Source organism: Gasterosteus aculeatus, chromosome 9 (assembly GCF_964276395.1).
Source record: "Gasterosteus aculeatus chromosome 9, fGasAcu3.hap1.1, whole genome shotgun sequence".
In the NCBI taxonomy this organism is placed as follows: Eukaryota; Metazoa; Chordata; class Actinopteri; order Perciformes; family Gasterosteidae; genus Gasterosteus; species Gasterosteus aculeatus.
The window spans coordinates 6048941-6118120 of NC_135696.1; the positions used below are offsets into that span (position 1 = coordinate 6048941).

A 69180-nucleotide genomic window follows, 5' to 3' on the forward strand; every position below is an offset into this window, starting at 1 on the left:
TGGAAGAAGGCGTAGAGCGGCCGAGATCCACTACCACTGGTCGAGGAATAATCTGGCGATGAGGAGAGAGGAACCCAGGGCTCCATAGCAGTGGTGATTGTCAGCTGGTGTGGTGATGAAGGCCGCCACCCAGTTACACACACACACACACACACACAGACAAACACAGATTGAGAAGGGGGAGGAGACATAGACGTATATATGGAGTCACGGCATAGCCATGACAACATAGGCATAGCCTACAATAATTGAGAGAACAAAAAAATACATAAATAAGTACAGATAAGTAAAAAAATTTGAACAATTGTCCGGATTCTGCTTGTTTGGTGTTTCCGTATCCTGTTCCCATTCATCTGGCAGTCATCAGGTGCTTTTCTGTCAAGAATCAGGTTGAGGGACAACTTTCTCAGCTCACCTCGGCTGGATTTATGGCCAACTCTGGTGCAGTTAGGAGGCCCTGTAATGTCTCTGTCAAATAATAAAACATTTTAAAAAGCAGAAGAGCTGAAGCTGACGCGCCTTGCTTCAAAAGGGAATGGTAGATTACAATGGGCTTTGTTTAGTTCCCGCTGTGCCCAGAACACACCAAATTAATTAATAGAATAAAGACAACCCCTTTGTTCTTGACATGTGCCCTATAACTTTCAAACGTGGAGTCAAACTTGGATTCACATCAAACTACAACGCTGCCCTGCAGTCACAATCAACATGCGAGTTACGCCAATTCAGACCAAAACACAAGTATCGTGTAACTCTGTAAGGTTGGAAAAACATCATAGTAATTAACATGCAAAAATATGCAAAAAAATGGATATTGGTCTCAAATTCCAGGTTGAAAATTTCTGTGTTTGTTTGTCGTTGTTTTTCTATACCAAATTGAAGCGATACATTAGTTTAAAAAAAGATGGCAACACGTTCACAATGTCAACACGTGACATGTTTATGTTCAGCAAGATACAACAACAACACCATTGCTGACCAGGTCCACTGTCCCCCCAAATTTATACCAAATCCGAATACTCAAGAAAATGTGACCTAAGAATCGAACAAACTCTTAACATCTATGAAAAAGATGTAAGATAATTTAACAAAAGAGAAAAAAGTCTGTGCATCCCTGAGGTCATGACACAACGTATCAGCATGAGAGACCTGAAGAGAGTTTTCACTCGTGTCTCCTTGGAGCTTTTTTAATTACTCATGTATGACGGTTTACTGATTAGAGTGGCTGCTTCCAGTAATTCTAGACGCCCCATGCGATCAGTAATGTCAATGCAGCAAATATGGCGGGAAATAAAGCTGGAAAGACTGAAAACAGTGATTATGAACTTGACAGAGGAAACATTACTACCTGCAAGCACTGAGCAGACTAGGCCCTTTCCATAAGGAGGGTTCAAGAAGCAGTCACCAAAACGCAGCGTTTACAGACAGAAGGAGAATACAGGTTTGTTCAGACAGCGTGACAAAGTTCAAAGCTGATGTGTTTACATTGAGTTTCAAACTGACCGCGAGGCGAGATCCCATCTCCAACAGCCCATCTTCTCTCTGTCAATACCTGGCTATTATTTTAGCAGCTTGTGTGTGCGATCACCTTTGTTGCAAAGAAGAGCTGCTGGGAGTGTTGCATCCCTCTTTCAGGCTGGCCAAAGAGGCCTTGACATACAGGGATCGAGCAGTGCAGCACTGGTTCTTTTTCTTTGCTTCTTGCCAGTTCAAATTGACATCCCATTGATCACGCACACACACTCTTAACCTCCAAGCATGTTTAGTTTTTTGTTGTGAAATGCACAAAATGTATCGAACACTGTGCCCATCACTTTATGAACTAGTTTTAGATGTGAGCTCTTCACAGCAAAGCATTCTATTCACAAATGTCCTGATTTGGACCCCGCTTTGATTTCAGTAACAGGACAATAATAGCGCACATCTCAAGGCGCCCAATGAGAGGTACCATTTGCCAATGTGGCAGGCTTAGCCTTAATTCCCACCGCTTCCACTATTCCCCTTTCATCTGCAGGTTTTCGTTTTGAAACAAATAGCTTGTGCAATACCTGAAGCTGCTGTTGAACCTGTAATGTGTATTTCAAAAAAGATTTCTTCTTCCCGACAATGTTTAATACTTATGAATGCTTACATTTCCAGCGCATTTGGCTCTTCAGCGTGTACAGAGGTATCATGCGCACTCACGTGTGTCATTATAATTTTAATGAATGGCCTAAAGTGTCTGTCATGCCAGAAAGGGACATTTGTGCACTCATGTAAAACAGGTGAGGACTGACGCCTGGTGGAATAGTTACTACTCGCTTCTGCTGTAGCTCTCACAACAGAAATCTCCTCTTTTTCCTCTTTGCTTTGCTTCTCCCTGACATTTTTCCCATCATTACAATCAATTTTGTTCAATAAAAAGTTCAAATAAAATGAGCCAGTAAATTAGAGCCCGATTAAATTAGTAAAATGGACCAAGTGATTGTTGCATCCCCACACTCTTGGCCGTAGCAAACTAGCTGGCTAAGAAACAGACAGCTGGATAGTTAGCTTGCTTGCTAATTCCAACCTGCCTTAATGCTACACTGCTTGAAAAGGAGAATAAGATGGCTGGTGACCAGCCTGTCAGGGGATGCGTGGAGGAGGCAGGACTCAAACGTAGACTTCTTGGAAAGCAAAAGACTTTAATTGTCAAAAAGGCAAAAGCAAAAGGCCAAGGGGCAAAAACATGCAGGAACCAGGGGAAAAACGGGAGAAAGGCACTACGAACATCCACGACAAAAGACAAGGACATGCTTGGCAAAAGACAATGACGCGAAAAGAGACAACAGACACACACGGCTTAAATACACTAGGAGGTGCAGGTGATTGGACACAGGTGGAAACAATTAGACGATCACAAGGGATGACAAGACAAGGAAGGAAGTGAAGTTACCCGGGGACACGAGTGGCAGAAAACTACAAAATAAGACAGGAAGTGAACCACACCGTGACACAGCCTAATATGTTATGATAGCTTCCATTCATTTGGACGCATTTCACCTCCTCGAGTAGATGCACTAATTTCATTAGAATTAATTAAAAATTGACATAAAATCCTGGTTCACTAAAAACAGAGGGATTGTACCATCTGCCGCGGCCCTTGGAAAGCTCATCTGGGTTTTTCCTGATGTGTTTCCCCAGTCCGTTGTTGCTACTGCAGTCAAAAGGCCCCACATGGACCTGTCCTAGCTCCCTTCCTCTTCACCATATACACCTCTGACTTTAAATATAACTCTGCCAATTGTCACCTACAGATGTTCACTGAGGACTCTGCAATCGTCGGTCTCATTTCCGCCGGTGATGACAGAGAGTACAGAGAACTTAACCAGGACTTCTTAGGATAGTGCCAGCAGAACTCCCTCCAGATAAACTGTAAACCAAGGAGCTGGAAGAGGACGTGGGGGTAAACACTCTCCTCTGGTACCAGTGAACATCCAGGATACGGACATTGAGATCGTGAGAACCTGGCTGTTCATTTGAACAATAAACTGGACTGGACAGATCACATTTGTGCGCTCTATAAAAAGGGTCAGAGCAGACTATCTGCTGAGGAGACCGAGGTCCTTTGGGGTGCAGGGTGCACTGCAAGGAAGGACCTTCTTTGACTCGGCGCGGCATCATCTGCCACGATCCTGTGAATTTCCCTATTGTGGGACAAATAAAGGAATATCTTATCTTATTTCATACCAAGTCCTTAGTGGCACCAGCATGGCTGATACGGTTTTGCTTGCTCTATGAATGGTTTGTATTACGCACCTGTCATCTATTTTCATTTTATCATAGAAACGCTGCCTGATTTCATTCTGTGTTTGGGTTCGAAACTGCTATTAAAGGGACATGCTTGATAAGTTAGCTGATGAAGAGCCCATTTGGGCTCATGGTAAATATTCTCCTTGTTCAGCACCTGGACAATAAAGATGTATGTGTTTTGCTCACTAATTATTGTAAGAAAGAACAAGAAAGCTTTCACCATTAGTTTAACGTATACTGTTAAATCCCTCTTCATCACATCCACTCTATCCACGATGCACTGAAAGTGTTCAGTGATCACACTGCATTGACTGCTGGATCATAACAGTCAGACAAATGCTGGCTGGAGCAGAAACTACCCTTGAGATATTGCCTGATCCTAAAATGTAGGGACTCTGAATGTATTATGTCTTTTTGATGAGCAAAAAGGCTGCTGCACGGTTTTTCTTTTTTATATTTTTGGGTTCCAGGGTTGCTGCTGCAGTAGCACAAGGTGCCCGAGTGAGTGAACATTTTTCCTCTGAGGCTTTTTTCTGTCTTCATTTTCAATTAAACATTCCCTATCCATCTCATATATCCGCCAACGTATCCCCTCCAAGCGCACAACTGCTCAGACTGCAGATCTGTGAGAGGTTTGCTCTGTGTAAAGGGGAATTAAAGTAACAACATGGCATTTCTTTGTCTTATTCCGTCACTCAATAATCAGACACTCGAGACCAGAGACAGACGCAACCATGACAAAGTATCACCGGATAATTAATATATTATCCAAAAGAAATATAAAGAAATAGGTTATCAATACAAAATTTAGAACACAAGCCAATCTGGTGCCTCCACACAGCTCTCAACATAGCGAAAGCCCCTCACAGCCAACCCAACAGGGCCCACCGACCCGTTTCCTGTGTCATGCTAAGCTAACCTGCAGCTTGCCTCAGCCATGTCTTTGGAATTTTACTAAATTTCCGTTGTAATTTAAATTTGATGAGCCTCAAGCTTCCGAATCGCTGTCAGGGCGTCCTAACGCATTCTGCTAAAATGTTGTGAATCTGTCAGGCGAGACAATCAGGATGCATTCAGGGGAATTCCTCCCCGCAGCTGCAGAAGAAGCAGATACGGAAGCAGAAAGGCACCATTTTTCTTCATAAGACCCTCATTCTGTCACGGTTGGAGCAAGTAGGAGGAGGAATCATAAAGGGTAGGGAAATGCAGGACGGAGGGAAAGGGGCGAAGAGAGAGATGTGGGTTATCTTTAAATGTTGCAGACTGAGACATCTGTGGCAGCCTGCTGCTGTTGACCGAAGGTTACAACCGTTGTCGGCTTGTTGTGGCGTGCGCATCTCCACGGATGTGGGGAGATGTGCCCATGTGCCCATGCAGAATAGGCGAGAAGGAAGTGATGGATGAGGTAAGGGAAAAGAAGGGATGTATAGTGATGGAGGGTGGCGTGCATAGTTCATGACCGATGGAGAGCGGCGAGGGGGCTCCGGAGAAAGGAAAAGGAAAGGGACGATTCAATTTATTTTTCATTGTCATTACATTTAGAATAAAGGAAAGGTATGGTCATTCCAAGATGAGAGAGAATTATGATCAAAAGTGCACAATAAATGAAAGGAGATATTTTACGAGGCAGGGTAACGTGTACACTGTGAACATACTGCACACACAGAGTCTACAGTAGATGCTCTGTGAGGCTGTATGTAAAGGCAGGTACGTGAATGGCTAATCATCGCTTCAAGGAAGCTGAGGGGCTACACAACAATCCTGCAGCAGCTTGAGCATTACGGCTGCCAGCAGGCCGCCGCGTGTCTCCTGCCATCATTTGTTTTCTAACATGGATTTTCATGTAACTTAGTATTAAGTACAAGGGCTAAAATCCCGACATCCACTATACATCTGCCCCTCACAGCAGCTTATGTGGAACAAGCTTCTGTACTTGTGCTCCTGTGAGGGAGACGAAGGATCTAGCAGCTGGCCAAAGGGTAATCCCCCACATCCCAGACAAGAGGGATGTCGGGCTTACAAGTCTCCGGGCGGCGCTGCTCCCCTGGCTGGGGAAAGCGTTTTCCTTTCCTGCCAGTCGGCTGCTGTGAGCCGCGTTGGCTGCTAAAGGCTGGGGGAGGAGGGGGAGACGTTTCTAATCAGGAGACCATGGTGATGGGAGAAAAGAGCGTGCTCCGAATAAAGGCCGGTCCAAAGCGGCTGCGCTCTGCTGTCACAGTCTGGAGAGGGGAGGGAGAGAGAAAAGGGAGAGAGAAAGGGCAGGGAGGGGGATGCACATGGGGAAAGGAGTCAGAGAGGTTTAGTGAAAAGAGATTATTTAATGGTGTACAAGGGAAAGATGAAAGGGACAAAACATTTCTCTCATAGAATCCTTTGATACAAACACGATCATGTCGACCTGCAACGTACCACCAGCTTTGTGGGCTCTTCTGCGGCCTTTTCAATGTGTGCTCTGCTTGAAGGGGACAATTCATGCTCATCCTCAGGTTTATATATTTGTTTGGGGACATGTTTACATGCTTTAATGATTAAGAATACGCACCTATAGTTAGATTATGTCTAAAAAGAGAAGTTTTAAAAAGCAAGTCTCATCCGAGCGGCCTGGGAGATAAGTATGGCACACATACCTTCGCTATTGGAAGAGCTCTCTAGGGCCGAGCCCAACGAAGCAGCAGATAGTTCCTGGTTCAATTAGCTGGTGTGGCTGAAAAGTGAACCATTGCTGACTGTGAGTGGTGCATGGTTCCCCACGGCCGGTCTAAACAGCCGTCTCTGACGCTTAAGCCGTGGTGAGCCATCAGCATGGAGGTTTCACGGCGCTGCTTCTGCCTGTTGTGTGTTTGCAGTGCCAGTGTTGACTTCACAGCCCACTACCTTTATGTGTGTTGGATCCAGAGGTGTCAAAGGTCTTCACATTCATTACTCAAGTAGAAGTACAGATACTAGGGTTTAAAAAGACTCCTGTAGAAGTTGAAGTACCAACTCAAGCTTTTTACTTAAGTAAAAGTATAAAAGTACTTTTTTCAAAACTACTTATAATAAAAGTATAAAAGTAATGTAAGAAATTCCATGAAGGACAAACTCTTAATGCGTAACCTCGCTTACACAACACGTCAGTCCGTTACAATGTGATCAGGAGGTGCCTGCAGATCACGTGACCTGCCGTTGGGATGATGGAAACATGGCGACATTCAGAGACACAACAAAACAACACGTGTATCTGACTGAAAAAGATAAAACCACAACCCATTTTCCAGTGACACGAGTCACACACACGTTGTCCGCATTGATTCGGTAGACTGCAGTGTCTCCTCCAGGTTTACTACGTCATGGGGGGGGGCGCACCCCTCTTTATAATGATGGGAAACACTGAACTGGCAGCGGTCGGTTATCAACACATCGGCCAAATAACCAGTACTTTCAGGCTTCATGAGCAAATACAGAATCCCTTTGTGTTCATTTCCAAAACCACATTAAGACACAAATCACTTTATTTAATACGCTGCACTACTTGCAAGTCGCTGAGTTGTGCCAGACTCTCAATAAAACATTTACGACAAACCCAGGGTCATGAAGATACTCATTTAACGTTACATCTGCGTGAGGAAGAGGAGGAGGGTCCATGTCGCTAAATACCAACTTTCCCCTGACCACTATTCCAGAAAGCGGGTTATGTGAAAACTCAGAGTAAGTTAACCCTGAGATGAGAGAAACTCTGAGTTATCCGTTCCAGATAGAGAGGTAACTGAAACTCTGAGTCAATCAACATGGTAACAGACTCTGTGAACATAACCTGCTCGCTGGCAGGTTTACTATAAGAAACACAGAGTTTCTACCGTCTCCTCCCACATGAAGAAAGCTGGTAGACCTGGATCACCCGTTCCTACCAAATCCTATTGACATCGAAGCCTTAGTGGTTCGAAATGCTTTACGTCGCGAGAGAGTCTTCCGACCCAGATTGGACGTTTTATCATTTCCAAAGGAATTTCTGTTAGAACGCTACCGCTTTACTGGTAACTAGGAAACATATGGCCGACATTTATTTCCTACAGTTCCACATACAGATTTAACATGTTATTGACTGAAAATCTCACTGTTTCAAGCTGTGCTGTGGACGTTGATGGACCCTCCTCCCGGTGATGCCCGACCATGTTCTGTTCAAGGACAAGAATGTGCTAGTTATCCATTATCTATGCTCATCACTTCAGTCTACATGTCAAACTCCAAACTCCACTCTAGAATGTGAATGGGCAGAGCACTGCCAGTAAATAATATTAAGACACACTTCAGTAGGCCCCTCCAGATTGCTCCCTGTGGCAGCAGACAGCATTTCCTCCTCCTCATCATCATCCTCCTGTGATGCAGGAAAAGATACTGTTTCTGAATACTTTTAACTACCATCTGAGGCAGAAAGCTTCAGGGGCCTATAGATCATCACTTAATATGGTACCTGGAAAATCAGGAGGTAGCATGGAATTTTTTTCATGGGAACCCTGTTTCAGCGGGTATTAGGTTATATGGTAAACGAAGAGGGCCACGGGGGTACTGGCACAAGGGGGACCGTGATTAAAAGATGATGGTTTAAAAAGCTAACACAAAAGTATATATACTTTTGTTTGTTGTTCAACAAGGAGATAAAAAATGGGGGTTAAAAGGGCCGTAGAATAGCAGAGGCAGTAGTGGCAGGGCAGGAAGAAAGGGAAAAACATTTGTTTTTTTAATTGCACAGTATAAAATAAAGATAATAGTTGGGAGGGGGAGACGGGGGGATGTGGACGTCTTGGCAGGAGGCTGTGTAATGGGTGAACCCAAACCGTTTCGGTGAGGTTGCAGTCATTCCATGTTGTTTTCAAAATCGCTGAGATATTCATGACATTTGTCTGTGTAACGGATCCCGCATATAAAGAGACATGGCACTTACTGCTGGTGAAATTACTCCTTTATTTTCTTCCTTTCCATGCAATACCATCCTTGAACGTCAGCGTAAAAACACCACCGTAAGAGCTTTTTGCCATTATTGTTACGGGTCCATTAAACGAATAGTTTTAAATAAAATTCACATTTGTCAGTAACAAGTTCCGTTAAGCTCACATTCAAAACGCAGAAACATCCTCTTTTTACCCTTTCAAAATAAAGGTACAATTCCCTTTTACCAGAAGATCTGCAGAGTTACTTACACTCCCACCAAATTAGTGTTTTTACAAAATAGAAACCTTAAAACACTCAATTTCAAATTACAGAATAACCTTTCAAAGGTATGGGCTAAAACTACACAGAAAACAATATAGCATTTCTTAACTGCAATAGTGCTTAAACAGCCTCTAACAATAGAACTAATTTCTGGACAGGGCGCTCCAAAACAGGCCTGTTGGTGCGCTCTCCTTTGTGATTCAGCTCCTTCTCTCCAAACAAGATTTTGGCCCGTCTCACAAGTCCATCTTTGCCTTTAATGACGTCTGAGACTGTCCCGAGTTTCCATTTGCTTCGTGGTAAAGTGTCCTCAGCATCCAGTACAATGTCACCAACCTGCAGGTTCCTTTTAGTGCTATGCCAGCATTGTCTTGTTGTGATATTGTGTAGATATTCCCTTTTCCATCTACTCCAAAACTGCTCTGTCAGGTACTGCACCTGACGCCATCTCTTTCGTCCATAGAGATCCTCTCTTTCAAACTTGCCAGGTGGAGGCAAGGCTGTGGTGGATTTCATCGTGATCAAGTGGTTAGGAGTGAGTGGCTCCAAACTGTTGTGGCTGTCCAAGGTATCAGCTGTGAGCGGACGACTGTTCACTATAGCCATGGTTTCATAAAAGAAGGTGCGCAATGATGCATCATTTAGCCTACCAGAGGCAAGTAACAGAGTGGCATTAAGAACACTTCTGACAGTTCTGATTTGCCTTTCCCACACACCACCTGCATGGCTGGCATGAGGTGCATTCATTACAAAGTCACACTGCTTTTCTGTGAGGAATACGTTCAATCTATTCGTGTCCAACTCCTTTAATGTAGCACTCAGCTCATTTTTTGCACCCATGAAGTTGGTGCCTTGATCACATTGAATTTGTCGTACAGCACCTCTTAAAGCAATAAAGCATCTCAATCCATTAATGAATGTGTCTGTGGACAAGTCCTCCAACATTTCAATATGAATGGCTCTAGAGCAGAAGCAGGTAAGGAGCAATCCATACCTTTTTTCTTGTTTTCTCCCTTGTTTTGTCCAAAAGGGGCCGAAACAGTCCATCCCACAATAAGTGAAGGGTGGGGTGGGTTCTGTTCTTTCAACAGGCAGGTCACTCATCCTTTGGCTTTCAGCTGGTCTTCTCAACCTTCGACATGTCACACAGTGGCGGATGTGTGTTGCGACTGCTCTGCTGAGTCCACAGATCCAATAGCCATTGGACCTAATTTCATTCATGGTGAAGCCTTTGCCCTGATGTTTTACTGTTTCATGATGGTGGGCGATGATCAGATTAGTCATGTGATGTCCTGGAGGAATGACTGTTGGATGTTTAAAAGAGTTAGGAAAAGGTGAGCGACTGAGCCTACCTCCCACCTTGAGCACACCCTCTGCATCCAGGAAAGCATCGAGGTGATACAGCTTGCTGTGTCTTGGAAGCTGATGTCTCTTTTTTAATAGTTTAATCTCTTCTCCGTACGCTTGGCTTTGTATGTCCTTGATGATAAGTCGTTCTGCACTTTGTCTTTCGCTGACTGTTGAAAGGTCACACGATTTGACCTTTCTAGCACGCCGCAAGAGACGCGCCACTGCCCCGACGGCCCGAGACCAGCATGAAAACTTCTTTAATCTTCCTACAAGATCAACTTGCTCTGAGGTCTTTGTCTGGAATGTCTGAGCCCTTTTAGCTTCTGGGTCACCAACAGGTAGCTCCAAAAGCACCTCTGTTGGCACTTCTATTTCTCCTTTCCACAGAAAGCTAGGGCCGGTGAACCAATCAGAAGAGAGCAACTCATCTACTGTTTTCCCTCTTGATGCATAGTCTGCTGGGTTTTCATCAGTTGGTACATAGAACCATTGCTTCGGGTCTGAGCCACGACGGATTTTCTGCACTCGATTTGCTACAAAGGTGTGGAAACGGCGAGCATCATTATTAATGTAGCCTAATACAACCTTTGAGTCTGTCCAAAAGAACTCTTCTACATTACAGTAGCCTAATTCTTCTTTGAGCATATTGCTCACTGTGACTGAGACAACTGCTGCGGCAAGTTCTAACCTTGGAATAGTTGTGACCTTTAGCGGCGAGACTCGCGCTTTTCCCATTAGAAGAACACAGTGAATGTCTCCTCTTTCATTCTTCAGTCTCAGGTATGTGCATTGGCCGTAGCCCGTGGTGCTGGCATCTGAAAAGTGATGTAATTCAGTTTTCATCACCTTTCCAAAGCCAGGAGGCTGATAGCAGCGAGCTACCTGTATTCCTTCCATCTTAACAAGATCATCTTCCCATTTCTCCCACCGTGGCTTCAACCGCTCTGGAATTGGATCATCCCATCCTGTTCCTTGATGACACATTTCTTGGAGAATTTTCTTTCCCTTGAGGAGGAAGGGAGCTACGAAGCCCAGCGGGTCGTATATGGAGGCGACAGATGACAGGATGCCGCGACGTGTTGCGGGCTGGTTCTTTGGAGAGACTTTGAAAGTGAAACAATCGCTCTCGATGTTCCAATATATCCCCAATGCTCTCTCTAAAGCTGGATCATTGAATCTGAGATCTTTTGTTTTGATGTCCATGGCGTGTTCTGTTGCGGGGATGCTTTGCAAAACGGCAATGTTGTTGGACACAAATTTGTGAAGGCGTAAACCTCTATTTGCACACATTTCGCGTGCCTCCTTTGCTATTTGAATGGCTTTTTCAGCAGACTCTACACTAATGATGCCGTCGTCCACATAAAAGTCTCTGGCAATGAACTGTGACCCTAATGGGTGTGTGTGACTGTGTTCTTTGGCGAGCTGCTTCAATCCATAATTTGCACACCCCGGTGAAGATACAGCTCCAAAAAGATGGACCTTCATCCTGAATTCCTGGGGAGGTGTGCTTAGGTCTCTGTTTTTCCACCATAAGAAGCGTAGATAATCACGGTCATTTTCTGAGACATGGAACTGATGAAACATCTTTTCTATGTCACACATCAGAGCAATGCGATGCTGTCGGAAGCGAATGAGAACACCTGTCAGACTGTTTATCATATCTGGGCCAGGGAGAAGATGTTCATTGAGGCTACTTCCCTTGTACTTTGCAGAACAGTCAAAAACCACTCTCAGCTTTTCAGGTTTTTTGGGGTGATAAACACCATGGTGAGGTATGTACCATTTTTCTCCATAAGTGCCCACATCGCATACCTCCTCGACATCACCTCTCTCAATGATGTCCTTCATGTAGTTCATGTAGTCATTCTTGTAGCTTTCATTTAAAATGAACTTCCTTTTCAGGTGGCTTAATCTTACAGCAGCAAGTTGCTTGTTATCAGGAAGGAAGGGCCTCTCTCTGAAAGGGAGGGGCATTTCGTAATGTCCCTGCTTGTTTGTTTTTATGCTTTCCTTTAATTTGTCAAGAAAAATCAAATCTTCTTGACTGACTGTTTTGTCATCTCCTTGAGTGTCTCTGAAATCAGTCTCGAGCATTCTTATTGCATCCAATGGAGTCACTGCGGGCAGCTCCTTCACAGTTACTCTGTGACAGTGACCGTTTGACAATTGTGCATCAGAGTGAGTTGCTGAACAGCCGACAATACTCCACCCTAAGTCTGTGAGAATAGCAAAGGGTTCGTTATCCTTTCCTGTTATGACACGCCTGGGTATGAGAGCTCCTGGACAATTGTATCCTATGAGTAACCCCACTTCACAGTTAAGAAGAGGCGGCATTTGATCTGCAATTGCTTGGAGATGCTGCCATCCTTTTGCCGTTTCGTGCGTTGGTATGTGTTGTCTGTTTACAGGAATGCAGTCCTTGGTGTATGCAGGAGGCAGTTTGATGTGCACAGTAGAATTGAAACCTCTCACACGCAGACCAGATGTCCGTTCACTTTTAAAGACCATATTTTCACCCATCATCGTAGTGAGTTTCAGTTTAACAGGGAAAGTAGTCAGCTGAAGTTCATTACTTACATCATTTTCAATGAATGTTGTGTCACTTTGTGTATCCAGCAGGGCATACACAAGTTTTTCTCTGGATGGATTATTGTCGCTTGACACCCACACTGGCACTATCATTGAGGTGTTTTCTGACTGACCTTGACTGGTGACATTGAGAGAAACGGCAGACGTTGGTTCCGTTTCCCTGTGTTGCGCTGACATTTCCCTATTTGTCCATTCTTTGATTTCAACTTTTCCGTAGCCATCATCGTGGAGACATGTAGGATGCCGTCCTCTGCATGAGTCACATGTGTGCCGATGTCGGCATTCCTTCGCGCTGTGACCGTGTTTTAGACATCCATAACACAGTCTGTTATCTTTGACATATGCCCTTCTGTATTCCAGTTTTCTTTGCATGAAGTCTGGACATTTGCAAAGCTGATGACTGATATCCTTACAAAGCATACAAGGGGCCTTGACCTTTTCCTTTGTTGTGGTCTGCTTACTGTTTTCAACCACAATTTGTGTGTTAAAGGTGCTGGCTTTGTTTCTTTTGCTTACCCTTGTGCTCCACTTTTCTTGACCAGAACCATCAGGTGGATGGAGAGCGAGGAAAGAGGTGACTGGATTGCAGGCGGTTTCGGCCTCCACAGACATAAACTTGGCAAAGTCCTTGAAGCTAGGGAAATCGTTTCCCTCCGTGAGACGCAATGTTACTTGCCGGTTCCATCGTGAGGCTAGCCACTCTGGCAGTTTCCGCACCAACTTCTGATTTTCCTCACAATCGTTTAGGATGTTTAAACCTTTTACATGGGGCATGGCCTGCAGACAGGCATTTAAGAAATCTGAGAAGTCTCTCAATCCTTCAGCATCCTTTGACTGTATTTTTGACCAGTTGGATAACTTTTCTCTAAAAGCCTTTTGAATGATAAATGGCTGGCCGTACCTCTGATTGAGCTTTTTCCAAGCGTCGCTGTAAGCTTCACTGTCACTACGATAGAATGTCCCTTCTAGGCATTTGTGAGCTGAGCCACCTACATATCTCCTTAGGTAGTGCAGCTTGTCGGTAGTGGGAATGTTCATTCTATCTATAAGTGAAATAAAAGAAGCCTTCCACTCAACAAAGTCAATGGGATTGCCATTAAACACTGGGGGCTCTGGCATTGGAAGTCTGTTAATAGCGATGCTGTCCTGAACAGCTTGTGCTAGGCCGGATACATCAATGGGAGCAGATGGAGTGACAATTGTAGGAGGAGGACAATTTATTGCGACAGGCAGAATGTTCCGAATAGGGTTCTGAAATGACTGAAAGGACTGAGCATCAGATTCCTCTTTCACTTCTCTGTCATATACTTCAAGTCTGGCTTGGGCAGCCTTTAAGTCTTTTTCAGCTTGTAACCGTTCTAATTCTGCTTTGTGTTTTTCTAATTCCCTCCTGTGCTCTTCCTCTAAAACTCGGATCTTTTCCCGTTGACTCTCTTCCTCCGTTAGCATTTTATATTCAGCCTCCTTAGCAGCTAACTCCGCCGCTGCTTCTGCTCGCTTGGCTGCTACACTTGAACGTGTGGAGCGATGACTGCCAGTCAGCGCTGAGGCAGAGGAGCCGTAAATGGACCGGGCATAGTCAGGCTCGAGTAGCTCGTGCAAGCGCTGTCCTTCATATTCTGCATCATATTCTCCATTTACGCCAGTTAGCCTCTCGTTCAGGATTTTAATAATGTCACCTGTTACTGCAGCACAAGCATCAACTTTGCGCCTTAGCTCAGTGTCGGGCGGGCCGCACCCTCTCAATTCTTCATACACTTTCATGATTTCGATTTTCCTTATTTCCAGATTGTCTGCGAGACATGCCAATCGACTTTCTGTTAGTTCAGATTTTAGTTCTTGCCGTGTTTGTCGAGCTTGGGCTTTCCACTGTTCATAAAGGCTATCAAGTCTTTTAGCACGTTTGCTCTGCTCTTGTTTACGATAAGCTAGCATCTTTTCCGTGGGAGCTCGCGCGCGTTCCGAACGTCTAACGTTAGCTAAATCTGTAGCATTTTCATCGTCATCGTTCAACAGTTCAGCAAGCATTTCCTTTTTGTTAAGCAAAGACTCTTTTAGTTCTTGTCTAACAGCACCTTGTTCGGTTTCCTTTTCTATCATTTCCTTGTATTCCTGAATTACCTTTTGAAGGATTTCGATCTGTTGCTCTTTATCCTTGCTGCGCCGAGTAGTCTCGTTTCCCTCCATTTTGCTAGCCTTACTCCTCTTCTTGCTCTTTCCTACCACGTCGCCGTCTTCTTTTCACCGCTGCCCTTCTCCATTCTTCCGTACGAGCGTTCTTTTATATCCGTGAAAAATGTCCTTAAAGTCCGTTATAGTCCGTTGATGCAGCAGGTTAGCTGGCGAGGTAAAGCTCTTACTGTAACGGATCCCGCATATAAAGAGACATGGCACTTACTGCTGGTGAAATTACTCCTTTATTTTCTTCCTTTCCATGCAATACCATCCTTGAACGTCAGCGTAAAAACACCACCGTAAGAGCTTTTTGCCATTATTGTTACGGGTCCATTAAACGAATAGTTTTAAATAAAATTCACATTTGTCAGTAACAAGTTCCGTTAAGCTCACATTCAAAACGCAGAAACATCCTCTTTTTACCCTTTCAAAATAAAGGTACAATTCCCTTTTACCAGAAGATCTGCAGAGTTACTTACAGTCTGAATCACACGCAGGGCAGACGACCATCAGGTCAAAGGCAGCTTGTGTATAAGAGCTTTTGTGAGCGTAGTCTGCCAGGTGACTCATAGATACAAAAGAATGTTTCAAGGCTTGCTGAGGTGTTATTCTCATCTCAGCATCTGGATTGAGCAACATTTGAAGAAGATTTAAAAATGCACCTGTGTCTTTAAATTCAACCTCGTCAATTGCATTTGAATATACGTCTACTGCGTCAGCCAAATTTCCGATATGGTCAAAGTTCCTCTTTGACAGTTGCAGCTGGTCATCATTTTCCTTCTTGTACTCTTCCGGTGTCTTTAGTCTCCATTGTGAATTGGGAGAGCAGCGTTCCCTCTTGAAATACTGGTGAGTGTATTTTCCAGTATTAAGCCGGTGGTCTTGTGGCTGACCGAGCAGGCAGCAAATAGTTTTCATTACGCCATATGTTGATGTTCCATAGAAGATGTTCTGGCCAAAAAACAGACATGCCGAATTTACATCCCAGTGCCCACATGTCAACGGCTTCAGATATGGGGAGGCCCAAGGACACTTCTAGTGCTCGGTATGCATAAGGTTGTACAAGCATTCCTTCCTCTACTTCGGAGGCTGGCATGGCCAAACCAAAGTCAATTAATTTCACTCTGAAGGGCTCATCTTGGTGGTTGACGAACATAACGTTGTCAAGTTTTAGGTCTGCATGAAGGATGCCAATACCCTTCAGGCGTTAGTGCTACAAGTAACTGACGGGTTATAGGACGGATTTCATTAAGAGTCAATGCTTTCTTTCTCTGTATCATCAAATCCAAAAATCTCCTGTCTAAACACTCAAAAGCGATGCAAGACATGTCATCGACTATGAAACTGTCCACCAATCTCACCAAGTTGTTTTTCTCTGGGTCAAGTGTCCTGAGCTCTTCCAGCATTTCTACTTCGTCGGCATAATCATTGACGTCTTTGAGGATCTTTATGGCCGTGTTCTCATTTTGCTTTCAAATTGACACATTTGGCTACTTTGCCAAAAGCTCCTTCTCCAATAAACTCCAATACTTTGTTTTGTACAGACTTGTTGCATGGAGAGCTCTTTCTCCTGCAATGGTACCGGTGAGGTTGCAGTTTCACAGTTGGATTCCATGCAGTATAATTCCTCAGTCCTGGTGTTGTCCATGTTTGTGAAAACCTCTCATAAGTCAGTTGATTTCACGTTGCTTTCAAAATCGGCGATAGTCATAAAATGTTTCTGAATCACGCGCAGGGCAGACGACAATCAGCTCAAAGGCAGCTTGGTATCTCTGGGTCAAGGGTCCTCTCAAGGGTCCAGGAGCTCTCCAAGCAATTCAACTTTTGCTACCTGATAATCAACGCCTTTGAGGATTTTGATGGACCTAGTCAGATGTTTCTAAATGTACACGCTTAATAACTTAAGTGTGTGGAATATGTCATACATTCTTACCTGACTTTGTGCAGATGAGTCCTTGTACTGGGGTAAAATGTTTTTTCAAAATTAGATGTTCACAACTTCAGCTCTCAGGAGCTCAGCAGTGGTCCCTTCTGTTCAGATTGGAGTTATGGAATGGAATGTCTTTCCAGCGATATAAATAATTTTAATTAATGCTTTTATACTTTAATCAATAGGTCACTCTGTATACGTGGCTGGACCAAAACCAAAAAAGAGATGTAGAAACATATCAATGTAGAAATGGATCTATCACTATCGCCAGGTATTCAGGATCAATCATCGTTATATATTCATTTCCAGGTGCGATCAACTAAACATGACTGTCATGGCAGTGGATTAGAAGATGAGTATTGCTGTGCAGCGGAATGAAAATGAATCTGTGTGTAGTCAACCACTGTTGCTGACGCACTCCCATTGGCCACAAATGATTTATTTATATTCATAAAATACCTTTTCTTCTAATGTTACGCATGCATCACAGACAAATTTCTATCATATTAACGTTCTGTTGCGTCTGCTTTTACTTTGAAAATCTAACGTGCGTACTTCCGATTTAACTGCTGCGCTGTTACGCACGTACAGCACCCCGTGAGGGGAGGGGAACATACACCGCGCTACCAAGAACCCCAGACGGCCAGAGACCGGGTGTGGGCGCAAGTAATCACACCAACATCGATGGGTTTGGTTTAAACAGGCTAGCACGTGCCAGTTTATTATTATTATTATTATTATTATTATTATTATTATTATTATTATTATTATTATTATTATTATTATTATTATTATTATTAATAATAATAATAATAATAATAATAATAATAATAATAATAATAATAATAATAATAATAATAATAATAATAAACAATAGAGGGAAATGGGAGGACGGCTGAGCTGATCCAAAACAAAGAAATTAGCAAAAAACCCACCCCTTACCTGTCCCAACGTCCTACACAAAACACTTATTTACTCTGGCGCTCGAGCAAGGCGCCCTAACCAAAAATACAGGGGGTGGATCGCTCAGATCTAACCTGGTGTGTATAACAGGAGATATCCCTACGGGTGATGTATGCCCAGGGCGTCTTTCCTAACACTCCCAAGTGCTTTCCGTTCTCCCTGGGAAGGACACACGAAATACAAATGATTAACACTTTCAATACTCCAAAACACTCCACCATGTACAACCAATTTCACAAGAGCACCCCAAACACAACCTTACACCCTGCCTGAGAGATCTGGACTGAACAACCAGAAACACATAAATACAGCTGATGGGACGATGCGATTGGAGGATGGGAAAACAGGAACCAGCTGTAGGAGATCACGGGAGGGCGGATGAGTAATGAAGACAATTAGCTCCACCTGAGGAGGGTTATCACACACACAGAACACAGACAAGACCGGGGGTCGTAACATGCGCTTTGTATTTTGTTTTATGACGTTAGGTAAAGAATGCATGAATTGTTATAACACAGACCTCATACAGCTACTTAACAATTCAACGTCACGTTTGATTGCTATGTTTTGGTCTAGTTTTGTTTTTTAATTAGACCGCTGGCGGTGATGCTAACGTTAGCTGACGTCCTCCAGTCCATTCGAACACACACAAAGTAAATCGTCAGCGACGAATAGCGATGTCCAGATTGCACCTTCTTTCCCAGCTGAGAAAAAGTCTGATCCATCTAACTTCTTTAATTGTGACGCATTTTGTAACAACGATAATCGTCAGTCGGTGACGCAGTTGTCGCCTAGCAAAATATGCAAAATATGCAAAGAAACAGGAATCGAGTAGAAACATCACAGACAGGGAAGATGGAGGACTCAGAATACAGCGTGAAGCCATTTATTGAGTCCTTTTTCAACAGTGTGACTCAGTACAGTTTGAACTGTTGCGAAATGGCACCCCAGACAGCACCACCAAAGTGCTGTTGGTCGACATGATATTAAATATGGTCACGGTCTTGACAGAAGCCATGCTCAACAATCTAAGGACCATCTATGCGTTCGGTAGAGTCTTGGGTCTCATTGTATTTTTTAAACAGCTGTTATAGTTTTGCTGGTGGTCATTTGTTTGAGGTGTGGATTCTGTGTAACTCGCTGTCCTGTGTCTGCCCTTTGCAGCAGCTCGTTAATGAGCCCAGGTGCGCCGTTGGCGTGGTTACTCGCACACACGCTGCAGTATCTCTGTCTGTGACTCACAGCTGCTCCTATGACCTCATTAGTGGAGTCAGGGAGTCACCTGACGCAGCTCTGCTTTCTGTCAATAGACCAATATGATAAAGACACTAGTTCCCCCTACCCCCTCCACCATGACCTCTTCTCAATGTTAATCACCCCAGTCAGTCTGTCCGTCTATTTCTCCTCCTCTCTCTCTCTCTCTCTCTCTCCCTCTATCTCTTCCTCACCACCCCTCCCATCCTCACCCTCTCACCCTCCCTCCCTCTATCTACACCCCTCCACCCCACCCAATCCAATAGGTGCGCCGTTGCCGTGGTTACTCACACACACACGCTACACACACACGCTGCAGTATCTCTGTCTGTGACTCACAGCTGCTCCTATGACCTCATTAGTGGAGTCACATGACGCAGCTATGCTTTCTGTCAACAGACCAACATGATAAAGAAACTCGCCCCCCTCCCCCCTCCCCCCTCCACCATGACCTCTTCTCACTCTCAATCACTCACTCAGTCAGTCTGTCTAATTCTCCTCCTTTCTCTCCCTCTCTATCTCTTCCTCACCACCCCTCCCTTCCTCATCCTCCCCCTCTCTCTCTCTAGCTACACCCCCTCACCTCCCCTATTCAATAATTTCAAAATAAAAGCCTCAAGGAGGGAATTTTTACTGTAATGTTTGTGATGAGGCCTATTAATTAATAACTTCTTAGTTTGAATAACAAACATTCTGTCTCCCAACCCCCCCCCTCACCCAATTCCATCATTACAAAATAAAAGTCTCAATGATTATCTGTACCTTAACCATGAAGCTCAGAATGAAGCGGTTTCGTTGAAATACGTATTGCTCTTTCAAATACTACTACAACTGCTATGAATATTACTAGTACTTCTAGTACTACAACTGATAATACTACCATACTACTAGTATTTCTACTGCTATTAATACTACAACTACTACTAATGGTATTACAAATACTACTATGGCTAATAGCATTAGTATTCCAGCTGTTTCTACTGCTACTGATACTAAACCGACTTCTACTGCTAGTACTACTAATACCACAATTACAACTATAACTAATGCTACTACTAATATTACTACAAACAATTTTAAACCTCTTTTTAGTCATCTCAGCTTTTGTTATTTCTGCAACTTCTGTATTTTTTTTGGAAAATCTATTGAAATTCAGATTCCTGTATTTTCAGCAGTTCTTTAAAATAATGTCAGCTTTTATGCCTGTATTAACAGCAATGTTTTAATATTCATTTCTGTATTTTTTTTGCAATATTTCACATTCATTTCAGCTGTTTCATTTCAGCTTTTTCATCAAATCTATTGAAATTCTTTTCAGCTTCTCCCATTTCTGTATTTTCAGCAATTTCCAATTAATTCCCTTCAACTTTCTGTAATTTCAGCTATTTAAAAAAAATTCATTTTAGCTTTCAGCTTTTTGCATTCCAACGCATTTTCAGCAGCAAATGCATTTTCTAGTTTGCTTCCGTTAGCTGTATTCTTACCTTAACGTTCAGTCCCCCGGATGTATGTCGAGTTTGCTGTTCCGTTGACTTCTGACCGCAGATGAGAAATGGCGGAATTGGCGGTGAATGACGAAAGGAGTCGGCAGCTCGCCTCTGAAGTTGAGTCACGTGCCTTCCACTACTGTCCCGAGTAAATGTAACGATACAATGTTCGTCGTGTGCCTCGACGCCAGCAGATTGGCTGAGATTACACAGATAACGCTTGTTAACGAAGGAATGCACAATGTTTTGTTATTTAAACATAGGCGGATTAAGTCCAGGACTAACATTTTTTTTGTAGAGATAAAAACATACATTTTCATTGTTAATATCATATATGTAATTGCGTTACAATTACATGCTCTCATAATCACTTATCAGTGTAGAAAGGTAAATTAACGAGACGAGGGTGGCCTGAATGCCTTTATTATAGTTACTATATTCTTGTAACACCAAGCATTTGAGTCCATCTAGAAAAATTGTGGCAATTTATTGACAGCACTGTCCATCTGTAAAGCACATTCCATCTCTGCAGCTTCCTAATCTGAGTATTTGTTGCTGGTGTTAGTGAGTCCACCTCTTGTTGTTACCACTCTGCGGCTACTGATGCCTCCGGCTTCGCTGGCTCAGTAACTACTACTACTCTTCCTTAATATAAGAATTGAATGTTTAACAATCATATTTTCTTGGGAAAAAAATGTCTTGGTGCAATCGAGAAGCTGCCCTAAAATCTGTCTTTGAGGTGGAACTAACATGGACACAATCAGTGATAACTTAAGGCTTCTTTTTTTCAAAATAGTAAGAAATCTGACGGCAATAAAACTGAAGTAATTTTCTTTGGAACACAGACCAACATTAGATCTTCTCATCTTTTGATGAGGCTATCACTCGCTTTCCTGCCCCTGCTACTCGGCGTGAATTGCGCAGGTTCTTGGGCATGACAGGGTATTATCGAACCTTTTGTAGGAATTTCTCCTCTGTCGTAGCCCCACTGACCCAATTACTCAGTCCTTCTGTATCATTTAAGTGGACTGATGAGTGTCAGTCTGCTTAGGTCTTTTTAGAAAGACCTATTATGCACTTCTCCGGATCTGTGTGCCCCTGATTTTGAAAAACCATTTAAGTTAGAGGTGGATGTCAGTTCTGTGGGTGCAGGTGCTGTACTGTTGCAGGAACATGATGGAGTACATCACCCAGTTTGTTACTACTCTAAAATATTCAACACTTGCCAGTCCCGTTACTCTACCATAGAACAGGAGACTCTGGCGCTGTTGTTTGCATTACAGTTTTTTGAAGTTGATGTTTCCTCCAGTGTGTTGCCTGTTGTGGTATGTACTGACCACAATCCTTTAGTTTTTTTGGGCCGCATGTACAACCACAACCAACGTCTCATGCATTGGGAGCGTTGGTTATATAAAGTTATAATTTTGAGATACGACACATAAAGCGGTCAGAAAATGTAGTTGCTGATGCTCTGTCTCGTGTTTAAATGGACCACCTCTGTTTCCTCCTTTTCCACCTGCTGGACCACGTCTGTTTCCTCCTTTTCCACCTGCTGGACCACCTCTGTTTCCTCCTTTTCCGCCTAGATCAAATCCTGCCCTGCAGGGACACACAGACTTGTTTCTATATCGTAGTGTTTGACTCCATCTTGTGGAGGTTTGAAGAACAATTACATCCCTTGTTCAAAGGCAAGTTGATACTGAAAAAAGTTCAAGATTGATGACCATTGTGTCTCAAAAGACAACTTTTTTTCAATGTCAGGATTTAAAAGCTTCATCTTCAACAGGTGTCATCGTGTACCTTCTTCATCGGACACATTCGTTTTGTCTTCAGAGACTTCCACCAGGGGGAGAAGTTGCTTCAGGGCATCTGTGTTAGATCCAAGTTGTCTCTTCCCACCAGAAAGCTGAGTCCTGCTCTCTTACGTAACTTTACGATGCTCTGTGGGTTCGAGCTGCACAGTTCACACACACACACACACACACACTATTCCCCTTTCTGTCACCTTATACACACTCTTAAACGAGCTTCCGACACGCTAAACTTTTTCCACCGTGGCAGCAGAGCAAGCCGTTTAATCACCCTGTCACCACCGCTTGCTCCCTTTCTTCCTCCCTTCTCTCTCAGGACATGACTTCTCTCCGCACGTCTCAATTTTCATGCACCCATTTGGATAATTGCATTAGAATTACGTTACGCAATGTGTATTTCTCTGAGTCTCCCCGCGTGTATTTGTGTATTTTAAAGTATACGACCTCAGTATCGTGTAATTTGGTTCATGTGACCTTAGAGGCGGCATGAGCTGAAATACCAGCAGTCTGTTTTTATGTGAAATGCCATACTGCCAGAGCGCCATCGCGGCGGACCAGAGCAGGCAGCGGGGCACTTGCTCACTCCTCCCTTTGAAAAAACAAACTGTCTTACCCTAAAACACCTGTCGCCTCCCCCTGCCCTGTCTTTCTCTGTGGTCTTTCTTCTCCTCTCTCGCCACCTCACTTGGATACTTTTATTCCCTGTTACTTCCTCTGGATGGTTCCAACATCAGCCCTTTCTCGTAAAGCTGAGGCTCCCCTGATGGTTTTGCGTATCGTGTTGGGCCTCTGCGGTGACGGGGGGGCCCGTGTCAGAGTAACGGCACAATTTCACGCACGCCGGCTCCCTGACTTCACTTTGTCTCCCAGACTGAGTGTGCAGGCTTGAGTCACACTCTGTTCACCTCATTGAGTCGGTTGTAGAAAATAACTCATTTAGTTTATTTATTACTGAAATGCAATTTGGAGGTACTTGTACCTTACTTGAGCATTTCCTCCATCCACTAAATTTACTCAACACAATGTCAGAGGGCAACATGGTTCCTTTGGCCGAACTGCATTTATATAATTGCAAAAGTTACATGTACTTTAGTTTGCAAATTGACTGATACTTTCTCATTCCCAACTTGCAAATACCAACGCTGATGCTGCGGCCTTGAGCTTCAAACCATGGCCCGATCCCCATCTCCTCACTTATGGACTCACCGTTTATGGTTCGTTCCCCACAACGTCTGTTAAGGTTTAGGGCTGTGCCGCTGTCACATGTTTGAGGGCTCTTTTTCTCACATATTTTGAGCCCTTCGTGGACCAATTCCGTAAACCTGCATTTCTGCAGACTTTGCCCAAGGGCATTACCCAGAATTCCTAGCAATGTGACGTTAAACACGTTATGACAACTGGAAGCATAGAGACGTAAAAAAAAAGGGGGTAAACAAAGAGGACGGGACTTGAAAAAAATGAAATCAGAGAATATATTACGCAGATCTACTCATCCAGCTTTTCATTGAGTCATTGAAGCTGACAATAACAAGGAAAATGATTATTGGAAATTACCTCATTTTGTGAGGAAAGAGCCTGGAAGACATTCAAATCAGGGAGTAATAAGTTAAGATAAATACCCACCATTGTACATAATGTTTTTTTTTTATGTTGGCATGGTAACGTAACATGTTGCAACAAGGTTTGTATATTTACACCATTTCAAGCCCTTAACGTCTCTCACATTCAGCCACGTAGCAGGTGACGCCAGTAAGTCTCTGGGAGTTGATGGTTTAAAGGCTTTTCAGGAGGGACATTCGGATCGCGCCTTTGAGCCCCGTCTTTAACACTTACTGTAAATCTGCATTTCTGCAGACTTACAGTAACTGCCCAAGGGAGTTACCCACAATGCAAAGCAATATCACGCAAAGCGCCGTGTTGGCAGTGAGAGTGCTGAAGATGAACAAAGAAGGCCGCACATGGGTGTTCAACAGCATGGCATGACACATTTACTCAGAAACATTGCGGATTAAAGGTGGAACATGAAAACACATGAAAGCAGAGCAATGCAAGCAGAGACTATATTACACAGATTCATGAGTAGATGGTTTGTCAATTACTTCTCAGCTAAATCAGGGAGTATAATATACAAGCACACAAATATAGAAAACATGCTATGACGTTGTCATAACGTAACAAGACTAATCGCTCATGATATTCAAATTGGTTCCAATAACAAATACGGTAAAATAACACTCTAAAGGGGGGCCTTCTGCATGATTAATGCTTCTATTTAACAACTTTTTGTAGATAGGTTAAAGTACACAAGTAGTGGCACAACTAAGTAGCCTTTGCATGAAGATAATTTGACTGAGACACAAGTTTGAATAGGAAATAAGCTGATCCCAGGTCGCTACAGTCAGCATACCTGCAGCTTCATGTTGATCAGACAACTATACTGTATGAGAGCAGCATCCCTCTTACATCTGTTATCGCTTTACCTAAAGGAGTCTTTAGGTGTGTCTAGTAACACTCAGAACCATGATTATATGTAAGAACTACATGTGGCAGAGCTATGAAACACTTGAATCAGACGTTTGCCCCGACGGTGACTCACTCTAGTTTGAATCCAAGGATTTATGAGTTGATAGACTGTTAAAACCAAACAGACGGAACAAACATAACCATTAAAATTCTCACAGGCAGGTGCTCACATAATTAATTACAATTATTTCCCTTTATGACCAAACGACTGGCCTATACTTCACACAAGATTGCTTTGTCTGATTTCCTCTCATTCGCCATGAGAGGAGAGGTTGAAAACAGAAGCGGTCGCAGGCCTTTCAGATCTCCCCCTGTACCATGAAAACCAAAGGATTAAAATAGACGGGCCATGACTTTGTCTGCTTGGTCACACCATCACAGCAATGACTGACAGCTTCCTGAGGGTCTTACCTTGTTTTTTTAACTGAGCCGTGTCTCCAGTCCACAACCTCTAATGTGTAGTTTAGCTGAACGTTGGTTGTGAAAGACGACTGTCCAGCCTGTTTCACTTGTTTAAAGCAAGATTCAACAAAGACAAATACTGGCCAGGTCAGTTCAGGGCTACAATAAACTGAGGATCACAAGTTTCAGGCTTTGTTGAATAAGAAGTGTTTTTTTATATTACATGTGTTCACTTTCTTGATGACGGTGAGATGAGAATTTTCCTTTTCTCTCAACAGAAATCAAGAAATCCGCATTCCCAAAAGCTTGTCCTACACCACCTAGTCACCTCGGCAACGGTTCGGTATTTTTTGTCGTTTTTTCGTTAAGTAGAAGAATGAATACTACCTTAAGGAATGACATTGATCATGGAATAATCATGAACAATTGAAAGCTTCATTGTTTTTGTGAGGACTACAATCGCCTGCCAACCTGCCAAAGTCTGGAGTAAGATTTATTCTTGGAGAGGGGGAGGAAAGATGACCAGCTGAGAATGTTTACTGTTCCTGTGATTCATCTCTCTCCTGAGAGTTCACGTAGTAGCGAGTCTATTAGGACTTTGGTGAGACAGCATTGCTTGGAAAGGGACCAGACATGGAAGGGTGTTCATCCTTCCGCACAAGTCATAAAAACCTCTGAGGGAAAATGTTTTATTTTTAGAAATCTGATATCATGATCTGCATTCAAAGTTTTATTTGTTTACACACAATTGTATATTTTTCAGTGAAAGGCTGAGCTTAAATTAAATTTAAAAAAGAGAGAAAAATAGCAGTTATTTCACAACAGAAAACACACCTTAGTAAACTGAAAAAATGTATATTATATTTATCAGGGACAGCAACATACACTAATTGCACAATATCCCCAGCTCAAGTGTTATCTTCAACTGTTCCATTAGGTTTGGATCTGCCAGAATTGTGCAGGTTGACCCAAACCTAAAACCCAATAATTCTCCTATTTTAAACCTGAAACTATATATATATATATATATATACATATTATATTGTTATCTCCTGCTTGAGGGTGATGTTTAACTAAACCATCGGCACAGAGATTTCCCAGCACCCATGAACACCACAGCCCATGCTAGAGACCTTGTGAGATGTTTGGCTTTCCTAGCGTCTATGCCAGAACTATGCACGGACATTCATAGCAGGAATCTAACTTTCAAGCCTGTGCCTATCACATTTCTCTCATCAAAGGAGGTCTCTGTGTCAGGGCAGGTGTGGCTGAAAAACCTGTGGTTGAAAAGGAGGAAGAGGAGGAAGAGGAAGGAGGAGGAGGAGTAGGACGAGAAGAAAGAGGCCAACCCTCATGTGAGCTGACCTTAAAACAATAACCCACCATTCTTTCCAAGTGATAATATCCGCATCACTCCCATGTCAGCACCATGTGGTCAGTGATAATAGTCTGAGACAGACGGGTGGACCTGAATTCAATAAGAACAGCAAAACAAAATGTACCTTTCTAAAATCTATGGAAACACATTTCTCACACCATGATGGGTGTGTTCATGCTCTCCTACAGCTACTATTATCTTTCTATTTGCTTAATACACTCCACTTAAATTTTCTGTTCTGGCACCTAGTGTTAGTCTGGAAAAACAGGGAATTCCTCACCCTTTCTTCTCCTTTTTTCCTAGAGGTGGAGGTCCTATTAATGTTAGCAATGCTGTCTGGCCCGGCTGAATATATTTACTTAGTGTTAGGAGAGTAGTGGCCACAAAAGGAGGAATGTGCCTGACTGTGACTTGAAAGCGGCTGTTACATTTTAATTTCTAACCCATAAAATAAACACAGAGCGGCCCTGCGACTTTTATGAATGGCTGCATTCATTCCAAAACACGCCCACCAATCAGCGAGCTGTCCTCGCGGTGAAGCCCCGCCCGTTTGGAATGTCAGGGCTGCTCCCTGTGCGCCGAGAGGCTGGGAGCGAGGAGGGGGCGGGGCCTCTTTGAGGCTCACCAGCGGGTATAACCAAGATTTTAGACACTTATCCCGGTAGAAAAACAAGGACTACGGTCCATAAAAGAGTGAAACTCCGTGGGAAAGTACTTACGACTCGCAGCCCTCCTTTGGATTGTAGCTTGAAGAATTTATTGTTTATTGAATCTTTATCTGTGCTTCTCCTCAAAATAATTATGGCACTTCTTATCTACCTGACGGTACTGACAACAGCATTCATCGCACAGGTAAGGCGCGTGCAGCTGACAGGGAAGTGTTTTTAAAGGGTTAGTTTAATGCTTAATTTATATGAGAGTAGACTTTGACCTTCTAGAGTGTAAACGGCACGGCTGTAAACAAATAATGTCACTTCTTTAGAAAAGCTTAAACGCATGTTTCACGTAAAGCGTGATTCCCTCTGTCAGCCTCAACACCGGTTGCAATACAAAGTGTGTAATAGGGCTTAGGTGGGGTCATCACTTATTACTGTTTAAGAATACAGTTCCTCTCAGGTGCGTCGTCCTGGTGATCAGCGTGCCTACTCACGTCTCCCTTTTGATTATCTTTAAAAGCCCATTGTTGATTCCCACAAACTGGAACACGTTGTCACTGGTGCTATGAGTCAAACCAGTAGTCAGCAGGGGCCCTGGATACAAACCCTGAGCTGTCTACACACCCGGGGCTGACGGACCATCGATGGGGGGGGGACCTCACCAACCAAACCCCGGGGAGCCCATGAAGCAGAAATTTAAAATAATGAACGTAGCGGTTCCTCCTCAGTCTGTGATGTTGGAAGAAAAGTAGGGTCTAGTGCTGCCTGTAATGTCTGCAGCCTCCTGGGGGGCCGGTAGTCTGAAGCATTGTGGCCTCTTTAAATTTGGCGATTAAAGCTCTTCTGTCGTGAAGCTGCATTGGAGATCTCGGATGTTGTCTGAACAACGCAAGGGACTTCCTTTTTGTGATCTACCTCTCTGTTCTCTTTCCCCTTTACCCCCCCCTCCAGGTGACTGCGAGCTGCCCAGCAGTGTGTGACTGCCCCGCCGAGCCCCTGCTTTGCCCCCCGGGAGTCAGCGCCGTGCCGGACGGATGTGGGTGCTGCAAGGTGTGTGCCGCACAGCTTAACCAGGACTGCAGCCACGTGAGGCCATGCGACCACCACAAGGGGCTGGAGTGTAACTACGGCAACGATGTGACGGTGGCCTTGGGCATCTGTCGAGGTGAGGTAGGAGGGGCAAAACGGATGTTGAGAGGGAGGCAATATCGCTCAGAAAAATAGCTACTTGCACTGTTGTTAGTAAGTAATAATAATCTGAAGGGAATATTTGTCCCAGAGACTTGAGGATGAATTGAAGCCAAAGTTAGTGAATAAGCAACATGACACTTTGCACCTAACCCGGGAACAAGACAGTGGGGTATTTTAATGAGTTGCAGAGGTTTTATGGCAGCAACAGGGGGGTTTCAAAGATAAAAATACACTGCACCATGCCGAAGCTGCCCCTCCAACTATGAATAGCTGGTGCTTCCACACTTTGGAAACAAGGAGTCTGACACTTCCTGTGTCCGTATTTCCACTGACCTTTCAATCTCAGTGGTCCTCTTTGTTGCCATGTGAACTCATTGTGTGTGTGTGTGTGTGTGTGTGTGTGTGTGTGTGTGTGTGTGTGTGTGTCTGTGTGTGTGTGTGTGTGTGTGTTTTTGGTCAAGTCAATAGAACCGTTTCTCACCAGCTGTTGATATATGAGCACATGTTGAATGCTTGTTGACATACTCCGGAAGCTCAATCATTTCTGCCTTTTTAGACTTTAAAGAACGTCCCGTAGAAACTGAGAGGTGTCCATCTCCGTGATACCAAACCCATGTGGGGGTTCAGTTTATCTGCGTGGCCATTCTGCATTTTGAGGGCCACTAAAGGTTTTGTCACAGCTGAGGGAAATGTGTCTTTTCCAGCTAAGTCAGAGGGACGTACATGCGAGTACAACGGCAGGATCCATCAGAATGGAGAGAGCTTCCGCGCCGGCTGTAAACACCAGTGTACGTGCATCGACGGCGCCGTCGGCTGCGCCCCCCTCTGCACCAACAAGTTGCCCCCGGCCTCCCCCTCCTGCCCCTACCCACGGCTGGTCAGGATACCCAGGCAGTGCTGCTTCAGCGTGGACTGCCACAAGGGCACCTGGCTCCTCCCACCTAAGCATCAGGTTGTTGTTGTTTTTCATGCAATGTGACCTATAGGCCTCTCTTTCGGTTGGGTAACTGGCACACGTGGGTAAAAGTTGGCAAACTATTATATGAAATTCCTCGCAGCAATATCAAGGACAGATATAAAGGAATAAAGTGTCTCCCCTCCCCTGTCCGATTGCCCTGAAATAATCCATCTTGATAATCAGGGTGGAGTGGTGATAACGCTAAAACAAACAAAGCACTGTCTCATCCTTATCTTATCGCTCACCACAGGCGCCTCCACCACCACAACACTTTGCCAGACGTCAGCACACGCCTGAAAACGAGTCGGCCAACGAGTTTGCAGAGGTCAAGTCCAGCGGCTGGGAGAGTGAGCATGGCTACAAACACCTGCCTGGTGAGAGAAACACGGACCGCAAGTGTTTATCATTATCGTATTGCTCCAATTTTTGTACTGTCAGTATGAAATTGGGTGCAAAGTTTCAAATTCGGTTTTAAATGTCCCAGAAATTGCTATTTGATAGAGCATAAAAGCATGAAAAGCTAAGGCTGGATCTTTCCAATAGCTATCGGATTATTGCAGAAAATAAGCTTATGATTTATGATTGTTTCAACATTTTGTTCAGTAGGATAATTGTCAGAAATAAACCCCTAATATGCATGTATTGCATGTATCAATTAGGAGTGAAAAGGCGTCGCTAAAAACAACCTTGGTTGACTGCGTGCGAGTTCTGCCATCCTGATGACATTCAAGAGCTGCCTCTTTTTTTAAAACATGTAAAAAGCTTCAAAATGTGTGTGGGATATTTTATGACATATTTTATACTGCAGAACAAAATGTTACTTTAAGCGTACGTTACACCAAGAGCTTATTTCAGGAATCCCACCAAAAGCCCATTAAAACCCTCACCGGGAGCGCGGCCTCATTTCGAGGATATGCGAGTCCTCCCTGCAGCTCTATAAAACCAAAGGGGTGGACAAAGTAAAGGGATCCCAAAATCACCAATAACCAAGTAGGATTTATTCCCTGGGCCTCCATGCAATACTACACCAGTGCAGTGGACCAGCAGGGCCCCACTGCTAACTGTCTAACTGAATCTGAAAGAAAATGTGTTTTTGTTGCCGCTCAATGGGGTCCAAACACCCTCCGGTTGAGAACCATCTACCTCATTGATAAGTGTCCCTCTGCGTCCTCCTTCGTGTCTCCTCAGTGTGGAGCCATCTGAAGGAGAAGAAGTGTCCCCTCCAGATCACGGACTGGTCCCAGTGCTCCAGCAGCTGCGGGATGGCCGTTTCCTCTCGCGTCACCAACAAGAACCCCGAGTGCAAGCTGGAGAGGGAGACGAGAATCTGCACCGTGCGGCCCTGTGGCGGCCCGACGGCCCCCGCCAAGGTGAGGCGGGCCGAGCTCGAGCCGAAGCGGAGACGACGGGGAGCATAGGTCACGCATTCTCTCCTCGCTGCCGAGATAACATCTTATCACCGCTACCTATCTCTGCCGCAGTGAAACTCAAAACGCCTTGTGATAACACGCATCCACGGGGACTCATTCGTCCTCTTATCTCCCCATGTCACATTGTGGTGTGTGTGTGTGTGGAGGGGGGGTAATACCTGCTCATTATCGCTGTGCACCGCTTCCATCCACAGAACCAAAGAGCGGAGAGAAATCGGTGCGCCAGAGAGCGAAAAGTTTGACCTTTTGCCGCAGATCTGCTTTTAGTGCTCAAAGCTGTTTTAGCCCGAGTTTAAGAAGGGAGATTATTTTAGCAATATTTTCGGGGGAGCCTCTGCCTCCAGTGGGAACTGGGCAGTGCTGATCAGCCGTGTTCTGGTGCCTTTTTAAATATAGTCCAGCCCCCCCCCCACGGCATTCCTGCCAGGCAACTGTCCATAGCTAGGCCGCGTCTGTGTACTGTGAGTCCAGGGACGTGGTGAGTCTATATTAATCCCCCGTGCTGCACACGCTCTAAGAGCTCTTTTCTCCGGTGCCAAGAGCGATCATAGGTGTCCGTGTGTTTAACGGGAAAGGCCACTCCTACGTTAAATAGCGCGTTTTAATCTCAAAATGAATCACTTAAATCTAAAAATAATCCCTCTCTCGATCCCTGTTTTGGCGTAACTGGTTGAAGTCCAGCCCTCTTAATGTGAAACTAACGAGTTTGAGTGCAAAGCTGCTTAAATCCGGTCTTATGTAACAGGACAGGCAAGATAAAAGTAAAAGTATGCATTTAGGAAAACCTTCACACTACTTGTTATGGGGACCTTTGCTACTGAAGCCAGAAGGAAACACTTATTTCTATCATCACTGAGAGTGTGACGTGCATTGATTTGCTTTTATCCTCCAACCACAGAGAGGGAAAAAGTGCTCCCCGACCCAGAAGGCCGCAGAGCCCATCCGCCTGTCCTACGGGGGATGCGCGAGCGTCCGTCTCTACAGACCAAACTACTGCGGCGTGTGCACGGACGGGCGGTGCTGCTCGCCGCGCCGCACGCGCACCGCGCCCGTGACCTTTGTCTGCCCAGACGGCGAGCGCTTCCGGAGGTCGGCCATGTTCATCCAGTCGTGTAAATGCAGCGACGACTGCGGCCACCTCAACGAAGTGGCCCTCCCTCCCCAGCAGTGGCTGTACGGAGACACGCACCAGTTCACAGACTAGTGCCGAGGGGCACTTTTTGTATTTTCAATTGGAATGTGATGTCAACTTTCTTGGTGAATGAAGACGCTTTACGACAAGGGGCCATTTTCTCAGCTGGCTCCCAATGAGTCGCCTCAGATTTATTCTCAATCATAAAAGCAACCTCTTAATTGTGATAGTGTGACCGGAGTGAATTTCCCGCTCCTGTTTAGAAAGACATGAGCCCTAAATTTGAGCCATGAGGCGCCGCTGCAGCTGCTCAACTATTTAACTGAATGTTGGTTATGGTGTTGGCTCTTCATTTTTTTTTTTTTTTTATGAGACTTTCAGATCTGCCTGAGAGGAAAAAAGCACTTTGTTCAGCACTGAAACTTAAGAACTATCACTAACGGCAGTGCACTCTTTGTCTAATACAATAGCCTCACACACTGAGATGGTGGAGGACTCTGTATCCCACGATGCACTGAGACTACTCAGCGACAAGCAAAATCATCTTTTGCGGCTTCAGAGACAGACAACCTGGGATTTTTTTTTTTTTTTTAACTGAAAAGGTTGACAAGCGGCCATTTATGAACACACCAACGAGTGTTCCTCAGACTGATGAAATGATCTGGAACTGACAGGAGCGTTAAGCGAGGACGGGACCAACGCCAATTGATTTGTTTGTGCATTAAATGCAGCGCAGAGGAATGAATGTCTTTAACCTGTATTAGAATTATTTTGATCAGTATTTTTTGCATCAGAGTATGTATCGTTATCGAAATCTAAACCTTGCGGATGAAGACTCTGCAGCGTAGCCGTCCCACATTTGTTGGTCCATGAATGTTTTGAGTTGTTTTTTCTTTGCTTTGGCTCGAGCTCGAGCAGTAAACGGTTTGGTAAAACTGTGGCTATGTCTTTGACTCCCTCTGCTTGTGAGGATAGTTCACTACAACAGGTAGTATTCTGACGAAATACAACACAAAGCCTCATCCATGTTCAAAAAAGGACCACAACCGTTAAATAAGGTATAAAAAAAGGTTTAATTCTGCAACCAAAACAATAAAATGTTTTCACAAGGAAAACTCAAACAAGCACCCTGCAAAGACATGATGGCGTTTTATTTTGAGCATGTCAACAAGTATGGTAGGAGGGGGCTTTAAAATAAATGTTAAGGGGGTTCTTTCCTCCACCAAAAACAACAAGGATCACGTTTGATCTTCACTGGTAAGACGCTTCACTCATCTGGACTGCTCAACTGCAAAGAGGAAGGAAGGAAGGTTTTGATGAGTGACAAAAATAAAATTGGTGATGCACCTTTTATACATTATCCAGTGGCATGGTTAGTAGTGTCGGTTGACCAATATCCTGATTTTTTACTCCGGATTTTAAACCGCATTATGCATGCACACTTATTTGCAACAGCAGCCAAAGACGCGAGCACAAACGGCTTTAATGCAGCCACCAAGGATCTAAAATCAGTGCATGGGTGTAGACGGCTTGAGAGCAACAACAGAACTCACTGTAGGAGGAGATGTCAATCTCCTCTGGCAGCTCTGCTACGTTGACCTCGAAGCGGTCTTGGACATCGTTCAGGGTCTTGGCGTCGGTCTCGTCAGACACGAAAGTGACGGCCAAGCCTTTGGTACCAAACCTGCCAGCACGGGCCACCTGGGGAACAGAGAGACATGTTAAGGCTCAGTGGATTTGTGATTGATCACGGAAATAGAAAAAACAAAAAACAATAGCAGGACTGACTCTGTGAAGGTATGTGTCAGAATCCTCTGGCATGTCGTAGTTGAAGACAATGTTGACGCGCTCAATGTCCATGCCGCGGCCAAACAGGTTGGTCGCAACAAGGATTCGCCGCTGGAAGTCTTTAAACTGCTGGTACCGGGATAACCTGGGGAGTGGGACGGATGAACAGGAGTAAATAAGTATATTCCACAGTGAGACTAAGCACAGGTTTCAACACGTTACAGTGAAAGGGTTTTTCCTGATGATAATTTCAGTTAAAAGAACAAAATAAAACAGGACTGGAAAGGCCCTTACCGCTCCTCTTGCGCCATGCCCCTGTGGATGGCGATGGCGGGGAAATTCTGCTCCACCAGCAGCTGGGACAGAGCAACACAGCGATGCACCGACTTAACAAAGATCACCACCTAGGAAGAAACCAAAAGACAAATCGACAAAGACGTCAACTCCACATGAATCTCTCTAGAGGACAAGAGGGACACGTCACTTTAAAATGATGAGTAGAAAGACTTGGGTTGAAATGTATATTTTGCCAAATTAAGCTGCATGACATGAAACTTAAAAACTGATTCAGATAACTGCCGACTGTACCTGGTTGAACTCAAGGACATCGAGCAGGTCGAAAAGTTTGCGGTTCTTCTCGCTATCCTTCAACTTGCAGTAATACTGCTGCAAGCCGTGCAGTGTCAGCTTGGTCTCGTCATCCACAAACACTTCCATGGGCTACATGGCAGGAGAATGGAATGGAATCGTTAGTGTGTCTCACTCCCGCGCCACATTTTTCAGAAAAGGCAACAAGATGGTGGCTCACTGAACCTGTTCTCCTGGACTAGAGCAGAGCCAGAAGGACAGACTGTCCTGACCAAGCCAAATCTGCCATGGAGGGTCACTCTGCCCCTCAGAAATGGCCACTTATGGCACTGACAGCCACAAGTGGGCAAAGCAAAGAGGGACGTTGCAACAAACATTGAAACCCAAACCTCTCATTTGTTGATTACACACACGGGGAATGATCTTCAGAAAAGAATTGATTGAATTTATCAATTAACCGACAGCAACCATTAGTGTCTGGCAGCTTAAGAGTTAATTGCTTCTCCGTCGTGGTGGAGAAAAACTGAATCGCCTCTTTACTTTCAAGGGATCTACACAACAAGTCGAACGCCCACTTTGTAGTAACTGACATCGGTTCTCATCGGGACAGATTGTTTAAAATAGGATTCAGTGAATCTTAAAGAACTTACATCCTGCATGAACTTGCGACAGACCGGGCGGATTTCTTTGCTTAGCGTTGCACTGAACATCATGACCTGTTTCTCATGGGGCGTCACCCTGAAGATCTCCTGGACGTCACGCCTCATGTCTGACGGAAAGAGAAAAGAATGTTTCAAAATTACGTTCGGATTCATATTTGTAACATTTTTGCAAATATAACCATGGTTTTAACCATGTTACTTACCCACAAAAAACTGAAGATTTTCTTCATTCACTATTGACTATTTTTACATTGAGAATTTAAGATATTACACTACTATAAAGGCCACTCAATGAGGTCCACCAACCTCAACTGTCTTACATACGGACCAGTCCAAAGATCAGTTTCTATACACATCCACCTCTTACTCACCCAGCTGCTCCAGCATCCTATCACACTCATCAAGCACAAAGTGTTTGATGTTCTTCACGTTGAGGGTCTTGTTGCGAATGAGGGCCAGGGTTCGTCCTGGGGTTCCTACAACAATGTGAGGACAGTTCTTCTTCAAGACTTCCTCGTCGTTCTTGATTGCCAGGCCGCCGAAGAACACAGACACCTTGACAGTGGGCATGTACTTGGAGAAGCGCTCGTACTCTTTGCTGATCTGGAAGGCCAACTCGCGCGTGTGGCACATTACAAGGACAGACACCTGGTGTACAGGGAAAACAGCACATCAGTCTTACTACATGCTAAATACATGGCGTTATTTAGCTCATGTTGTGCTTTTGTATTGCCTGCTATGTGTGGTACTGGTGGTAAACAAGCATGCAATTGGGGGGTTCACAAAAAGGTCACCACCACAGTGTACAAAAATATTGGACAGACATTGTGACGCTTAAGCAATAATAGCGAAGCAAAATTACTGAAGACAAACTTACCTGACCATCCACAGGTTCTATCTGTTGCAAGGTGGCCAGTACAAACACTGCGGTCTTTCCCATTCCAGACTTGGCCTGACACAGGATGTCCATGCCCAGGATAGCTTGTGGAATGCACTCATGTTGGACTGAAAAAGAAATAAATGACAATTGAAGACAAGATTTGATGTTCAAAAACATGGAGATTATTCGATCCTTTTTACAAGGACATTCAAGAAAATGCAGTTTAAGAAAAGATGTAGGCCTAACTGTATTTTAGAATCATTTTTAATTTTTATATGAAACAACCCAAAACTGCCCTTTACCTTCTGAGGGGTGCTCAAAACCACAGTCGACGATGGCTCGCAGTAGCTCTGGTTTCAGGAGAAAGTCTCTGAAGCCCGAGCTGTGAATAGACACGTAGGACCCCTTCACTTCCTTCTTGTTTGCTGGGGTCCCGCTCTCTGGGACTCCTTGGGGCTCCTCATCCTCCTCGTAGTCCAAAAGTTCATTATCAACGTCGGTTTCGGCCATCTGTGTGAATAACGTATGAATCAGTCAATTGTGCCTCACAAAACTTGACAATTATGAAGGCTTATATTTAAGAAAGAATCCAGTAGGTTTCTAAGAATATCAATTATTTTTTACGTTTCGTAATAAATAATATTATCTCCTAATGCTTCCTTGTTACACAAGTTTACAAACAAGTAGTAACCTGAAACCAATAAGATCCTCGCGGAATTAACGACGATTATAGATTTAACGTTAGATTTGAAATGTTATTAGATCGATGCTACAGTGAACGGAAACCATATGCTAACACCATCTTGTAATTTAGCTAAGTTAGCAGGGAGTCGTTTGCCAAACGTTAGGAGGCCGTACCACACACTGTACATTAAATAATTGATCATTTGAGGCGAAACGTTTAAATTCCCCGTTCTTTCTCTTCAGCAATTTAGCTAGCTAAAAAAAACAATGGCCGACAAATGCGACACAGCGTTCCTCGTCCTTCTCGTTCATTCAAACTGTTTGTTAGCAAGCTAGCAGCTAACAATCAAACGCGAGTCACGAATTACTATTCACGAACATTAAAGCCACGCTGAGATCTCCATCTTGTTGCGAAATGAATCCGCCAACAAAGCACCATCACGAATGTGTAACCATTATTTTATAGCGGACGCGTGATGTGAAAACAGATATAAAGTTGAGAGATAGATGAAGCTAACTGGCAAACTAAAAAAACAAAGCTAACGTGAATTTGGCTAGCGGGTTAGCTATCACAGTAAATCTCTCTGTCCTAACTTTAGACACTACTATACTGCATTCAAACGTTTCTCGGTTAATAATAACGACAAACATAACTCTTACATTTACTCTCAAGTTTTAAAGCAAATACCGGCAACGTTACCTTGCTGGAATATCTGTATGTCCTGCGACGTCTAAGTGCGTGTTACTACTAAGCTAGCAAAGTCGTCACAGCACTGTGAGCACACATCCGTGGTGCGTTCAAGTACACTTCGAAAAACCCGTGCGCTCTCGATGCGGACCGAAATGTTGTGCCTGATCAAATCTGTAGACTAAAATTAAATGAATTGAGTGACAATATAATCAGGCTGGTGATATTTTTATTATATACATCATGTGAAGCAGGACAAAGAATTGAGATGTAACTGTGCCACTGAAACAAACTGCGGTTGAAGATGAGATGGGAATTCCTAAATTTAAAATCAATTTGACGGCAGGCTTCTGTGGTCCCCATGGCGTAAATTTAATAACGGTCACAAATCTCCAAGTTCCAGTTGCAAGGGTCCATCACTTTTAATGCGATTAGATTTCTTTCCCATTAAACCTGAATGCATCTGTCACCATCCTGTTCAGAAAGAACGTCGTGCGCATTTCTATGGCTGCGATTAGCCAGAAACACGGAGGTCAAGGAACAGGGTTAAAGCTTTAATATCTAATATCTAAACTATTTTTATAACTTGTTATTATTTATCTAGATTATTTATGTTATAGGTTTATGGTAATATGTTGCCCATATTCGGATGGGTTTTTTTGTTGCCTTTTACTTATAAATTGTTATATCTCGGAAGAAAGTATTGATTATAACTGAAGCTCTTCATTTATCAATCTATCAGTATCCGTATGATATTTCCCATAAAACATTTGCAGCATTCTTTCTCACGACGGCCAAGAACCTGAAGAGCCGCAGTATCCGTTTAATCCACTTGATGGCAATAGAGCAAAGATATTTGGCCAGTTGTATTTGCATTAAATGCACTTAATAATGTGTTTATGTTTGTTATATGAGGCCTCAATATAGAGAGAATAATATAGAGAGATAGCAGAGAAAATCCCTGAAGGCTTGTCCCACTATAAAAGGCATTGTCTTAGACATCTAATTAGAAGTGGATAAAAGGATGCCTTCAAGTAACGCACTCTTAAGTGCATTCACGATTGTCCTTTCAGTATGAGAAAGTGTCATATTCAATTAAAGGTAGTACAATGCAATACTATTCTACAATACTATTACTCAAATGAAAAGCTTTCTCAAATGTATTCCAATATAAACAGAATATTTAAGAAGCCACTGTAACTGACCTAATGTAGGTCAAACGTTTTTGAAATAAACAATGTGCTGGAAAACACCATTGCCTAACTCACAAATTTCCATCTTTGGGATTTCTTGACCAACGGTTTCTGTATTTTGGACAACGAGCAAAATAGCTTTTCCTTTAATGATGGCCCAAAGACTGATTATTCTTCCGAGGGAATCTGATCTTTAAAAACAATGGTAGGTTACAAAGAAATGCAATGCTGCTGCTAGAAAAATGAAGCTGTCTTTGGATTGTCGATCTCCTACCGGGCAAAGCCAATCACCCTAAAAAGAATCTTCTTTTGTAAATCTGACATATATCTTTATTGTAAAGCAGAAGCTATACTTTTTTAATCATAAATCCCTGTCTTCCTAAAAAAATACAAGCAAATCATGACCATTCTTAATGCATTTATGCTGTATTATTTGCCATGACAGGTGGGACACGTTCCATTAACTTCACTTCATTTTATTAGAGTTATAGATACTTTCCAATTCAAGAACCTTATGGTATATGGACTAGTTAATATGCTTATATGCTTAATTATTGAATCAGTATATATATAAGGATATAAGTAATACATGTATAACACTCTAACAACATTTAACTGATAATACTTATAACACTGATACTGTAGTTTACATTACAATACATTTTCAAAGTGTTTGTACTATAGTTACAATTTATTGCATGAAGGATTAGACTACTTCTAATTAAGGCCACAAATCGTTGTCTCTAGTAAAAGAAAAAAAAGAAAAGAAAATGGACACTGTAAATAGCGATAGAAAGTGAAGACGCATGTAGTTAAGACTCTATAGTGGCTCTGATCGCGATTACACGATTAAAGCCACGGGTTGAGTAGAAACTGTTAGAAATAACCGTTAATTTCACATAATTTAATCGTTTATTTATACCATACGTGGATAATCCGACGCCGCTGTATGACACCTGCGTGTCCCGCCTTCCTGACAAATAAAGACCTGCACTGATTGGCTGTATTTCTCGTCTTTCCAAACAGGATCCCGCCGTTCTAGAAGCCGATTGTTCGCGAAACGCCAATCACACACAACTCTGCCACTCTCCAGTAGGAGCTAGCGCAATTCGTGGCACTGGCAACCCGCCGAGGCACTTCCTGTTGCAGATTGCGGTGCCGCGGTGAATCGTGGCAACTGCCTCGACACTGCGGCACTTGCCACGATTTCACGAGGCAGTTGCCACGAATTCGAGGCACTTGCCACGACTTCGAGGCACTTGCCACGATTTCACGAGGCAGTTCCACGAATTCGAGGCACTTGCCACGAAGTCGAGACACTTGCCACGACTTCGAGGCACTTGCCACAACTTCGAGGCAATTGACGCGGCTTCACGACAGCTACCGCGACTTTGCGCCACGACAGTTGCCGTTTTATTTCCCAAATATGTTATATGTTTGTTTTATAATTTGCCAATATGTGATAATACAATACTGCCTTTAAAAGTACTAGTGTTGGTAGTTATTATTACCTATTAACTATTATTAACTAGTATTATTATTCCTGCCCAGTGCAATAACACAATAAATCATCCCATGCTAAATAATGACAATAATAACCCTGTACTGCTGTGATGTTGCTGCTCTTTCCTCTTCTACAAATTATTATTATTGTGACTTTTGGAAGGTTATTCTTTTGTTTGAGTTTATTTAATTTAATTTAATAATTGAATATTTCTATCTTATTATATTGTATATAATGTGACATTATGTTTATCTTTATATTCTATTTTCTTCCCTGTACATGGTGCTGTGATACCAACATTTCCCTCTTGAGGGATGAATAAAGTATCTATCTATCTATTGTTTTAGTAATAAAAAGCCAGTAAGTGATACAACGGCTTCCCATTTTAGTGCAGCTAAGCGAATATGGACTAAGATCACTTGCCGCCCTGGTTACAATCTCTACTTTGGGAACTAATCAATGGGTATGTGATTTATATGAACAAACAATAACACTGGGTGGGTGCCATCAAGACATGTCTAAAATTGAATGTCGGTATATAATAGGAGTTACCAGTATTTTCATTTAAATTAATGTTGACTACAATTGTTGACAAAAGAATTTGCCTGAGCTAGATTGTGTGCATGACTGTTTTTAGATATCCAGTGATTGCACAAAAGCTGCTGGATTAAAGTATTAACCTTATTCTATATTGTTTCATGATCAGGCAACAGACAGTACCTTCATGATGGATGTTCCGTAAAAGGAAAAATGACATTCTTTAAATGACATTTATTTCCTTTTGACTATATCTGTTGTGCTTGTGAAGAAGCGACCACCTAAACGCAAGGGAACGTAAAGTGTTTTAATGAACACAAACAGAAGAATACGGACGTTTGGCCGGCAACGGTGAAGCCCAGTGAGCAGAGAACGAGGTCCAGGCCGAGGGAGACGCACCAGACAGCAGTCAGCTCACGTCAAACAGGAAGCTGTGTAAAGCAGAGGTTAGCAACGGGACAATAATAGTTCAGCAAGAACCGTCAGGACACAACAAGGCAGGCGATACGGGACAACGAGCTCAGGTACGTCGGGTGCACAGGTAATGCTCTGGCGGAGAACAAGGGGAAGAGGGAGGCTAGAAATAGTGTCTAATTAGAGGAAGCAGGAAGAGAGGACGATGAGATGAGAGAATGAGAAGCAGCTGGGAATGAATGAGCAGGTGTAATTAAGTGAAGGGGGGGTGCGAGTGTGTGTAAATGACAAGAAAGGGGTGGAAAGGAAAAAGAGGAAGGTTTATGACAATATCATGCTATAAACAGTTTTTCATTGTTTACTAGGGAGACAAACGTGAATTTCTTAAAAAGTATTTTATTAAAGAATCACTAGATTCATCTATATGGTGTTTTTTTACGTCCGTTGTTTTTACTGTGCATGAATGCAATGCATAAATCAAGTTCTGATGTTTTGTGAATGCGCTGAATGATATCTGCCATCAAGTGTTGCGTTTGAGCAGATAAGTCCGTAAAACAGTTTTGTTTTAAGCCTAGTAATCTTGACAAAAATATATAATATTAGTAGTGGGAGGCGGCGTGGTGGTTAGCACTGTTGCCTCACAGCAAGAAGGTCCTGGGTTCGATTCCACCCAGTGGCCTTTCTGTGTGGAGTCTGCATGTTCTCCCCGTGTCTGCGTGGGTTCTCTCCGGGTTCTCCGGCTTCCTCCCACAGTCCAAAGACATGCTCTGGGGATCAGGTTAATTGGTGACTCTAAATTGCCCGTAGCTGTGTGAATGTGAGTGTGAATGGTTGTGTGTCTCTGTGTTGCCCTGCGATTGGCTGGCGACCAATCCAGGGTGTACCCTGTCTATCGCCCGAAGTTGGCTGGGATGGACTCCAGCCCCCCCGCGACCCTGTGTGCAGGATAAGTGGTTTGACGATGGATGGATGGATGGATAGTAGTGGGTGAAATAAAATAATCTCTGCTTTGTTTTTTAATGCGGAAATAAATGTGCTCAAAATCATATCTGTAATTGTGTCTTGGTTATGTACTGCAACGATTTGAACACTTACCTCTTACCACTGCTTTCTCGGTCACTCCCTGACGTGTCTTCAGCACTGAGAAAAAAATTAGGTCTTTGAATGAACTGCTACCACATTCTGTGATTACAATGATGTCAACTTGACGTGCAAAACGCTGTTAGCCAGCATTGTCACAGTCAATTTAGGGATGTTGCACATATTCATGCTCGCCCACAATTAAAATGAAAGTTGTGTCTACCTTTTTTTTGATGTGTTCTCCAGCAGCAGAGATTCTGCCTGGTATCGACACATGTTGCTGGTCCTTTGCAACCACTCAATCAAGCCCTACAAAAACAATAAAAATATTCAGAATCTTATCATACATGTTTATATCACTGAAATGGATACTTTCCATTACCTATGTACCCAGTTAAGTTATGCTTCTTGCAGCTAGACATCGATGCTCAGTCATCCTGCAGTTGTAAGTTTGGGTTATATTCTCTGAATGGTGTTTTCAATTGTCCATTGATACTTGATCTCTCAACTACTTAAGTCACAAATAAATGTGATTATTTTCCGCTGTAAACATAATAGTTGCAGTAGTGGCTGATTTGGTTAATTTCCTCTATATCTCACCTCCGGCAAAATGACCTCTGTAATAAATAGCTGCTTCTCAGCTACAGTTCCAGTTACCGACAGTATGCTGTCCAGACGCTGGACAATCTGTTCTGTCTGTGGAAACAAGTAAATAGGAAAAACGTCAAAAAGCATTTCATATACCATCCCAAAAATAGAACTGTTTGAGAGAAGATGCCCACTCTGCAGTTTTCTCTCCAAGTCCTGCAACATAAGATGAATGTTTTATAAATTTAGTTTTTAACCAGTCTGAACAGTGTGTATGATTGTTAACTACCATTTTATATGAAAAAACGTTTTACAGCTCACTTAAGAAAATGTACAATGTATGTCTCTACCTTTATCTCTTCATCCTTCAGTATTTCTTCTGCTTTAACAGACTCCAAGATGTTGTCTCTGTTTAAGAGAAAAGCATAGGCTGAATTTGACAACAATCTTTTCATGTGGTACTTTCCCAACATACTCCAATATCACAATGTTTATATCATATATGTAAGGAGCCATGAGATTATTCTTACACATCTGTGACAATGTTGCATCCACAAAAGAAATCCTTTGATGCGCAGTAACCTTCCACCCCGGCGCACTCAAAATGCAGCCATTTTTTGCAAGATGAGCACTGAACCCATTTGTTTTGCTTGATGTGGCTGTGGAAAAGCCTACGAAAAAACAGAAGTGGGACAACTTATTCCACAATCATTTTAAAATACTATCAGGTTCGTCAATAGCAAATGTTCCCACATGTAGAGCATTTTCCCTTAAAAGATAAGTTACTTACATAAAACCGAACTTTTCAACTTTTCTGTGTGTGAAATAAATTAAGTATGTTTGAGTTGTCACCAATATTGCACATACCTAGTTGTCCCAGTTTCTCGCTGGAACAAACATGCCTTTTTTTTCCAGGCCAGGCAATGGCTGCTGGAGTCTGTAGTTTTTGCTTCAGCTTCCTGAAGTCTTGTTTCACAGACTTTCTTCTTCATCCTTTCTTCTGCCGTTGGTGGGAAGTCCTGTGTAATCATGACCTTTGTTGTAGTCACAGTATTTCTCTTAACATTATACATTTTAAGAGACTTAAAATTAGTTAGTCTTACCTCAGCATCGACATGTTTTATCATGTGGGCTGCGTGGTGCAATTGAAGGGTCCTGCATTGGTTCAAAGTGAGAGCCTCCCCAGTGACCTCTAGATTTCCCACTTCATTTTCTGCGGCCTATGGAAACAATTTGCTTAGATCATTCCCACAAAACACACATGCACTGAACAGTTGGACAAGCAGCTCAGACAACAAGCAACTCACAGAACAGACAAACACTCCACAATTAACACAGTCGTTCTGCTTCCACTGTGTAGGACATGTAACAGTCCAATCTTGAAGGCTGCCCGAACATCTGAAGGCATTTCTACAAAAGAAACAAGTAACAATCATTTTTTAGTCATCATATTGTTATATTGCCATGCCGAGAATTGATAAATACATACACGTTATGTGTCTCTCCCTTTACCTGAGGAGATCCATGTCGGTGTCAGTGATTCTGGGGAAGATCCTCAATGAATCATACACTCGAATCTGTTTGGCTTTGAAGTCAAACACCTACGAGGAAGTAATTCAGTCAAAACTACATTCTAAAAAATGACATTATTTTCTTAAATAATAATCAAAACATCATCAACATCCAAAGCCAGTCTGCAAAATATTGTTATAAGAAGGGATCAGCAGGTGGGGGTGTGGGGTAAATATTTTGAAAGGAGGGAGTTACAGTAAATGAGTTTTAAAATAGTTATGATGGATGCATGACTTACTTTTTCCAGGGTTAGGGTGCGAGATAATTGGGTTTACTTTGAAAGCGATTTTAAATTAAAGGACACTGGACTGTGTGATTTTGGTTTAAAGCTTAAGTTAGAATAAAATACCAAAACTACGTTTCTGGCAGTGAAGTTTTGTTGACTGACAATGTAGATGAACAGACCCACAGTCACCAAAAATTTAAAACCAACATGTCTACCTGTCAAGTTGTATAAGACAAAATATATATAAAAACCTTTAAATCAATGATAGCTCACCCAAAGTATGAAATGGTTCCCTGTCTCTGGAGTGGCATGGCCCACAATTCTCGGCAGGAATACTTTGTCTGCAACCTATAGCACAACAATAATATAATGTATTACAACATCCATGATCAGGGCAGATGTGTTTTGTTTATTTGTACAATTTGTTTCATTATGCATAAAGCATTATTAAAAGCACCTACAGGAATGCATTTAACAACACGGTCACTGACTGCTCCACTGTTGTTCCATTGTCGGTGCCACAAAATGAAATCAAAGGTACCCAAAGCACCACACTACAACAGAGAACATGTAATTAATGTGTGTGCGAACATATAAAAGCATCAATATAAAATAATAATAAATGGATGAAATTTTAAACGGTTACCTGGTTTTCTTGAGCCAGCTGTGCTACTCGATAGTTGACTGCCTGGAATTCAATAGGAAGATTAAGTACATTTCTGAGTTTCTGATAAAAACCTTTCTGTCTTTAAATTCTGCTAACTGACATTATAACTGACATTATGGTTGTCATTATGGTACTGTAATGGTAAAAATATGTTATAAGATTGTTTTCTGCTAAAGCCGTGTCTCAAGTGTCCTGTATTTGACCCTGATGTGCAAAGAGCAGTATGATACAAAATGTTGGTTTGCAGCTGTGCTCTGAGAAGGGAGGACGGTTGACTCGATCTCATAGAAGCTTCAAAACAAAGGACTCCTCTTCATGGCCTTGGTTGATATCTTATTCTGCACGAAAGTTCTGGATCCAAGTTTTACTTTCATGTCAAGTAACAATGATTTGCAGCGGCCATTTAGGAGGATCTTGTGTGTGTGCTACCCTCAGCTTCACCTGGGTTCTTATCTCAACCTGCTTTGCAGCTTCTCGTGGCTGGCACGGAGAATGTCCTTCATATGTGTATAAAAACTCAGTGTCTTTTGTGCTCGGAGACGCCATTTCCACAGAGCACTGTGATACGTGCCTGTGTATTTGACCTCCTGCTTGCAAGCAATAAATGGACTTTTTGCAACTTTGATCATTCATCAAGACTCTGTTTTATCAGACAAATCATTCTCTTCTACCGAGCTTTTATTGAAATATTCCACAACAGTACACTTACATCATCAGTCAGCCACGGCATGAGCATTGAAGTTTGCCCCAACAGTTCTGGTGGGCAAACACTCCGAATGTCTTTTAAAGACACTGCATATCGCCTCGATATTTCAACTATAGTTGCCGTTTCGGCACGGCATCCTGTGAATAGTTCTTTGAGTTTTTCCTTAACACACACATATGATAACAAAATGAGTGTTTAATTTATCGCTTCATTTTGGACAAACAAGAAATAACACAAATATTTACAGATTACCTGGTCCTTTACAGTGATTGCATAGGATCGTGCAACAAATGACGACTTCATTCGTTTATGTTCAATGTTTTGGCCCACCGAAGGAAGAAGTGGATTTTCCTTTGCTTCGAACAAAATAACAAAGAAAAACAAAGATTGATAATTATGATCCTCAACAATTAAAAATATAGGTTAAGCTGTATATTTTATCAAGTATTATTTAGAAGAATTACTATAGCATAGTATATACTAATCAAACTTACCGGCAGACTGCAGTCCCAGCATCCCATGAAGTTGAAGGTTGTGTTTATTCTTTCATTATGCAGGTCGATGAGCACCCTTAAGGTTTGTTTGAAGTGTGGCTCGTTCATTTGGCACAATGAATATTTTACCGAAGAAAGTACACGATTGAACTGCTCTGCAACAGATGAGTTCACCTCTCTCCGTAAACTAGGGCAGATGTTGAGGCTTCTCAACTTCTCTTCTGGCCTTCTTTGGTTTTTCTGGTGGAATCTGTCGTACAGGGAGTACCTGTCTGATGTCTTTGTGATAGGATGCCTTGCTGCCATCCTAACACTATCTGGCATTTCCTGCAGTGGTAATGTTGATCGCAGGTTCTTCACCCACTGCAGGTCAACCTTTAATTGTTTATCAGCCGCCAGTTTCCTGTTGTTTGATGTTGTGCCACAGAGTCTTCCGTCAAATGGCTGGAAATATTGCTGTTTTGTGCGGTTGTTTGTGTGACGAGCAACCTGTCCTGCAACGTCCGAAATGTCCGAAGTGTTTAAAACTCAGCAGCCCGTCCGTGTGATCTCTAGCGGACTCTGTCCAGAAGAGAATGTTGACGTAATACACAACGCCATGCGGACAGCTGAAGTGAAGTACTCCACCTTCAGAATAAAAAACAAGATTTTAAATGGCAATCATATAACTAAAGTTTATAGAATGTAAAAAGAAGAAGAATTTTCACAAATAATATCACACCACCAGCTTTCTGCAGTTTCACAAACAGCTTTGGGTAAACATCTTTGAAGTTTAATAATTCCTGAAGCCTGTTCAGCATGTCGGCTATGGACCCCTCTGAGGAGACACCCAGGGTGTCACAAGCTTCCTGGAGATCCTTTTTCTGTGGCTGAAAAATTCCAGAGGCCCATTTCAGTACTTTCAAACACAAATATAATTATGTCACATCTTTTATCAATAGTAGAAATATCTATCGTATGGAGAATAAATAACTTGCATACATCAAAATAGTAAGATTGTCAATGTGTGTACCTTCTTTGACTCAATCAGTTTGAGTATTATGTCCTCATTTATTTTTTTGGGAGGATGTTTGAAATCTCCAGTTTTCCTTTTCATTGCCTTTTTAACTTCTGTTTTAGGGAGAACGTTTCCAACTCTGGTGTGCTCTTCCATCCAAGGTGCCAAAGTGGAGTGGCCAACAGATAAGCAATATGGATTCGCCACCGAAGACCCTATTTGTAAAACATATCATATTGAACATTCATTTGTTCAAAGGTTTAGTTAGTGGAGCATATACATAATTACATAATTATAATATATACCACTTTAACAATTTGGTCCAAACCTGATATGAGGCCCTCAGCAATTTGTGACCGGTCCAGATCCGACCACACCTTGACAATGTCCACCTGTAGGTCCTTGTCCGCTATGGTGTCTGGATCAGGCCTTTTAAATGTCCCAACTGCAAATGAATTTGTTTACATAATTACAAAACCGTGCTGAACATAGAACTCTCATAGAAAAACATAACCTCTAACTTTGTTTAAATTAAACAAGATTGACCATTATACAAAACTGGATGTACAAGCAAGTCATTTATTATAGAGCCCTTGTAAATCTAACACCCTTAATACAGGCACATATTTGCATCTGTTGAAATCTTCATTATAATTTTAATTTTAGTAGGGAGATATAACAGAAAGCTAAAATATTCTTACGAGGGACATCGAAGGCCAGTTTCCAATTTGCATCTGCTACAATGACGGCTGGGTGGTATCCACACTGGTAACAGAAGAAGTCAAACTTGAAGTCTGACAGTGAAAGGAAGTGATGGAATGCTCTCCACACTATTTGATGGTGGTACCGGTTGTCATTGAAAAATGACAGAGTGTCAAGCATCCGTCAACTGGTTGTCTTGTTCTGTTATTGAAAAACATGATAAACAAATATCCATTTGTACATAATTTTGTACATGCTTTAATATGCTTAACCTTTTCATGAAAGACACTGTTGTCTTTGACTAAAATGCAAAAAAAACATTAACAGATGTGTTACCGACAAACCCGACAGGAGAAGCTCACACAATGGCAGTGTTACGATCACACGGTTGTTAAAGTTGTGAAATCCGGAAGAATAATCCTGGAATCTCACAACGTTAGCACACGTCGGGCAATGTTTTTCCGCAACTGAAACACCTATAAAGAAAATTAAAAGTTGAATCATGCATACACAAAGCCTTCTTTAGCAGTCTGGCTGTTGAGGCCAGATATAATGTGATCTCATCAGGGGAACATCCATGTAAGAAATAATTGTTGATTTACCTTTATGGACATAGCTTATCCCGTACACCATTGCCTGAGTGGTGATAATCTTTAAAGGATTCAGTGCTGGAGGTGTGGGGCCTGGACAGTAGGGGCAGGTACTTTCCGAAGGCACAAAACATTCTGGTGGCTGTTCCTCCTGAGTCCTCAGCTTAACTGGCAAGTCTTGCAGACATGGGATCCGCTTTTTTGTTGCCAGGTACTCAGTCATTACACAGGTGTTTTGCGTGTTGAGGTTGTGTGGCTCACATGTGATGCTGCTTTCCACCATGTGAGTTTCCAAGTCAGCAATGTCCTTCATTTGGATGTCCGAGGATGCCAGTGTGCCTGGGGACTGCTGGAAAATCCACCACATTCCCATCATACGATGGATGCAGCGGTGCGATCGACCAGTTCCCCGACACTGACAGTTCCACTGTCCTCCCACTGAATCAAACGTCACCCTTGTCCTCCCAAAGTGACACCAGTTGTCCGTTTCATTTGTGAACACCGAAAAGAAATACCACCGTTTCGAGTATCTCTCATCTTCAAAGAAGATAGGAAAAACACTATTGACTCCGTCATTGGTGGCAGCAATGTTGTGTTGTTCACATTCCCCCCCCCACTCAGATGACATTAGGCCTTTGCTAACCATGTCCTGCAGTGAAGTAGTTTGCAGGACTGCTGGTTTGACATACGGCCTAGCAGTCTTTGTCCTTTCCAAGTGAACACATTCCTTTCCAGGATTGCCTGATGACCAGGCAATTTTCATGAACGTGCCGCACTTCTCCACCTCACAATCGAGTTGTGGTGGCTGTGTGGATTTGATCACATGAATTGGAAAAAACGGACTATGGTCGTACTTTGCAGTGACGTAGATTCCGTTTCTTATGTCAATACACATCATGGGAGATGTATCAAGATTATGTACATCTCTTATATGCCTTTTTAAGTTTTTGGGGGCACTTAGCACAGCCGTGCAATGTGGACAAGCAGAACTGTTGGGATTTGTATCATTTATGGAATCATCTGTGTTGGCTTTTCGCTTGGAAGTGCTTGGCTTCTCTGCAAAAACAAAAACAAGATATATTATCACAGCTGTCAATATAAACATAATCCTTGACTAATGCCTTTAAATGTGAAGGTTTTCTATACAACTATGTTTTCACAAACTTCGTCAGTATGTAGTTTTGGCTCTAATGTGTAATAACAAATAGGGATAGCATATCCTAGCAGTACATGCTGCCAAAATATGATGCTTAGTCTGTTTGTGCCACCTGCCAAGACATGCAGCCGACAGTGCGTTTATAGGACGGCAATAATTTATTAGATTGTTTGATGTCCCAAAGCACGAGATATGCAGAACCAAAACCACTGTGAGGTTATTTACCTCAACAGCAATATTATGGCAAACTGTTTATTTTTACAATATGTCATACACATCTGAAAGACACCACAGTACATATTCTCCTGGAAGACTAACTAAAGAACTATTATAAGATTGTTGATCATAAATGAATGTAGGTGTCACGGTGTGGTTCACTTCCTGTTGTATTTTGTAGTTTTCTGCCACTCGTGTCCCCGGGTAACTTCACTTCCTGCCTTGTCCCGTCATCCCCTGTGATCGTCTTAATAGTTTCCACCTGTGTCCAATCACCTGCACCTCCCTTGTGTATTTAAGCCGTGTGTCTCTTGTGTCACTTGTCGCGTCATTGTCATTTGCTACGCCTGTCCTTGTCTTTTGTCTTGGATGTCCGTACTTCATGCCTGTGTGTTTTTGCCCCTTGGCCTTTTGGATTTTTGTATCTTTTAACTATTAAAGCTTTTTGTTTCCTGCAAGTCTGCATTTGAGTCCTGCCTCCCACCCGCACCTGTGACAGAATGACGCAACCTAGAAAGGACTACGCAGAGTTTTTTCCCCTGGACGAGTTCAGGGGAACCCGTCTGGCAATGGGCGGTCCACGGAGTCTCCAGCGGGCTGCCCGTAATGGGGGAACGGTCCTCCCGGGGGTTCCAGCTGGGTACTTGTACTACTCCGTCTCCCCATCTGGAGCCCTCAGTAGGCATCTGGGTCACCATCCACCGCCCACCACATGGTCCCCAGAAGAGGAGGCCATTTCGTGGTCGTCCGGCGGCGATTCTTCCTGGGAGCGGGTGATGGACCATGCGGTCCGGCTCCAGGCTACCTACGGTCCCCACGCTCGGCCGCAGCGCACAGCGTCCAGCTCTGGGCCGCGACGACGTTCCGACCCTGCTCGGTCGCAGCGCACAGTGTCCAGCGCTGGGCCGCAGCAACATCCCGACCCTGCTCGGTCGCAGCGCACAATGTCCAGCGCTGGGCCGCAGCGCACAACGTCCAGCGCTGGGCCGCAGCAGATTCCCGTCCCGGCCTCCCGACCCAAGCCCATGACCCCTGATCCGACGCCCCTAACAAGGTCCACGACCCCCGAGCCAGCGCCACGATCCATGCCCCCGAGCCAGCGCCACGATCCATGCCCCCGACCCCCGAGCCAGCGCCACGATCCATGCCCCCGGTACCAGTGCCACGGTCCATTCCCCCGACCGGTACCGGCCCCACGTTCCACGCCCCCAACCCGACCGGTACCGGCCCCACGTTCCATGCCCCCGACCAGTCCCCGCGGGGATATATATATATTAAATATAATAAAATAAAATAACAAATAAATAAACAAAAAACATTTAAAAACCCACAAACACATATGATTTAAAAGTAGCCATACTATTACAAATATCAACAGCAAAACACAATTACAGCGACAAACTGACTCTCAAAGACATTATTTTCTTATTGTATAGCTCAGGGATGGGCAAACTTTTTGGCTCAGGGGCCACATTGACTTTTAAAATTTGACAGACGGGCCGGCCGGTGTCAGATGGATAGAGAGTTATATTGTCAACCAATATAAATTATAAGTAAAATCTAAAACTTAACTTAAAAAGTAAAGTGAACATACATTTTTACATTACATTGCATTTCAGTGGGTACAGTGTTGTTGGTCCCCCTTTTTTGCCAGTGCAGATAGTTTGGTGTCAGCTTTGTTCTGGCAATTCTCAGGACAGATCTGAGGTGTTCATCCATTCAAGAAACGTCTATGCTGGTCTTTTGCATTCATCATGCTTTAGGAAACTCAAGTCGGGAACGGAGAAGTGTTACAGCGGTCGTTACTATAATTTCTAATTCATAATACTCATAGTTTGCCCACCCCTGGTATAGCTGCATGTCGAGATAACTGCTTTGCAAGCCGTGGCAGCTGCTGCAGCATGTCATGGTGACTGCCGCGGCAAGTCGTGGCAGTTGCGCTCGCCAGAGGACCTGCAAGACAGGAACTGTGGCAAACTGATTGATCACGTCATGTTTACAATAGCTGGAATGATGCTGTTTAGGCCTCATGCGGTCACATTGTTCTTACTGCCTCCCCAAACAAGAGTCCTGTTGAGATAAACAGAAAAAAAATTATTAAAAAGGTGAGATAAAATATATAAACATACATACATATAAACACAGACACATAAAATTAATATATACGATGATGAACAGATATAATATACAAATCAATATCCTTTATTACTGTATCATACATATATACACACACACCTATATATAATATATATATATATAATATATATATATACATACCATACATATATATCCAAATAGCTTTCACCACTTTTCAGTGCTTTTCAGTTAGTTTCAACGTTACAATGCATCAATATTTACAATTTGCATTAATTTGGGGCGCTGCCGGAAAGTGGTTATCGTAACCAAGGCTACGAGTGGTCTTAGCCCATATTACCTTAGCTGAACTTAAACGGGAAGCTATTGCATCACTTATCGGCGTTTTATGACTAAACCAATTACAACCAACAAAACTCGTACTCTTAAGCACAGAGTACAGGATAGTACAGGATAGTGCAGGATAGTATTGTCACATTTTGTCAAAATATGAAAAGAAAACTGCAACAGTCGAGGCATCATTGCCGCAAAGTCGAGGCAGCTGTCGTGAAGTTGTGGCCGCTGCCACGACTCGCCACGGCAACTCAACCCGCAGATAACAGTCGTACTTAAACTGTATTATACTGTCACATGTTGCATACATAGGAATACTAAAATTAACAGCCGTGGCACCTCTCCCTTAAACTCCCGCTCCCTTAACAGCCGTGGCACCTCTCCTTTAAACTCCCGCTACGTTAACAGCCGTGGCACCTCTCCCTTAAACTCCTGCTCCCTTAACAGCCGTGGCACCTCTCCCTTAAACTCCCGCTACGTTAACAGCCGTGGCACCTCTCCCTTAAACTCCCGCTCCCTTAACAGCCGTGATATCTCTCCCTTGAACTCCCAGTACGTCTACCAGCCGAGGCGCAGCTCCCTTAACAGCCGTGGCACCTCTCCCTTAACAGCCGTGGCATCTCTCCCTTAAACTCCCGGTACCTCTATCAGCCGATCCACCGCTCCCTTTTGTCGTTGCATGCCTCCGTTAGGTCGTGGCAAGACTCCCTTAACTCGAGGTACCGCTGGAGGTACCTCTCTCAACCGATGAACCGGCCCCTGAATTTGTGGTACCGCTCGAGGTACCTCACTCAGCCGAGGCAACAGGCGAGGCAGTTGCCGTAAACTCGAGGCAGCTGCCACGATTCGCCGTGGCACCGCAACCTGCAACAGGAAGTGCCTCAGCAAGTTGCCGGTGCCACAATTTGCGCTAGCCCTCTCTCCTTCGTCCTATAGATTTCAAATACTCACCGGGCTGCACAACTTGAGGTTGCTGTTGGATGTACTGGTAAGCAGGTGGTTGAACTTGTTGAGTGGTTTGTTGCGATGAGACAGCGATATTTACATCGGGTTGGGTGGTCGGTTGAGGTTGAGAGACTATATATATTGAGAACATGCAAATATGGGACTTTTAATTTGGAGAATCTCTAAATTTGTACAGTAAAAATGTTTCATTTGCTGTATCATAGTATTCAGTATTCCTCAACACATTTATGTTAGTCATTGTTTGGAATTATTGAGAAAGTAAAAGAAATAAATTGCAGCTAATAATGCAGCGCAAATATTGAGGAATGATCTTTTTGAACCTGCAAAGCTTTCTCACTTTGTATTATATATTCGGCATTCGCAAAGTTACATTTTGGAAATACTCACCTGGCTGCACAAATTGAGGTTGCTGTTGGATGTAAGCAGGTTGTTGAACTTGTTGTTGAAGGGGTTGTTGAACGGTCTGTTGCGATGAGACGGCGATATTTACACTGGGCTGCTGCGGTTGAGTGACTCCCGGGTTGGGGACTGGAGCGAACGGTGGTGCTGTTCCTACAAGAAAAGGTCCCTGAGCCATCGCCATGATATGTGCTGAAGGAGCCTGAGAAAAAGCCTGCAAGCAGGAAAAAATATTTTAAAAATGGGAACCAAAATGATCCTCCTAATCTAAAAATGTATTATCTGAAATTTCTGAGACAGAATGCATTAAACATGTGCTTTATCTAACATTTCCTTTGATTTTCAGCTTTTTGTTAACATTTATAAATAAAGAATAAATCGATCCAACACAGCCTGCCCACTTTTACTCCCAGCTAGGAGAAAAGAACAAGAAAGAAAAGAGAAAGAACAAAATGCTTTCGGAAAGCATCATCACTTGCTAATTAAAGTTCAGGACCATTTCAGGGAAGTGAAGAAACTCTCTCTCTCTCTCTTTCTCTTTCTCTCTCTCTCTCTGTAATCTCAGGAATGTGCTGGTAAAGCTGGTTTGGTGACATTGCACCTTTCCTTTAAAATAGAACACGTTGTAGAAGGTGACTGGATGCCACTCATGTACCTTTTTATTCCATAGGACACTAAAATCTCACTACAGTAACATGCTATTTATTAGTAAACGGCTAATGCTGTGTTATTTAATATATCCAATAACATCTGTTTGTGAATCTGACAATCTGCCACAATAGGAATGTTTTAAAGGTAATATTTGAAAGTCTGCTTTTTCTTTCTTGAGCTTTCTAGTAGTTTCTTTGTTTTCTTGTGACGGAAAGCCCAAACAAGAAATAGTGAGTGTAATAATGTGGTAATGTGGAGATAACAAAAAATGTTTCCAAGATAACAATGAACAAAATGAGACAAACAAGAAGCCTTCAGGTTCAGCTATCGAGTAATATTTCTTTTGACTCGTATGTGTGTATATTTCATTTTGAGGATGAATATAATGCTTACCTTAATAAACCAGGAGAGAGTGTGAGAGCCTGGTACTGCTTCTTCCTCTGATTGACAACAACTGAAGAAGAGAGATAAGGTAAGAAATGCACAGTGTCTTAGTGTAGGTGGAGCCTGAATAACTGCCTGTAGTGCCTATATACATACGTTCCCATGTGCGGGAGGTGGAGCATTATCAGTTGGATCTGGTGGGGCTTACCTCGTCGCACAGCCTCGGCTCTGGAACCACACTCCTGGATAGGGGACGGACTCTATTCTACTCTGGAGTGGCCCATAGTGTGAGGTGAGAGGCCAGTGTGGGGATACTCACAAGTCCCCGGCTGAGTGCTGCTACATTGGAGTTTAACCCAGTGGCACTTCAGGATGGGGAAATGGGGAACCATCCAAGCTGTTAACAGTAACTGTTTACTGTTGAGCGCAATTGAGGTTATCGGCCGGTGGAAGGAACACTTTGAGGAAGTCCTGAATCCAACTACTACGCCCTCTTTGGTAGAGGCAGAGCTGAAGGCAGAGGAGGGATCATCGTCAATTTGCCTGGTGGAGGTCACTGAGGTAGTCAAACAACTCTGCAGTGGCAAATTCCCGGGGATTGATGAGATCCGTCCGGAGATGCTGAAAGCAATGGGTGTTGGGGGGTTGTCTTGGATGACCCGCCTCTTCAACATTGCGTGGAAGTTTGGGACAGTGCCAAAAGAGTGGCAGACCGGGGTGGTGGTATCAGGCCCGTGGCAACAGGACAGGCAAACCAAGCAATTGCTTGGGGCCCCGAGCTGACCAGTGTCCCCATGACAACGACTTGTTAAGAGTCAAATGCAACAATAAACTGTGTGAGCGCCCCTTTGATAGTCAATGCAGTAAAGTGCAATGACACCGTTATTGGGAAAGAAGACAAAGGAAGTTGCACGTGTTTGTGAGAACTGAAAAATGTTAATGTGTGTGTGTGTGTTTTTAAGCATGTTGGATTTAGTTATTGTGCACTTTTTTAATGTATATTTGATTTTATGGTAGTGTGCAAATGTTAAATTGTGTGAAAATGCATTTTCCTGCTGAAGATGCGTTGGAATGCAAAAAGCTGAAGCTGAAAAGAATTTTAAAAAATAGCTGAAATTACAGAAAGCTTCATAAAATAGTTGAGACTTGTGTCAACATTTGAAAGTTGAAATGGGGTCTGTAGCTGAAAGTTTCGCGAAGCTGAAAAGTCTGAAAGTTGAAGAGTTTAAGAGGATTTGAAAAACGTTGAAAAACCATGTTAAAATATTAATGATTATCCCATACAGCCCTCAAATCACCAACGGGAGGGTGGGAGAGGACCACGGGATGGGAGGGAGGGAGCCTGAGTCGGGGAGCGGGGACTGGAGGGGGGATCGGGGGAAGGAGTCTCTGGGCCGGGACTGGAGGGGTCGGGGGAACGAGTCTCGGGGCCGAGATACATATATATATATATATATATATATATATATATATATATATACATATATATGTATATGCATATATGCATATGTGTATGTGCATATATATGTATGTATGTATATACATATATATGTATATACATATATATGTATGTATATATACATATACATATATATATATATATATGTACACATATATGTATGTATGTATATATAAGATCTCTGAGGCATATATATATATATGTATATTGTAATAGGAAAATAATATGTGACCCTTTTAAATGCTTCATTTGTATAACCAGTTTATTAGTTGCAAGTGCTTAGATCACAAAGGCCCTGACATAAGCACTGATGTCTCCCACTTCGATTAGATGGTTCCAAATCATAGCTGTAGAGATGGAACAAAGTGTTTGTTATGTCTATGACCACCTTTGTTTTAGCATGTTGGGAGAGCAAGGACACGGTCAAAGAACTGACGTGTCTCACATGGACAAGATGTTCCCAGTACCCTGGCTGTAGAGACTCAACAAGATGGTCAAAGGTTTCTGTTGACGCCACCGATATCTAAACTTAGGTATAAGAACTGCCTCGATGTGTTGGGGGCAAAAAGGAGGTTCTTGACAGTCTACTGACCACGTAGCTGTTGTGACCCTTTTTCCCTTGCAAGGAAATAAACGGAGAAAAGACATACTTGACTCAGAGCCTTTCTTACTTAACGATTGTCTGTGCAAAATCTTCCACCACAATTTGTTATCAGAAGTGGGATCGTTTGAAGCTCCGTCGGGACTCCGAGGACGTCCGGGAAGGGACCCCTTCAGGATCCACCAAAACGTGATTCTGCCCTATACCTCATCACACTCAGAGAGAGGGGACCGGCGACCAAAAGAGACCTGATTGGTTTAAACACGATCCGATGAGGAAGATTTTCACACGAATCGGGTAAGTTGATATTCTGATTTTCAAACGGGGTTTTCTGAATTATAACGGGTGATAACAGATTACAAAGACGGGTATTTAGTCCTTTTTTTTTAAATTATTTTTTCTCTCTTAGAAAATCCAAATTTCGGTTATTTGATTGGGCTTCTAATGATGACAACTTGTCTTTTTATCCGGTTATTTGAAAAATGTGTATAAAATTATAAGAGTAATTATACAGTATTTCTGGTTCATCAGCATCCAACTTTTTACTGAGGAAGACAGGGAGCAATGTGCGTATTCCGATTGTATTCAGACTAACACTCTGAAAACGCATAATTGTGACCCTTGACCCATTGTGGATCTGATGAGAAGGAAATATGGAGATTAATCTCTAGAGTTTTTGCCCGAGTGGTCAAAAGATTTTGGGTTCCCTGCAAATGGTTCTTTCAGTAGAATAAAACTGAACATGCTTAGAGGGAAAAGAGAAGGGTATAAAAACTCAGAGGGTGATAAAAGGCAAAGACTTGGAGAACATTGAGAAACAAAGTAAATGGTTGAAATGGTGGGAGGATGAATGTGTTAGGAGGTGAACAGAGGACCCAGATGCAGAGGTGCGGGAAAAATGTCTTTTATTCTTCCCAAACTCGAACTAAGGGGGCTGCCGTCAGCAGACGCAGTCCGGGACAAAACTTAAAGTAGATCTCGAAAAAAGACAACGCTGGATTGGTAACACAGGGACAAGGCAGCGGTTGTTCCTCTCTCCAACCTCGAGCGTGGCGGCGCATTTCCAAGCGCTTCTCGAGACGGATAGCGAGCTCCACCAACTGGTCGAGCCGATCAGGAATCTCACGGGCATATATCTCCTCCTTAAGGGCAGAGTTAAGACCCTCCAAGAAGTGAGCAACCAGGGCTGGTTCGTTCAAGCCAGATGAGATGGCCAAAGTACAAAACTCAATGGCGTAATCTGTAACTGGACGTCTACCCTGTCGAAGCACGGCGAGGGCTCGAGAAGCCTCCTGTCCGTGGACGGATCGGTCAAACACCTTGATCATCTCCTCCTTAAATAACTCAAAGCGCTCAGTCAGATCCGAATCCATTCACCAGACGGCAGTTCCCCACTCGCGCGCCCTCCCCTTCAACAGGGAGATAACGAAAGCGGTGCGCGCCGAATCACGTGCATAGGTGGTTGGCTGCAGGGAAAAAACGACCTCACACTGCGTGATGAAAGAGCGGCACTCAGTAGGTTCACCGACATAGCACGGGGGATTGTTGATCCGGGGTTCAGCAGAACCTCCGCGAACACTGGGGGCCTCCAGCTGGAACTGGAGCCGTGATGACATGTCTGAAACTTGGGCGGAGAGACTCTCCACCACACGGCGTGTCTCGGAAATCTCCCCATCATGTCTTCCAAGAAGCGCTCCCTGGGCCTCGATCGCCGAGCGAAAAGGTGCCTCCTCCGCTGGGTCCATCTTAGTCAGACTGTTCTGTTACGAGGTGAACAGAGGACCCAGATGCAGAGGTGCGGGAAAAATGTATTTTATTCTTCCCAAACTCGAACTAAGGGGGCTGCCGTCAGCAGACGCAGTCCGGGACAAAACTTAAAGTAGATCTCGAAAAAATACAACGCTGGATTGGTAACACAGGGACAAGGCAACAGCTCAGCGTTCAACAACAGTCTGACAGGGGAGTAGAGAAACAGTGGTTAGAAATAGTCAAACAAATTAAGCAGTGAAAGAGGTTAGTTGAGAATCAGTGTGAGAGTTGATTGCTATGGAAAGCGGCTGTGGGCGTTTAGGGCGAGTGACAGCATGAATGGGAATGAGGAGGTGTGTTAATGAGTATCAGCTGGGTGTAAGTGTGTGTGAGTAGAAAAACAAAACAAGGAGGAATCCGGATCATGACAGAATGTGAATGTAGAGAAAGGAAACAAATGGCTAAAGAATTGACATGCGCAAAAACCACATTGGTTGAAAAACCAGTTCCAAATGTTATTGAACAAAATGGCCGATGTGCTTCTTCTCCCTTGTATCCGTGTCTCACAGGGGCTGGCGGCCCTCTCCTCAACACATGCCCACCACCGTACCCTGCTTCATCTGCGAACCAGCAACCTTCGTCTGCATGGTCACAAGCTCAAAAAGTTCACTACACCCGGCAGAGGGAGGAAAAGGAAGCGGCAGTGAAAGCAGCACAGGAACGACTCCTCGGCGAAGAGGAGGAAAAGAGACAGGCTGCTCTCCTCACTCAATCTCGCTCTCCAGGAGCAACCGGAGGGGACACTTCTGCCATCAACAAACTGATTGCAGAGCAACCATCTACATCAGATGTTTTTCCCCCTCTTTCGCCCCTGAGGGAGTTCCCCCGGATGCAAAATCTGTGCTCCAAACCCCAATGATTCAAGTACCAGGACACTCAAGTCCCATACTTGTTTTCCGGCCATGGACTGATACGGACATTAGAGCTGCAATGGCTCATCTCCCACCGATACAACACTCGGGAAGACTGTTTGCTGAAGCATTCATGGACTTCTGTAAGCCCAACTTTGCTGAAATTCGACGTGTTCTAATGAGTCACGTGGGTCCGACTCACTACCAAAAGCTCAACCAGCTGGTTGCAGGAGACACCAGTGCGGCCGATGATGAATGGAGTTCAAATCAAAATAAGCCGTACAGAGACGCACTCACGGCTTTGAGCGACGGCATAAGGACATTGTTCCCGGACAAAGTGGATATGACTCCCATCAACAATACCAAGCAGGCAACAGCTGAGTCCGTCCATGATTACTACCAAAGACTTCTCACAGTGTTTGATCTTAACAGTGGCATTCCACAACCCGCCGTGTTAGGAGACGCTCTGGGGACATGGGAATCACACCTGAAGAATGCTTTCATGAATGGACTATTGCCCGACATAAAAATGAATGTGCAGCGTTCTGTTGCTGGAATAGAAGACTCGCGACTCGCGGATGTAAAGAAACATGCTGCGCTGTGGCGAACAAGGACATTGGCACAGAGAATGTCCACAAAATGCACCTCGTAGAGGATGGGGGGGTGGACTGGCCAGACGAGGAAGGGGTGGCAACGCACATTCCGATTGACGTGAGGCGGAGGGGGAGAAGGCTGCATGTGAGGGGGAGACGGCAACCATGCTGAGGCCTCACATGATAAGGGAAGTAAAACACACACACACCGCAGCCTGCAATGAAGAAATGCTTTCTGCACGCACACTCACACTCACACACACACACACACCGGAGCAACAACAAGCTCTCATGGACATCACAGAGCAATTGAGAACACAACAAAAGCTTTCACTTAAACACACATTTTCAGGAAAATCATTTGAAAATATGCCCACCACTATGGTGCAAATTCAAGGGAAACTTTTATCGTTTTTGGTTGATTCGGGGGCTACACATTTTGTAATACAACAAAAGTATTTTCCAGGTCAAAAACTTAGTGGAAAACAGGTTTTCTCACAAGGAGCTTCAGGGATGACTATTGTAGAGAGATTTACGGCACCTATGACCAGTACACACACTGACTCAACTGACCCTGAACCAGACATCACAGTAAAACATTCCTTTTTGCTGTCCTCTTGCTGTCCCATTAATCTAATGGGAGACCTCATGTGTTCTTTCAGCATTAGCCTCATCTCCACTCCTACAGGGTTGCAAGTGGTGAGATGCAGAGCCATTGACCAGATGGCAAAGACAGTTATGAGTGATCCAATGTTTGTGTACCAGTGGTGGCTTCCGGTTGACTCACAATCAGAACTGTCCCACCTGGCAGCATCACGCATCCAGCCTGAGGCAGAGTGCATGGATGCTTCATATCTCTGCACAGCTCATGTGTCACATGGGCCAGATAAGCAATATGATGCATTATTTCTACAGGATCTGAATGATCAAATTGCATGTATGGCATTGTTTTGGTCCACACTTAAATGCAGATTGGGAGGCTACACCAGATCCAATTGTGATGCGCTCTCCGTCGACAGGCTTCTTTAAACAGCCATTCGCATTTTGCACACCTGCTCTCAGATCTGTTTATGTCATGGATGAAAAAAAAACATATTTTCTGACACACACACTGATACATTTTTGACTTATGTCTCCTCTATTTCTCCTGCCCTCAGTTCTGTTCCAGACACCTTGTGGGCAGCGCATAAATATGACGTGGGACTCATCAAAAAATGTCAACCTGTGGTCATCAGTCCTCGATCAGACTTCCGTCCCCACAAACATCAATACCCACTGCGCCAAGAGGCCATTGACGGTATAACATCGGTGTTCAACTCCCTCTTAAAGGCCGGAGTCATTGTTCCATGTCCTGACTCGCCGGTAAGAACACCTATTTTTCCAGTTAAAAAGATCAGAGATGCAGGCAAACCAACTGAGTGGCCCTTCGTGCAGGACCTAAATGCAGTTAATGCAGCCGTCCACGCACGAGCCCCAAATGTTCCCAACCCTTACACCATTATGGCACAGGTTCCACCTGATGCTCGATGGTTTTCCGTGGTTGACCTCTCAAATGCTTTTTTCAGTGTCCCTGTGGACATTGACAGTCAGTTTTGGTTTGCGTTTAATTTCAATGGCAAGCCTTACACTTTCACACGCTTGTGTCAGGGCTACACAGAATCACGTACGATCTACAACGAGGCACTCAGGGAAAGTTTGAAGAGCCTCACTTTGTCTCCAGGAACAGCTCTTTTGCAGTATGTTGATTGACTATTGGCGGACATAAAATGAATGTGCAGCGTTCTGTTGCTGGAATGGAAGACTCGCGACTCGCGGATGTAAAAAAACATGCTGCGCATGCGCAATCCATGGACATAGAGAGAACTGACCACGAGGGGAAAATGCATGTTGTAATGTACATCCGGCACAGGCGAGATCGCAAAGGGGAATGAGCGAGCAGACTTAGCTGCAAAAGCGGCTGCTAGACGTCCTCTTCCCAAACCATCACGCGCAGTTCCTGCCATGTGTTCTCTTCCCTCCTCTCTTGCAGCCGTGCAGTCCCTCTCTACTTCAGATGAGAGACGTTTTTGGTCCTCCTCAGGCTCCAAATTCATAGACGGCATCTGGTATGGTCCGAATGGTAATCCATGCTTACTTAAACATTTCTTCCCTCACTATGCGAAATTGACTCATGGGTTAGACCATGTGTCAAAAGGGGGAATGTTAAGTATCATTGAGGCAACATGGTTCACAAAAGGCTTTGCAGCTTACGCACGAAGGTTCTGCCAAGCATGCATCACATGTGCAACTCACAATGTAGGTCGTTCAGTACAGGTGTCACATCATGCAGCACATCCACCGCCTGCAAGACCGTTTGAACATGTAATGATGGATTTTGTGGAACTCTCCCCATCGGAAACACTGTCTTGTAATGGTAGACATGTGGTCCAAATGGGTTGAGGTGTTTCCCTCCAGTAAGCAGACAGCCTCCACAGTGGCTAAAGCCTTGATTTCAGAGATCATTCCCCGCTGGGGAATCCCAAGCAAAATTTCTAGCGACAATGGTTCACATTTTGTCAACCAAGCAATCACAGAATTAAGTGCATACCTGGGTATTGACTTAAAAACACACTGCGCATACCATCCAGCTAGTGGAGGAGCGGTAGAGAGAGAGAATGGAACATTGAAAACAAAACTGGCCAAATGTTGCACAGACACAGGTCTATCGTGGACAAAAGCACTGCCCTTGGTTCTGATGTACATGCGGATGAGGAAACGAACACGCAGCAACCTAAGCCCATTTGAAATCCTTTTCGCAGTTCCTCCCCATATAGCTGTGGAAGCTCCAGGAACACCACTCCCTTCCACCACAATGTGCGAGAATGACATGTTAACCTATTGCATTCGACTGTCTGCCACTTTGTCTGATGTAAGAAAACAGGTTGTAGCTGCACCTCCAAGAGAAGCAACGGGTCCACTACACCGTCTGCAACCAGGTGACTTTGTGGTGGTGAAGGACTTCAGGAGGAAAAGTTGGAAAGCTAAACGGTGGCAGGGTCCATTCCAGATTCTCCTGGTCACCCAAACAGCGGTCAAGGTAGCTGAAGGGGCAACTTGGGTCCACGCATCCCATTGCAAGAAGGTTCCAGATCCAGTACCAGCAGTGGGCTCAGGCGACCCTACCTCCACAACAAGTGTCAATCAACCGACACCACCGATCCAGTGACCACGGACGGGCAGTTGACCGACAGACACACAGTGCATTGTGATCTGTGTTGACTGTCTACAACGCGGATGCCTCACAAGAAAGAAGGTTGGCAGACTCCACATCCCAACGTGTACCTGCGGACCAACACAAGAAGAAGAACACGGCCAGGACCCCTCCACATAGACACAGTAGTCGTTTGTGCCACGACAGTTTTATTCATATTATTGCTTGCTTCAGTTTCATTATATCTCACCATCTTTTTGTGATTCCGTAGTCCGCTGCCTAAAGAGTGGTTCTCTCTTATCATGGAACGACAGCGTTCATGGAACCCCCTCAGACGACTGGAGGGGACTCGTGTAACCATGTGTTTATTTGCAGGTGTCACTCTATTTGTGTTGATTCCATATTTTGTCCTCCACCAGAAACATTTAGACGACTTACTTGACCGACGCAACAACTCAACTCACTCTAACTCGACCATTCGCAACCGCACCAAGCGAGCACTGACCTGACAACCGGTTTGAAAATGTGATAAACCCATTGAACAAATATTCTGCAAATATGTGGAGGCGCTATACTCAACACGTAGCGACAAAAGAAAATGCTTCCGACTGTTACGTATGTTCTCCGCTACCCATCAGCACTAATCAACCACGGCTAGCCGTAGCCCCCCTGGGGAAGTCTGAAGGATGTTTCTGCGGGCTCTCGGTTAGTGGGTGGTATGTGCCCCCCATTGTCCTGTATATATCCAACGATAGCGACAAAGACTCTTTGTTTATTTATGAGTTATCCCCATGGGAAACGATAGATGATTTGGACTGTGCACAATATCACGATATCAAACGATACACGGCTAACCAACCGTCTACATTCGCCCTCCAGGCTCAGGAAAGCCCAACACGGTTTCCTCTCTGTTATGCTCGCGATGGGACACATCCAGTGGGGAAAACAGACCCTGCAAGGTGTGACACGATCCTCATTGCAGGAAACCATGCGTTTAATGATTTAAATTGCAATAAAGACCATTTCCCACCTTTCCGAAACGACTGCGCCAAAAACCAAAACAGGAGCTTTTGCCAAGCTAAGGGCACTGCAGAAAGGGCCGCAAAAGTGCCCATTCATCTCCAAAAATTGTCGTGTTCTGGCTGGACTTTCACTCCAGGAAATCCACGAGATTGCCCGCCCAATGTTAATTGTTCTGTTTTCCATTTCGCTTTCCTCCCTGGGAAGAACGGTACTTATCCAGTGACCGAGGGATGGTGGCTGTGTCGCACCACCCTCCGCGTGTCTCCCCCCCCTCAGTGGAGCGGAATATGTACTACTGTTCGCGTTACTGATCATACTTTTATTCTCACAGCTACAACAGGGTCAAGCAAACGACCAAAACGAATGGCCGCACTGGACACTGGCCTTAACCCGGAAGTCAATTTTGCACCACACAACTCAATCTGGGGCAGCGATGTGCCTGACGAGTTCAAACACGCCAGTACGTCAGTTAAAGTTTTGTGGGGACTGTTTCCATGGACAGGAGTGGGAAAAAACACGCCACGACTGGAAACCGTTGATTACCGTTTCAAAAGCTTTGTAAACATGACTCTAGCTGGCCTTAAGGGTATTCGCGAGGAAATGACCGCCATGCGTTTAATGATTATGCAGAACCGCATGGTACTAGACCAATTGACCGCTACCCAAGGAGGTGTTTGTGCTATCATAGGAGAATATTGCTGTACGTTTATCCCTTAAAATGACAAAGGCGAAGGCATTATCCATCAGGCGATACAAAACATGACAAAACTTCAGGAATCTATGACAAGAGACAAATCTCCCCCCCCAGATTGGCTCACACGGTTGTGGTATTCATGGAAAGGAACACTAATACAAGCAGCTACTATCCTCTGTGTTCTCTTCGCATTCGTAATTTGCGGTATCCCATTGATGTGTCATACGATTGCCCAACTCTTGAAGAAACAAATAGCTATGTACAGCCTGGAGTCACCTGATGACTCACCACCAAACTTGTTCCCTAGACGTGACTCTGACGATAACCCCAACAGTGACTCGGACTCCCTTGACGAGCTGAACACTTACGACCTCGACACATACGCGTTGTGACATAGTGACACACTGTCTGTGTGCATTCCTGGATTTCTAAATGTTTTTTGTTTCACAGTAGCTTGCTAAAACAATGAGAAATAACATTCTCACAAAAACAGCTTTTATCCCTGCATTTATTAGTATGTAACGTAAATAGGATTGATATAATGACCTTTCCACAATATTCTATATCTGTATTGTGTGAAAAGGAATCAAGTTCCGGTATTGTGATTTAAACACGTTTTCATTTCTTTTTTATTTCAATACTGTAAACATGACATCCGGGGTGTAACGCTCAAATCCTGTGAGAAGGTTTCCAGTCTTTATCTTCTCCTAACAGATTTCTTCCTATTTTCCCATTTCGGAGGGGTTTTTTAGGGAGTTTTTGTTCTGTGGCAGGCAAAGTTTTGTGAGCGATGTTCAGATGTTCATGTATTGTGATAATTGATGAGGTAAATATCAGATGGTACATTTTTTGAGTAGGCATTCTAAATTGATTGCATAGTTTGTGATTATTATGTAATCAAAAGAGTGGAATGTAATAGGAAAATGATATGTGACCCTTTTAAATGCTTCATTTGTATAACCAGTTTATTAGTTGCAAGTGCTTAGATCACAAAGGCATGTATATACATATATATGTATATATACATATATATATATACATATACATACATATATGTATATGTATGTATATCAGGAATCAGGAATCAGGAAACATTTATTAGCCAAAATATGTCAAACATACAAGGAATTTGTCTTGGCGGTTAGTGCGCGACAGTAGACAGACAAGACAACAGTGCACAGGTAATAAAATAAAGTGGAATGAAATGCTAATGCAATGGGTTAGTAAGAATAAGGCTAAGGCTATGGGTTAGTATAAAACAGGGGAATAAAGTTAAACAAATTTTAAATATTAAAAAGTTGAAAAATATTAAGCATAAAGTGCACTAACAAACAAGTAACAGACAAGAGACAAAGTGACAAAGTGATGAATTGCAGTTAAAGTGACATGTGCAGTATGAGGGGGAGTGACCGGTGGAGTGTTATAGTCAGGCAGTGGGGGACCGGGCTCTGTTGATGAGCCCGACTGCCGACGGGAAGAAACTGTTCGTGTGGCGGGAGGTCGTAGTCCTGATGGACCTCAGCCTCCTGCCAGATGGAAGGGGCACAAACAGTTTATGTCCGGGGTGGGAGGGGTTGGCCGCGATCTTTTTAGCTCGCTTCAGAGACCTGGAAGCGAACAAGTCCTCCAGGGACAGCAGATTGCAGCCGATCACCCTCTCTGCAGAGCGGATGACACGCTGAAGCCTGCCCTTGTCCTTGGCTGTGGCTGCAGCGTACCAGACGGTGATGGAGGAGCAGAGGATGGACTCGATGATGACCGTGTAAAAGTGGACCATCATCGTCTTTGGCAGGTTGAGTTTCTTCAGCTGCCTCAGGAAGAACAACCTCTGCTGAGCCTTCTTGGTGATGGAGCTGATGTTCAGCTCCCACTTGAGGTCCTGGGTGATGATGGAGCCCAGGAAACAGAAGGAATCCAAAATAGTGACGGGGGAGTCACACAGGGTGATGGGGGAGGGTGGGGCTCTGTTCCTCCTGAAATCCACAACCATCTCCACTGTCTTTAGAGCGTTGAGCTCCAGGTTGTTCTGGCTGCACCACGACACCAGATGGTCAGACTCCCACCTGTAGGCGGACTCGTCCCCACCAGAGATTAGTCCAATGAGGGTGGTGTCATCCGCAAACTTCAGGAGCTTGACGGACTGATGACTGGAGGTGCAGCCGTTGGTGTACAGGGAGAAGAGAAGAGGGGAAAGAACGCAGCCTTGGGGGGAACCGGTGCTGATGGTCCGAGAGGCTGAGACATGTTTCCCCAGCTTCACGTGCTGCTTCCTGTCAGACAGGAAGTCTGTGATCCACTTGCAGGTGGAGTCGGGCACGTGCAGCTGGGAGAGTTTGTCCTGCAGCAGAGACGGGATGATAGTGTTAAAAGCAGAGCTGAAGTCCACAAACAGGATCCTGGCGTAGGTTCCTGGGGAGTCCAGATGCTGGAGGATGTAGTGGAGGGCCATGTTGACAGCATCGTCCACAGACCTGTTGGCTCTGTAGGCGAACTGCAGGGGGTCCAGGAGGGGGTCGGTGAGGGACTTCAGGTGGGACAGGACTAGCCGTTCAAAAGACTTCATGACTACAGAGGTCAGGGCGACGGGCCTGTAGTCATTGAGTCCTGTGATCCTGGGCTTCTTGGGGACAGGGATGATGGTGGAGGCCTTGAAGCAGGCTGGTACGTGGCATGTCTCCAGGGAGGTGTTGAAGATGTCAGTGAACACCGGAGACAGCTGGTCAGCACAATGCTTCAGGGAGTGAGGGGAAACAGAGTCCGGACCGGCTGCCTTACGGGGATTTAGTCTTCTAAAGAGCCGGTTAACGTCTCTCTCCAGAATAGAGAGGGTCGTTGCTGGTGGGGGAGGGGAAGGTGATAATGATGAAGAGGCGTGAGCACCTGATGGGCTAGGGGAGGGAGGGGAGGGGGACTGCAGCAGGTTGGTGGAGCTGTGGGGGATGGGATGAGGACATTGTCTTTCAAATCTGCAGTAGAACTCATTGAGCTCGTCTGCCAGGCGGAGGTCATTCATGGAGTGGGGGGTTTTTGGCTTGTAGTTGGTGAGGTGTAGAACTCATTGAGCTCGTCTGCCAGGCGGAGGTCATTCATGGAGTGGGGGGTTTTTGGCTTGTAGTTGGTGAGGTGTTTTAGAACTCTCCAAACCGAAGCAGAGTCACTTGCTGAGAACTGTTGTTGGAGTTTCTCAGAGTACAGGGATGATAGTGTTAAAAGCAGAGCTGAAGTCCACAAACAGGATCCTGGCGTAGGTTCCTGGGGAGTCCAGATGCTGGAGGATGTAGTGGAGGGCCATGTTGACAGCATCGTCCACAGACCTGTTGGCTCTGTAGGCGAACTGCAGGGGGTCCAGGAGGGGGTCGGTGAGGGACTTCAGGTGGGACAGGACTAGCCGTTCAAAAGACTTCATGACTACAGAGGTCAGGGCGACGGGCCTGTAGTCATTGAGTCCTGTGATCCTGGGCTTCTTGGGGACAGGGATGATGGTGGAGGCCTTGAAGCAGGCTGGTACGTGGCATGTCTCCAGGGAGGTGTTGAAGATATCAGTGAACACCGGAGACAGCTGGTCAGCACAATGCTTCAGGGAGTGAGGGGAAACGGAGTCCGGACCGGCTGCCTTACGGGGATTTAGTCTTCTAAAGAGCCGGTTAACGTCTCTCTCCAGAATAGAGAGGGTCGTTGCTGGTGGGGGAGGGGAAGGTGATAATGATGAAGAGGCGTGAGCACCTGATGGGCTAGGGGAGGGAGGGGAATGCTTCCCGTATCAGTCTGGCCGCCTGATGGGACATTCTTGTGGTTGTCAACTGCGTGTGAGGTTTCTGGAGACTCGTCATCTGTCCCATTCAGGTCAGGCACCAGCCTGTCTCTGAAAGTGGTTCCCTGTCTTCGCTCTCGAATTGTGAATTTCAGCTTTGCTGTAAACCTTTTTATCATTTTTAAGGCATGATTAACCATTTCGTTGAGTCTTGTGGGTGGAGTGATGTCCCCAGACAGTAAGGTTTCAGAGGTGTT

The 69180-nt window shown here is 44.0% G+C and overlaps 4 protein-coding genes and 2 long non-coding RNA genes across 7 annotated transcripts; 2 read left to right on the forward strand and 4 right to left on the reverse strand.

Moving 5' to 3' along the window:
- Nucleotides 1–27415: 27415 nt before the first annotated feature.
- Nucleotides 27416–33133, forward strand: LOC120824740 (CCN family member 1). The gene is made up of 6 exons (XM_040185748.2): nt 27416–27678; nt 28434–28647; nt 29378–29625; nt 29882–30005; nt 30820–31001; nt 31960–33133. The coding sequence occupies exons 1-6, from the start codon at nt 27628–27630 to the stop codon at nt 32263–32265; spliced, it is 1125 nt and encodes a 374-aa protein (XP_040041682.1). The 5' UTR covers nt 27416–27627; the 3' UTR covers nt 32266–33133.
- A 114-nt stretch (nt 33134–33247) lies between these two features.
- Nucleotides 33248–37693, reverse strand: LOC120824739 (ATP-dependent RNA helicase DDX39A). Its single transcript, XM_040185747.2, has 10 exons — nt 37496–37693; nt 36414–36621; nt 36109–36236; nt 35603–35879; nt 35220–35338; nt 34570–34701; nt 34276–34385; nt 33982–34126; nt 33747–33894; nt 33248–33481 (listed from the first exon to the last, which is right to left on the reverse strand). The coding sequence occupies exons 2-10, from the start codon at nt 36619–36621 to the stop codon at nt 33465–33467; spliced, it is 1284 nt and encodes a 427-aa protein (XP_040041681.1). The 5' UTR covers nt 37496–37693; the 3' UTR covers nt 33248–33464.
- Nucleotides 37694–37785: 92 nt separating this feature from the next.
- On the reverse strand, nt 37786–43799 carry LOC144383249 (uncharacterized). Its single transcript, XM_078080274.1, has 8 exons — nt 43667–43799; nt 43330–43470; nt 43150–43207; nt 42994–43015; nt 42812–42907; nt 42435–42520; nt 42234–42271; nt 37786–41148 (listed from the first exon to the last, which is right to left on the reverse strand). Exons 1-5 carry the CDS (start codon nt 43789–43791, stop codon nt 42849–42851), a joined length of 405 nt encoding a protein of 134 aa, XP_077936400.1. The 5' UTR covers nt 43792–43799; the 3' UTR covers nt 37786–41148; nt 42234–42271; nt 42435–42520; nt 42812–42848.
- Nucleotides 43800–43938: 139 nt separating this feature from the next.
- LOC144383415 (uncharacterized) lies at nt 43939–44945 on the reverse strand. Its single transcript, XR_013450777.1, has 4 exons — nt 44871–44945; nt 44312–44400; nt 44107–44209; nt 43939–44019 (listed from the first exon to the last, which is right to left on the reverse strand). It is a non-coding gene; the product is annotated as an uncharacterized LOC144383415 (long non-coding RNA).
- Nucleotides 44946–45056: 111 nt separating this feature from the next.
- Nucleotides 45057–55374, reverse strand: LOC144383253 (uncharacterized). 2 transcript variants are annotated; one of them, XM_078080278.1, is made up of 16 exons: nt 55161–55374; nt 54962–55022; nt 53906–54131; nt 53504–53629; nt 50616–52195; nt 48766–49809; nt 48500–48639; nt 48309–48364; nt 48163–48226; nt 47790–47906; nt 47477–47676; nt 47186–47333; nt 46465–47091; nt 45974–46326; nt 45244–45285; nt 45057–45151 (listed from the first exon to the last, which is right to left on the reverse strand). In XM_078080278.1, the coding sequence occupies exons 5-8, from the start codon at nt 51040–51042 to the stop codon at nt 48347–48349; spliced, it is 1629 nt and encodes a 542-aa protein (XP_077936404.1). In that variant the 5' UTR covers nt 51043–52195; nt 53504–53629; nt 53906–54131; nt 54962–55022; nt 55161–55374; the 3' UTR covers nt 45057–45151; nt 45244–45285; nt 45974–46326; nt 46465–47091; nt 47186–47333; nt 47477–47676; nt 47790–47906; nt 48163–48226; nt 48309–48346. The 2 variants fall into 2 exon arrangements, with proteins under 2 accessions (XP_077936404.1, XP_077936403.1); XM_078080277.1 differs by lacking the exons at nt 45057–45151; nt 45244–45285 and having other exon boundaries at nt 45925–46326; nt 48163–48364.
- LOC144383269 (uncharacterized) lies at nt 55046–60019 on the forward strand. Its single transcript, XR_013450634.1, has 3 exons — nt 55046–55244; nt 57128–57309; nt 59331–60019. It is a non-coding gene; the product is annotated as an uncharacterized LOC144383269 (long non-coding RNA).
- The last annotated feature ends 9161 nt before the right edge of the window (nt 60020–69180 follow it).

What these genes read in the sequence shown, in the direction of transcription:
- LOC144383253 (XM_078080278.1), bottom strand. Translation starts at nt 51,042, where the DNA reads ATGTTGCTGCGGCCCAGCGCTGGACACTGTGCGCTGCGACCGAGCAGG. An exon ending in GTTGCGTCATTCTGTCACAG is followed by an intron (nt 49,810 to 50,615) that starts GTGCGGGTGGGA and finishes TTGTTTTTGCAG; the next exon opens with AGAAGCCAAGCACTTCCAAG. An exon ending in GATAAGCTATGTCCATAAAG is followed by an intron (nt 48,640 to 48,765) that starts GTAAATCAACAA and finishes TTTTCTTTATAG; the next exon opens with GTGTTTCAGTTGCGGAAAAA.
- LOC120824740 (XM_040185748.2), top strand. Translation starts at nt 27,628, where the DNA reads ATGGCACTTCTTATCTACCTGACGGTACTGACAACAGCATTCATCGCA. An exon ending in TCCTCCCACCTAAGCATCAG is followed by an intron (nt 29,626 to 29,881) that starts GTTGTTGTTGTT and finishes CGCTCACCACAG; the next exon opens with GCGCCTCCACCACCACAACA. An exon ending in GCCCGACGGCCCCCGCCAAG is followed by an intron (nt 31,002 to 31,959) that starts GTGAGGCGGGCC and finishes CTCCAACCACAG; the next exon opens with AGAGGGAAAAAGTGCTCCCC.
- LOC120824739 (XM_040185747.2), bottom strand. Translation starts at nt 36,621, where the DNA reads ATGGCCGAAACCGACGTTGATAATGAACTTTTGGACTACGAGGAGGAT. An exon ending in TAGGATGCTGGAGCAGCTGG is followed by an intron (nt 35,339 to 35,602) that starts GTGAGTAAGAGG and finishes TCTTTCCGTCAG; the next exon opens with ACATGAGGCGTGACGTCCAG. An exon ending in CTGACACATACCTTCACAGA is followed by an intron (nt 33,895 to 33,981) that starts GTCAGTCCTGCT and finishes TCTGTTCCCCAG; the next exon opens with GTGGCCCGTGCTGGCAGGTT.
- LOC144383249 (XM_078080274.1), bottom strand. Translation starts at nt 43,791, where the DNA reads ATGAAGAAGAAAGTCTGTGAAACAAGACTTCAGGAAGCTGAAGCAAAA. An exon ending in TGCAACATTGTCACAGATGT is followed by an intron (nt 43,208 to 43,329) that starts GTAAGAATAATC and finishes TCTCTTAAACAG; the next exon opens with AGACAACATCTTGGAGTCTG. An exon ending in CTTGGAGAGAAAACTGCAGA is followed by an intron (nt 42,908 to 42,993) that starts GTGGGCATCTTC and finishes TTGTTTCCACAG; the next exon opens with ACAGAACAGATTGTCCAGCG.